The sequence below is a fragment of the Thermobia domestica genome, chromosome 5, assembly GCF_964235325.1.
Source record: "Thermobia domestica chromosome 5, izTheDome1.hap1.1, whole genome shotgun sequence".
NCBI classification, from domain to species: Eukaryota; Metazoa; Arthropoda; class Insecta; order Zygentoma; family Lepismatidae; genus Thermobia; species Thermobia domestica.
In genome coordinates this window covers 233,577,306-233,649,394 of record NC_137458.1, presented here as the reverse complement: position 1 = coordinate 233,649,394, position 72,089 = coordinate 233,577,306, and the positions used below count along the sequence as shown (strand labels likewise).

The 72,089-nt window shown below is 35.2% G+C and overlaps 1 protein-coding gene across 1 annotated transcript; it reads right to left on the bottom strand.

The window, feature by feature from the left end:
* Window positions 1-25,186: 25,186 nt before the first annotated feature.
* Window positions 25,187-56,301, bottom strand: LOC145686448 (cuticle protein 7-like). The gene is made up of 3 exons (XM_081759758.1): window positions 56,219-56,301; window positions 34,178-34,483; window positions 25,187-28,403 (listed from the first exon to the last, which is right to left on the bottom strand). Exons 1-3 carry the CDS (start codon window positions 56,240-56,242, stop codon window positions 28,143-28,145), a joined length of 591 nt encoding a protein of 196 aa, XP_081615884.1. The 5' UTR covers window positions 56,243-56,301; the 3' UTR covers window positions 25,187-28,142.
* Window positions 56,302-72,089: the final 15,788 nt, after the last annotated feature.

The following is a 72,089-nucleotide window of genomic DNA, read 5'->3' as shown; positions in this document are numbered from 1 at the left end:
AGTTACCAAAAACAATCGTGTTATATCAAGGGCTATGCCTATAATCATCGTTAACGTGGCATTCCAAACAAAATCTGGACATTAATTCCAACAACTGAGCTCATATGGCTGTACTTTGACTCATAAACTTTTTAAAATTATTTACTGGCATTGCTACAAGTTTCTTTTAATAAAATTATTGTATTATAGCCATCAGGTAACCCTAAAAACGACCACAAGTAGCTTTTCTGCCATTGGTGTTGAGCGTGTTGCGTAACCTAACACTTAAAAAAACTAAGTCCGTTGGGGCAGGGTAAGGGGTTGTCCAAAAAAAATTAAAAAAATCAGTAAGGTCGGTGCCACTAATGGCACTTTTCCGCACTAGCCGTCATTGGATTTCCAAAAAAATGAAAAATGAAATCTTTAACGTCCCACGGTTATGCCGGTTAGGCTAAAGGAAACGGTGATAATGAGAGGTGAGTGAAATGGTGGAATGAGGAAAGCGGGAGGAAACGGGAGAACCCCGAGCACGGTGTTTGTCCACTACAAAGTCCACACGGCACGAGCTAGGATCGAACGAGGGACCCCAAGCACCGGAGGTCAACGCTCTACCACTGAACCACCGCACCTCTATCGAATTTCCAACAAAAATTGCAAAACGCTCCACCCTAATGTCTATAGTTTGGACGAATTCCCGGGAATATATTTTTCGGGAATATTCCCTGGGAATATTTCCGGGAAGATTGCCAAAAATGGGAATTTTCCGGGAATTCATATACAATCACAAAAATATTACATTCTATTACTGTATTATGATTTCAAATTTAAATTCGTTTTTTTTATCACAGTATATTATTACTGTTGTCTCCAGGGGGTTCTTTAAAATGTATATTTTGAATGGCGGTATGTTATTTTACTAATATTTTATTATATTTAAGAGTACACATAAATGTATATTTACTTACAATATGTTCTATGCATGTAAATATGTGGAATAAATTGTATAGTCAGTCAACATACTTTTACACCGCTAAACAAATTAAACTTACATGTAAGGGGATTTTCTAAACTTCACTCTACTACTGATATTATAAACATATTAAATTTTTAAATGCTATAAACAAATTAGGTTTGGTAACTGCCAGAAGACACATCCCTCACCATTTTATCAACATTTGCGAATACATATTTATGTTCACAATATTTGCAAGATACTGACTTATCTTTATAATTTTGCACATAACATTGCCACACACGACCTTTCTTCTTACCTATTTCTCGAAATTTCATGCGCTAATTCACATGTAAGAGAAGTCCGAGCACCTCTTCAGAAATTCGAGTCGGAGACAGGAGACAGACCGACTTCTATTACTAACCGTGGTTCGGAGTGTATTAATCTCTATTTCTACATAATTTCTACATTACGTTACAAACTGGGTCCTTTACATCGTTTGTAAATTAGTAATTTACTACTTTTTAATGCAAATGAAAATGGAGCTTAGAAATCATATTATTAGTTATATAAATTACAATACCGAATTTTATTTTTTTAAGCTCCAAATTATTTAAAACCTAGAAGTAAATCATAATAAATAAAAATAAAGTAATTAGTCATATGGTTCTTATAATTTGACCATCATTTCTTGTTATTTTAACATCTCTTGTTATTTTGCCACAATTTCGTCTTGTCTTAATATTATATGTTTTTTTTTTTATTTTTAAAAAATGTAAAATTTGGAAGATAAAGTAAAGAAATGGAAATAAATTCCTTCCCGGGAATTTATATGTCAGAGAAAACCCGGGAATATTCCCATTTTTTATTTTCCTTTCTACCGGGAATATTCCCACTGCCCATATCCTGAGGCTGTTGCGTTAGTCACATGACCCATGTAGTGTTTCTATGATGAATTTCCCATATACGTGTACAGGGACACTTCATTCGCACCAATCTTATATAATGATGACTTTCTTAACTCCTTTAAAAGTCTTTGTATTTGAAATAATAATGCAGATAATGTTTCTTGTAACCACTAGCATATTACTCTATTAGAAATTTATCTTACTATCAATCTGTAATAATGAGTTTATCTTTGGAGTAATTTATTTTGGGGAAAAATAATATATAATGTTCAATTCCTTTCAACTATCTTTTAACGCCGATTAATATACACTTTCAAATTATATGATACAACATCAAGCTGCAATTATTATTCATAGAAAACCATAATTTAATAGCCGTATACCGACTATACTTCTCAGTAGAAGCAGTTGTGTCTAAACGACAAGAATACATTGTATGTGTTTGTTAGCTCTGGTCATAAAGAAGGAAAGACATGTTACAACATGAACATGTAGGCGTTTAGGCCTAAGGCTTCGTGTCTCTGACAGTTCACGTTTTCACGGGAAATGCCATAAGGAATAATTGCTCTTTTTCATAACATATCTGTGACGTAATCAACCGTCTAGACGTTTACTATAATACTTCACACGGTATACACATCATTAAGAAAATGCCTACTGAGAAACGAATAGCATGCAACATAGTTTAGAAGTTCAGTGTATTAGGATAGACAGTCGTAATGGTAATTAATGAAGGAAAGAGATCGACCTGAGGCATTTAAAATGTATTATATGTGTAACCTAAAATTAATGGAAGTACAACTTCTTTCTAAGTTTAACTATGTACAGTAACTGACAGTTTAGTTTGTATTAAATCCACTGTAATCTTCACTTACTTGTTGACAACCATGTAAATAATTTTATTTACACTATAAATACTAAACACTGCTTGTTGCTTTTCAATAACTCTATTCAATATACTGGGCGTTCAGTACATATAAAATCACAAACAGCTGGAAATAACGGGATGAAATAAAAAGTAAAATAGGAAAATGCTAGCGCATCGTAAAAGCAAAGAACTTTAGTAGGGAATACTTTCTCGTGTGAGACTCCGTTTACTAAAAGCCTCACTATGTACGTTGCCTCACATGAAATACTTTTCCCTATAAAAGTTGTTTGTTTTCTATGATCTCAATAATTTATCAGATGATATATCTTGCCATTTAAAACTTTCGGATAACTCGCCAGGAGTTTCTTATAAAAGGCCGTCTAAAGCAAGGAAAAACTCCATTCAATAGTGCACCTAGTGACGTTTTCGTATCCCACTTTTTGCTTCATCCGCCATTTGTAATTTATTAGCACTTGTTTTATCTGAGACATCCAATATAATTAGAAACAAATAATACAGAAACATTTACTAACTAAGAAAGTTGATATTCTGACAAGAGCAGGAAGGGTAAGTGTATTCATTTTGAAGATGATGTGACTCTTATTGGGGAATCTGAATTTATATATTACGCCTTAGACACCTGCATAAGTTTGAAAATCGACGGGAAAAGTAAAAAGTGATGATGGGAACAAAGATTTGATGAGGGGCCGCAACGTTTGGAGTGTATGTCATTCATTGCCGCCATCTTAAAATCCGCCATTTTGGATTCAAGTCATTTTTTTAAATTGGGAAGGGAGTTATGACACATCAAACTAACTCAAACTAACACTAGCTTAACCTCAAGAATTTAGTGGTGTAATTTGTTTTTTTTTTTTTTTCTATGTTGTACAGTTTAGAAGTTATTAATGTTCAAAGGTGGGAAATCACCTTGATACTGACCCAGTTCTCTCTTTGTTCCAGGTGATCTAAAATGGGTCTGACACGTGAACGGAAGATCGAAATCATCCTTATATCAGGGGAACGCAGCTACCGAACAATAGCAGCTGACTACAACAGACGGCACCCAGACAGAGAACCGGTATCGCACAACACGGTGGCTCACGTGATCACCAAATTCCGGGAGACGGGCTCTATTCAAGATAGGGCACGTAGTGGGTGACCAAAGACTGCCACCAATGAGAAAACTACAACGGCGGTTGTTGCGTCGTTTGTGAAAATTCCCAAACGAAGTACCCGTCGTGTGTCCCTAGCATGTGCAATAAGCCAATCCTCCGCTGTCCGGATATTGTACGCCAATCAGTGGCATCCTTACAAGCTGCACATGCAACATAAACTGAACGAGGATGACCCTGATCGCCGGTTGGAGTTCTGTATGTGGGCTACTGAGCAACACGAACTGGATGCTGCATTTGCCAAGGGCATACTGTTCAGCGACGAGGCGTATTTCACTTTGAACGGGGAGGTTAATCGACATAATTGTCGATACTGGTGTGACGCAAATCCGAACTGGGTTGACCCGAGTCGAGAACATAGTCCAGCGAAGGTGATGGTGTGGTGCGGCATATGGGACACCCGCATCATTGGGCCATTTTTCATTTACAACAACTGCACCACAGCATCTGATGCTGCAGGACCTTGTGCTTCCTGACACACTCAACGCTGACGGTATTTTCCCATCTTATTTTCAGCACGATGGAGCCCCTCCACACTATGGAGTTATCCGAAAGTCCGTGAATGGTTGGATGAACAACTACCAGTGAAGGGATTGGTCGCCGTGGTCCCGTGGAGTGGCCGCCCAGGTCCCCTGACTTAACGCTACTTGACTTTTATCTATGGAGACATCTTAAACAGATAGTGTATGCTGAGACAATCTGTGATTTGAGACACCTGGAGTAACGCATCCAACAAGCCTTTGACCAAATTTCAGGAGACATTCTCTTCCGTGTGCAGTCAGAGTAGTTGCGGCGACTACAGTTGTGCATTGCACAGGATGGACAACACGTAGAACATGTGTTGTAGCATTCAGTTTCAAGGTAATTCCCCACCTTTGAAAAATAATAGCTTCTAAAGTGTACAAGATAGAAAAAACAAATTACACCAGTAAATTCCTGAGCTCAAGCTAGTGTTATTTAATATGTCATACACCCCCCTTCCCATTCTAAAAAAATGACTTGAATCTAAAATGGCGGATTTCAAGATGGCGGCCATGAATGACATACACTCCATAAGTTGCGGCTTCTCATCAAACCTCTGTTCCCATCATCACTTTTTACTTTTCCCGTCGATTTTGAAACTTATGCAGGTGTCCAAGGACTTTTGATTCACCCTGTACTATTGAAACAACACGATTGTTCAAGTCAAATTTACATTCACGTGAAAGAGCACACCTTAAACTATTTTTCGACATAGATTCCTCCAATTTTCAAACACTTGTCAGAGCTTGTGACCAACTTGTCCAAACCTTCCTCAACGAAACATCCCGTTAGTGTCCTGCAAGTACGTACCCGTAGGTGAAACCATCAATTTAGAACAATACTGTGAGATTGAGAAATTTTTGGCGTGCAATCCAAAACAAAAGGAGAGGAATGCTCAGTAAAGGAATTGTGTTGCTCCATGATAATGTTCGTCCCAATACTGTTGGTGCCACCCAAACGTTAATCCGAGAGTTCGGTTGGAAGCAGTTTGACCACCCGCCGTACGGCCCCCACTTGGGGCTTTCTGACTATCATTTGTTCCTGTACTTGAAGCGCAATCTCGGCGGTAAGCACTTTGAAAGTGACGTCACAAAAAACGCTGAGGAAGTATGGTTGTCTTCAGTGGCGGGGTGTTTGGATGAGTTTGTCTCCCGCTATGACAAGTGTTTGAACATTGGTGGAAACTATGTCGAAAAATAGCTTAAGGTGTGCTCTTTCATGTAACGATAAATTTGGCTTGAATAAACCTGTACTAGTGTCTTCTCTTTTTTCTTACCGGTACTTACTTCCCGGACACGCCTCGTATATCACATATTCTTTCAATTCCATTGTAGGAAACACTTATCATATTGGAGAATTAAAGAAGATGTGTCTTCTTTCCTATTTAGTGTAAAACGTAGTATTATTTCCTACTTGATTTTCATCTTACGGGACATGCAATTGGATTTTCGAAGTAAGTTCGAGGCACAATTTTATCATCTGTCAATTCGTGTCATAACAAAATATCCGTATGATCTGTCCGCTGGCTTGCAGTATAAATATTGAAGTTTTGTGTTATTTCTGAATAAGATTCATATATTGGATACAGGCCAGTGTTTCGATAATTATCGAAATTCTTAAAATTACTTAATTCCTCCAAATTATTCCTCCTAATTATTCCAAATTCTTAAAATTACTTAATTATAATTAAGTAATTTTAAGAATTTGGAATGTATCCTTTCAATCATGTCAATGTGTTTCTGTGAATTTTCGGTATTCAAGGAAGAGTCACATATTCAAATTGTGATTTTACAAAACAGAAGTAAAGTTTTATTAGTGTCACATCATTTTCAAATTGCCTAATCTCGCAATAAAATCATGGTCACACCAGTTCTTAAATATTGCACAAATCTGTTTCAAATTTTACATGGTCCCGAGTCGTAGTAATTTATGAGGATATATCCGAGATGTTATATCTGCTGACTGACTACGGCACTAAATTATGGCACCATTGGTAATAAACCATTGAACGCACGTAGTGCCATCTATGGGAGAAATAATGTATCAGTTTCAGTTGTTTCGTTGCGTCAGTTCATTGGAGGCAGTCATTTGAATCAGTCCTGTGCGTTCAGTTGATACAGCGTAGTGAACGGCAATGCTAATCTACAAGGGTGCTGTTCCGAAGGTTGTAGTGAAAGCAGGCCCGAACTGGCCGCGGGCTGGTGTTTTTTTCTTTAAATATAGCTGGTCCTATGTCCCCAGCCAGCTTTCCAGATGCTGTGGCGTTTTTACAGGAAAATATGATCTTGGTAATTGGATCAAATTGCCCGATATTAAAAAATCGCAAACACGCATGCGTTTCTCTTAAAAAATAATTAAAAGAACGAATTTGGTAACTGTATTAGTAGAAGTAAAGAAAACATGTAGGCAAGAGTCTCACTCATGTGGAGAATCGTGCAGTACATCTTGCTCGTAGTATTTTGCAATACAAAATGATCGAGAGTCTTGACAGAGACCTGCACTGTCCTTGCTGTGCTACTTGGTTTAGTTTTTTGTACCTCCTCCACTCACACGCTACGTAAGTAGGAGCATATTACCAGACTTGGAGAAAAATAAGTTATTGAGTTACCACTAAGTCTATTTGCGTACCGATTTTTGCGATTGCCACTCGGTACCCAAGATATAGACGGTATTTTTCGTTTAAATATGCAGTGTTAAAGGTATGAATATATCTTTCATTTCTTTATAGGGTAGTTGTACAAGATCGAAAACAGTTTATCTCATGTTGTTATTTAATTTACCCTCTGATAACAAAACGTTTATAGGGACTACTTGGAAAATGAACGAGGCTATTGGCATAAATGTATTAAATGACATGTACTATTCGATTAGAATCCCACTGTACTATATGATGCAATTTTAAGAGAGCTTTTGGCGTGGGAGGTTCGGGTTCGATTCCCGGCGGGAGCTCATGTGCTTCGGTTTCCACGTTAATCAGTAGGTCCACGTCTCATATAGCCTCGCTGCTAAAAAGGGACGTTAAACTCAAAATCAAATCAACTCAACGCAATTTTAAAAGATTCACAGTATTCCATCTAATCTTTAAATATACTGTGAAGTACCACTGATTGTGATTCGCTCACTCACTCGTTCATCACGAGATCTTCCAAACATTGATGCCCAAATATGCAATGCAACTTCCGTGTGCATGTTCTTTATTACTTCGATTTCAGCTTTATATGACCTGATATTTATTGCTAGTAGATAATAACACTCGTTATGAATAGTAAAATATTATTGAAAAATAATAGTGAACAATAAAGAAATAATATATTCTCTGTTGTATGGCGAGTTTTCAGGTTGGGATTAATTAAACTCTATTTGAAGAGTGCGATTTTAAAAGCTTAAATCAGCGCCTTTTCCCCAGGGTCAGCTCGCCCTGAGTGAAAGACTGTGGTTTAGAGAAGATTTATCACTCTCAATATAGGCAAGATTTGCAATTGCAGCAGTGTGCACTGGGGCATTGTCATGCAGAATGCAAGCTCAACCGCAGCAATTGATTTGGTGACTACCTCTAACGAAGCTAGATAGTTGACACTGATATATTATTTTTTCCATAAATATAGTAACCGCGAGGAGTCGTGAAACCCAGACTCTACACCAATCATAGAATAAAAAAAAGAAAAATACTTGAAGAATTGTAACACAAAAATTAGTAGTTTTTCGAATTCAACAGTAATAATAATAATAGGGAAAAATAAAACAACGACAATAACAACAGAACGAAACTTAGAGGCAATCCGACAACACTACTTTCAACAGATGTTCTCTGTAAAGCGCGAAAAATGAGACTGGCCAAAATTTCATAGATGGTGACATTGGTAGATCTTAGTCACCATTCACTACTCCGGACGATCCCTATAGCACTATATGCTATGAACCGTTAATTACCAGTGGCGAAATATTTCAATGTTAGGCCAGGAACATTAGGAAATATCATCGTATTTATTACCAGACTATTATTATTATTTAAGCAAAACTTGTGAAGAAAATGGAATGAAAATAATACTGAATGAAAGAATGAATGATAATGGAAAGGAATGAATTCGAAGGGATCAATAACAAATATAGAGGTTGGGAGAAGAAATATAATAGGTGACACCAGTTTTCAGTATCTTACAAGTTATTAATGAGGACCCTGAAGTATGAATGTAAATAAAAGCAAGGACAGGAATGCTGAAGGAAACCTTTAAAAGTAAGAATAGCACATTCAACAGTTGCTGAATGAGGAATTACGACTAAAAGTGCTAATCAATTGTACCATGTGGAAATTGGCCTGAAATGAAAACTGTAGTTTTACGTACCGTGCTTATGTTCTGTAGATTAAAGGAGTATTACTGAATTGGTAGAGCAGGAATGTGGGGAGAAACGAGAGAACTTCAGGAAAATCCACGCACACGAAACTGTCTACCACAAATTCACATGGTCCAGAATCGAATCAGGAGCAGTATTTTACTCTACAGAGTAAGAACTCCAGGAATACAAAGTTTACCGCTGCGGAACGAAGTTCAGTCAATGGATGAGATTCATTGTTATTAACCTTGGAAGGATGTAGTTTACGTTATGCTCCTACAACGTTCTACTTGACCTACCAGAATATACGATATCTTTCTCAGAGGCTTTCGAAGTGTGTGTGTGTGTGTATATTTCTCTTACAAGAGACGTATCATGTTCATCTGAGATTCCTTGATTTACAACTAATATGGTACTGTACGTATGTATTTTTTTTTTTTTTTGAAAATAATTTTTAGTATACTGTAATGAACAGTTCATGTATAACAAATGTTTTGTGATTTACATATGTACTATTACACCTAATAACAGTTGATCCGTATTATCCGAGTTTTTACGTATCCGAGGTACGCTCGGTTCAAGTTGCTTGGGTAATAGGGAGCCTACGGTATTTTCATATCAGTTATGCTAACAATTTCGATTAGTCAAAATTATAATAAAGCAATATTGAAAAACACAAGTACATTATTATTTCTACATACTTAAAATTTTCTTACGTTTGAAAAATTGTGTACGATGAAGAAAACAAGAACTCAGCTTGATATCCAGATGCATTCTTCAAGTTCCAAAAATTGTAAGAAAAGTAAAAACACAATGAATAATTCGTTTTTTGGTTTTAGATACGTTTTCTAGAAATTATATGAATGAAATAGAAGTATACGATTGAAAAGGAATTTATCATTCTGGGGGCAAACAAGAAGTTGACAATAAATATACCTAATGATCAGATTCACGTTGTAAAGTGTTAAAAACAAAGAAAAAATAAGATAATAAGAATATTTAAGTTTTAATGTTCCACTGTATTGTTGTCAATTTGTGGAAAGCAAGGGCGCCGATTTCTCTGTAAATTTGCGGGGGGGGGGCTTTCAGATGCAGAAGGTATATATATATATATGATGATTTTAAGAGAAATTACATTCAAATAATGCCAAATATTGTATATTCATAAACACAATAGGGAGCGCACATAAGCTTTTGGGGGCGGCCCCCCAGGATCGGCGCCCTTGGTGGGAAGAGTCCCTAAATCTAAAGGATTTGACTTCCAAGATAGCAACAAAAAATATTTTTCCAATTTGCGATTTTTTTGGTGATTTTTAAATGCCGATTTGGCGACTTACTAACAAACCTAGCGACTCTTGTGCTGAGAAATTTGTCCTATAATCAAGCACTATTATTATTTCGAAGTGCTTCATGCCTCTTTTCTTTGTTTACATTTTCTTTTTAATCTACACAAAAATGAACAAGTTGGGTTGACTACGATCTTGCTTTCTTTTCTGTTACCTACTTTCCTCTTATGAGTTACAGCTTCCCCTGAGAGACACAAGTAATTCAGTCTTAATTGGAAGCAAATAAGCTGTAGAAGCTACTTAAAGTGAAATGGGTGTTAGATAGTGATAATTTCAGGGGGTGTCTTGGGCTGAACACCCCACATCCCTGGAATTACAAAATACAGTAGAGCGCGATTATCCGAAGTAATTGGGGGACATGGGTGTTCGGAAAACTGGTTTGTTCGGATAATCGAACTGTACATGTTTATTTGCCATGCGCGGAGCGGCATGCCTCAACTCTAAGCTGGCGCAGCTGTTGCTGTGAACAGCTTTGATACTGCCGCTACTTCTACAGCCAGTGCCAAACCGACAGAAATGTGCTGATTGTTGAAACACAGCGACTGACGGCTTGGCTGGTCAGTAGCGCCTTATGAAGGCCCGATTAGAAGCAATGTTCCGCCAGCGGTGTCTCAGTGCGGCGACTACTGTGGGAAACTTGGTTTGGGAGTGCGGGGGATGATGGACAGTAGGGTGGGAGAGTAACAGGTGCGAGCGAGTACACAGTTCGGTTAAGCGGTCGTTCGGTTGACCGACGTTCGGATAATCGACGCTCTACTGTACTTTCAAAATCTTTCCTCCGATTATGATAACCTAGTTAACGAATATTTTCGCCCCCCCCCTCCTCTTTATTCAAAATCTTCTCTGAGTCTTCTGAAATCTTTTGAAAACATCATCTAGATTTTCCTTTTGTCAACTTGTAATTTTTGTGCACTTTTAAAAATCGTATAATGTAAATACCGTATAGTCTTAATTGTGTCGAATGTGTGTGTTTTTTTAAGCGACTTTTCAATCCAAGTTGGAGTCATTTCATCTCTCACTTAGCTACTTTTTGTGTCAATGATTTGGCAGCACTATTTTGCTGCTTACTGGTCAACACGTATTAACCCTTTCGGGATCTTATGGTACATTTTGTACCATACGCGTTTTTCATGGTACATTGCGTTATTTCTCTTCTATTTGAGGTTTTTCGTCCGAGGTTTTTTGTTTTTCAAGTCCACAGACATTGTAGAAGACATTACGTATGGTTTCAGACCGTCCTGCGTCCAGACATGGGAGGTGATGACGTCATAATCTTAAAATGTATTTTTCCCTTTTTAAGAATATGTTCATTATTTTTTGGCGAGCTTATTTTTGAATGTAGAAGATTGGAATTTTGCACAAACATTCAGTCTACCGAGTAGTATTTACCAGATTTTTTGTTCCGATGTCAGTGCTAAAACAGGGGGGAACCAGAGGGGCAAAGGGGTAAAAAAAGGGATATTTTTACCCCAAAAATCCCGTTTGTCGTCATTTTTCCGCCTCACATACATGATAGGACCACGTGAGTCATACCGTCTGAAAGGCCGTTCCATTCTGAAGAGAATGACGGTCGAATTATTATTCTAGGGTAATTAGGGATGTCTCAGGGATTTTTTGAAAAATATACTTCTATATAGGGAAAAATGGGGCATTGTCGGTATATATATTTTTGGCGGGCTTATTTTTGAACGTAGAAGATTGAAATTTTGCACAAACATTCAGTCCACCGAGTAGTATTTACCAGATTTTTTTGTTCCGATGTCAGTGCTAAAACAGGGGGGAACCAGAGGGGCAAAGGGGTAAAAAAAAGGGATATTTTTACCCCAAAAATCCCGTTTTTCGTCATTTTCTCGCCTCACATACATGATAGGACCACGTGAGTCATACCGTCTGAAAGGCCGTTCCATTCTGAAGAGAACGACTGTCAAATTATTATTCTAAGGTAATTAGGGCCGTCTCAGTGAATTTTTATCCAAATATACTTCTGTATAGGGTAAAAGTGGGGCGTGGTAGGGAAATTTTTTCTGGCGGGCCTATTTTTTCACGTAGAAGATTGAAATTTTGCACAAACATTCAGTCTACCGAGTAGTATTTACCAGAAGTTTTTTTCCGATTTCTGCGTAAAAACAGGGGGGTCGAGAGGGGCAAAAGTTGAAAAAAGGGAAATTTTGCCTAAAAATCCCTTTTTTCAGGAATTTCCCGCCTTAGATACATGATGGAGACATGTGAATGGTACCGCCTGGAAGACAGTTCTATTCTGAAGAGAATGATTGGCGGATTATAGTCCTAGGGTAATTAGGGATTTCTCAGGAAATTTTTTCCCTGAGATCATAGTGTTTTATGGTGATTTGGGGCATTGTGAGAATTTTTGATAAAAATTCTCCCGCCCTTACTATTCAAGATAGAAACTTGAAATTTGGCACACACATTCAGTATACCAAGTACTATTTATCAGATTTTTTTTTAGATGGCTACGATCACACAGGGGGGTCCAGGGGGGGCCAAAGTTCGAGAAAAAAATTTTCCCTCCGAAATTTTCACTTTAACATTTTTTCCCGCTTCTGGTATATGGTATGAGCATGCAAGTGAGACCATCTGAAAGCCAGCTCTATTCTGAAGAGAATGAGGTATGAACCATGATCCTAGGATAAATAGTGACGATGCAGTAGTTGCTTGACTGAAAGTCTCAAAAATAGCCCAAAAAGCCAAGAGCTCCTAAGGGTTAATAGCTGTTGACAATAGACACTTTTTTTAAGTGAATATCATCAATCTCTGACTACTTAATACAAGACTGAATTTTCCAGGCAAAATTACTGAAATATTATTAGAAATATTACTGATTACTGAATACTGAAATATTAATATACAAAATTATTATTAGTCTCTGTAAAAGATGAATCTCCTGGATTTACTGTGGAGTTGATTTTGAGTTTAACGTCCCGTTCAGCAGCGAGGCTATATGAGACGTGGACCTACTGATTAAGGTGGAATCCGAACCACATGAGCTCCCGCCGGGAATCGAACCTGGACCTCCCGCGCTAGAGGCGCGTACGCTAGCCGCTTAGCCACAGAGGAGCTCCAGGATTTACTGTCCTGAAAATAGAATCCAACATGCCACTGAGCCATGGGAACATATATCTTAGTGAAAATTGAAATTTTCATTATTCGTTTAGCACAAGATTAGATGAATTTAGTTTAAATACCGGTTTATTACAAGCAATTACGATTTCAGAGAGTGGTACGGAAGTGACTTTCCCTCTTGGACCTATAACCCCCCCCCCCCCCCGAAGGCATATCTCCAACACTGAGTTTGATGTGGGTTACCAGATTTTCACAGTACTAGTTTCACCCCCCCCCCCGTATATTGAAATCCCCCTCCTCAGGAAAAATCGTCTGAAATCATAACGGATTAGAAATTTCGATTAAATGCCTTAAATAAAACGATGGAGGGTTTCTGAGTCGTTCACACTTTCGAGCGATAAGAAAAGTGATAGTGAAATCAAAAGTTCGAAATTTCAACTGATTTAGACGTTTGATGGCCCATACATACTAAGAAAAGAAATGTTTGTATATCCATCCATCTTATCGTCCCGAAGTATGTCCACTTGCCTTGAGGGCATACAGGTACCATTCAACATTTATCCAGACCAGATTTTAAACTTTTAAGTTTTTATACCATTCTTCAGGGGTGGGATTCATTCCACCATCAAAATAAGGGCTGTTTTCTAGACGGTGAAAGTCAAAATTTGCAATTTTCCCAAAAATAGCGATCTTGTTTGTATACCCCATTACCATATTACGATACGTAATTGTTCTAGAAAAAGAATTGAGATCAGCATTTTTATTTTCAGTGGTAGGTTTTTTCGGACATTTTTTTTTCAAGAACATCTCCGGCAATTTTTTTCACACTTCATTAAGAACTCTACAATACAGTATAATTTGTATCTCGCCATAAATTCTACAAGAGCCGGTTTAATCGTATTTTCAAAAAAGCTCAGACAATTTTCTTTATATACCCGTCTGTATTTCATGAAATTACGTTGGAGAAACTTACAAGGAGTATTTTGTTTTTAAGGTGAGATTTTCTCTGTGAATTTCCTGTAAAAGTGATCAGGCAATTAAGTTCATATGACGTAAGTCAACTTTCAAGAAAAGAAAATCCAAAAGAGATTGTTTATTTTTCGAAGTTTAACGAGAATTCCTATTATATATTTGATCACGTTTCATAAATGAATGTTTCAGTAATAAGTGCAGCATGACTTCATTTAACTTAAGAAATGTGAGTGGCAGACTTTAGCTTTAGTTAGTATTCCGTATATCTCTTATTTTATTTTATTTTTCTAATCCAGGGCATTGGATCAGACAAGATCAAAACTCGGAGCACGTGCATGGATGAACTCGATTCCTAATTTTTGATCCTTTATATCCTAAGTCAAAATTGGTGACGATTCATCTCAGTAGTTCCTGAGATTTCTTGTCTCCCAGACGGATGTGCTCACGGACAGACCGGCTAATATACATAAAGGAATTTTGCTAAAGCAAACTGCTTAAATAAACCTGCGATGATTTAGTTGATAAGGCGACTATCTATCAACAGGATAGTCCGGTTTTGATCCTTGATTTTTGAGTGTGTTCTCATTTTACCATAGTTCAAATGGTGGTCTCGAGTTCAGCCAAACCACTCTCAAATGGGTAGTTGGGGAAAATTGAGGACAAGGGCGGAGTGTAATCCTGGCCAGTGGCCACATCATTTCCTCGCAATACCTAGATCATGCAAGTGTAAAGTCATATCTTCACATTGCCTATATAATAGTCATTTGACCTGCCCCGAATGGACAGTGTACCTATTCCTTCTGTTTTAATACATGTAACGTTCTTTATCGTGTATCTATTCTGAACTGCAACTACTGAATTAAGGATAGATATTAAATATACAGTATAACAATTGCAGAGCAAACATTATGAATTCCTTTTCTGATTTCGTTAATATAGAAAAGTACGTGACAATAACTTAATTAACTTTTTTATTAAAAAAAAATATTTAATTTTTAGATCCTTTCAAACACTTTTATTGACTAGTTTCTTTTTTGAAATATATTAAAATATGATTTCTTACAAGTTTTTAATATAAAGTGCTGGCATCTTAATAGTTCTAACAAATTCTCTGGTTTAATCTGATGCTTTTGCTCTTTCCATGATTTTGGCCTATCTTATTCCGACATTCGTGCTCCTGCTCTACAGTAAATCTGAAGATTTTAACCCAGTTTCATACGGAAGTCGATGTATTTACCTATACGAAAAGTTGCAGTTAAAGATATCATGTTTGAAATTCAGACCTTATTGGTTTGCTTCACAAAATTAAGTTTCGGAATATATTGGTAACATTATTTAAGAGTACATCAAAAATGCTAGAAAGCTAATAAAACATATTGAATCCCAACTCAAAATTGTGTGGCCTTTAGCATACTTACAAAATACCAAGAGATCAAAGCAGACGTTTCTTTTCCTCCTTCCTTCTTTCTCCCTGTACACAACTATGATCGTAGCCATCCAAGAACAATCGTTCCACTATCATACATATATATTTGTCACCAATTCATGAAGAGATCGAGGCTTTTGAAACTCGTCTTAGTCTCGTCCTGAATCACAAGAGTCTATCTCGATCTTGTCTCCAGCAAATCTCGATACGTTGAGTCTCGGTCTCGTCAAGATTTATAAATATCCGTCTTGATCTCGGTACAATCACTAACGGTAAGTAATTGTTAACTACTGCCACCTATATTCTCAGAAAAAAACTATAGAACTAGATTCTTTTTATAAGAAAGAAAGAGCACAGATGAGGCGATCATCAATAATTTCTCTGCTAAATCGAGTCTAGTTTTATTAAGAAAGTGTACAAATGTAGGCTATGTCGAGTTAAGAAGTTTCAGAAGGGGGTCCGGACAGGCCCGTAGCCAGCCCAAAAATGTAGGGGGGGCGACTGAAGTTAGGGGGCCCGATCCAACAATAGTATAGTTCATTACCGTGAAAATTTTAGGGGGACCAGCAAAAATTTAGGTGGGCCAGCCCCCCTAGACCCTTCTGGATACGGGCCTGGGTCCGGATCCAGTGGATCCCAGTGTGGATATATCTCTGATGTAGAGTTATGAACGTACTAACATTACAAGCTTATAAGGCTCATTAGTGATCCTAATAAATTAGAAAGAAATACAGACGAAATAGAGTGAATTCCTTCCTACGGGCAGCTGAATATAAATTGCCACTGTTCATAAAGTCGAGGACCGGTTTATTTACGAAGGGGAACTAGAGTTTTTTTTTTTTTTTTTCAGTTTTGGAAGTAGGACTTGAGGGAAGCATAAAAATAACGCTAAATGGCACAGTAAGTTTTTAAAAATATCTGAAATGAACAATGCCAGAATTGAATTATGACCATGCAATAAGTCAAGGTAACTTTCTCTGTTATGTGTATTCCTTTTCGTTTTACTTGTTGCTTTTGTTCAGCTCCAAATCTTAATTCATCAGCTTTCCTCTAGATAGCGTTTACTTTCAGTATTCTTGTATTGTGGTGCCATCTGTTGGAACATTGTCAAATTAGTTTTTCATCAGTTTCCTTTATTGCTGTACAGTAGAGGCTTTCTCAACCCCTTTTATCACCCTATTGCCAGCGACCCCAATAAGTAACTTCCGTATTGTAATATTTTTATTACTATTATTATTATTGTTCATCGCCTGTGAAGCCTAGTGAAATCATGACAGGCTCACGTTTTACATTAAACTTGATTTGCATTTGGACTTCAATCATGGAGGGGAACGGTAGGTCGGAGGGTCCCCAAAATCTCCTTGAGCGCCCTAGAATCTGAATACATTTGATTAGTTTATTACATGGATAAGAAACACAAATAAATAAACGCCCGTTCTCGCCACAAATTATACATAAATGAACATTGCTTATTTTTATATGCAGTTATACTTTTCTTTCTTTGTTCTTTTTGTTCTTATATTTCAATATGCAGATTTCAATATCAGTTTTATCTCTGCTTAATTCCAATTTCTGTTAAACAACTATTCATTTAGCGGTACCTGAAATTTTGTTTAATTCTTTGCTGTATTTGACACTAAGAAACGGAATAAAATATGCCTATCTAAATAATCTAGAGCTTATTGCCCATATTTGTTGGCTGGTAAATACCTTCATATCAGCCTCGTTGCCCACTTTTGTGAGTAGCCTATTGTTGTGTCACGAATAAAGTAATTACAATAAAAACATGATTTTGTAATGTATTTGTACTAAATGAAACACACATTAGCATATTACAGCAATATGTTTTTAAAAGTATTTCAGAGCGCTAATGGGTTAACCGTACGCTACTAGATTCTAATTGCATTTATTTTTATCACCTCCTTTGGCAATCCCCATGTATTCCTTTCGCGAGCCCCTAGAAACACCAACCCCGTGCTGAGAAAACCCTCGGTATTCTATTGACGATCTAAAATTAAAGTAAATCAAGGCTGTGTTATATAAATATGCTTAAGGTTAAACCTACACTTTCAAGGAATATCGAAGTTCTTACGCGTGCACTTGAGGTAAAGTCACCTTCTGGTTCATTTTAAGCTCTTTTAATTTAAGGTCTTGCATTTTTTTAAAAAATCCAATCTACTATTTCATTGTATTTTTTATTAGATTTTCACACTCGTGTATTTCCAGGATCAAACCTCAATGGGAGAGAAAAAAAATAAGAGAAGCCTGTGGAGAATATGTACTCAGAAGAATGGTGTTCCTTACAGGTAATGAAAATGAAATAAAATTTTTAAGTTTTACGTCCCACGCTTATGCCGGTTAGGTTAAAGGAGACGATGATGATGAGTGAAATGAAGGAAGTGGGAGAACCCCGAGGAAACACACAAACACGGTGTTGCTCCACCACAAAATCCACACAGCGCGAGCTGGGATCGAACCAGGGACACCAAGCACCAAAGGTGAACACTCTACCACTGAGCCAACGCGCCCCTCCTTACAAGTAAGTTTTGAACATCCACATTAGATAGTCTGGAAGAGAGGACACTCAAGAAGAAAAAAGAAATAAAAAAAGAGAGACTTTGTTTTGCTAAAGATGTGATATTGTCCTCCTTAAGGCAAAGTCAGAATTGACCACGGTTTCCAGGGAGAGTATCTACAAAGACACCATACATGACTCCCGTCATCTTTACACACACATGCCATTTAACTTCTATCTCATTATAATCTGAACAGTTAACTTGCAATGCGTAGGGGTTGACATCCAAGATTTTAAACGTTCCCAAGTCGATAAGAAGAAAGATTATTGCATATATATATATTTTTTTAACAATTCATAATTCATAGTTTTATGAATGCCCTTCAAGTTTTCAAAACCTCACCATAAAAATATAAAGGAAATATCATAAAAATATATCGGTGACCTATGCTCAATAGAAAATTGAAAGCTTACAACAAATTTCTATTTTATCAACACTTTTTACATTAAAACGGCATTCCTCAAAATTTAGTGCTTATGGCATTAAATTCTTATCTTAGTTTAGAGCATAGTAATATATCCACGTACACTTTAATTCTTCAACATAAACTACAGTAGGTAGATAATTTACATTGTAATATATAATAATTTACATGTTGAGTATGTTTATGCTTATAAGCATTATTACACAGCAAAAAATGAGGTGTTGAAATAACACAAAATGACTACCACTTTAGCGTGTTACTTGTGTGTCAATTCAACACCAGCCATTTTTTTAAAAGTTAACCCGATCAAAGGGTTACGCCCTTTCTTCGGTAGGAGGAATTCTAGGTATAGGGTTTTACTTTATTCATAGTTCGGAATTGAGAGTTTGAGGAGCATTAATTTATTTTATTCCTTTGTGGTCACCATCTATTTATTTTTTCTTCAATATGGCTTTGGAGGCATCAGTTGGCATAAAGAAGACATCAGTTTACGTAGATTCCATTTATTATTCACTATTAGCTCAAGGAGGCCGGGCTATTTTTGTGGAATGAGGGATGAGGTGAAGTGCTTATAGACGCAACAACAAACACAGGGATATGATTAATATATACGAATGAATGGTTATCTTCTGCCCTGGGGCGTCGCAGGGCTAATGATGACAGATAAAGCCCGCTACTAACAACATTGATGAAACACTAGTGCAGAGATGGTAAAATGCGTGGACTAAGATGAGGTGGGCGGTATATAGCAAAATCGGCCTTGTGGGGTCATTATCGTCTAAAGTGTTATGTTAAAGAGTAAGAAGGTGTTGAAGAGGTGTGGCTTGATAATGAGGAGGGGTATCATGAATTATATCCTGGTGAAAGGTGTCGAGGAAGAGCGAATTACCTTCGAAAAAGACTTTTGTAATGTATTTTATGCGGAATGTTCCCAAGTGTTGTAAGATAGTGGAAAAGTTGATATGGCGATAGAGATCGGCAGTTAGTGCTGGTAGTCTTATACGATAAGCAAGGCGGAGAGCAAGACGTTCGGATATTGCAAATCTGTGATACAGTGCGTCAGGGGTAGAGATCTAGCATATATGGCCATGTGTGAGAACAGGTCGAAGGAAAACCTTATAAGTCTTAATAACAGTGTCAGTATGTAGCCCCAAGTAATGCCCACTAGCCACCGGAGAAGGTTTAATCGATTTGTAGCCTGAGATCGGATTTTCTACAAGTGGGGTTTCCAGCTGAGTTTTGAGTCAAAGATGATTCCGAGGTATGTTACTTGTGATGATGGGCGTATGAAAGTGCCATTGACGTGAATATGAAGAAGAGCAGTCTTGCGATAAATTCGTGATCGGCAGCGAGGTGGAAGAAAAATGATAGCCTGTGTTTTGAGGGGATTTATGATTAGGCGCCACTTGTCACACCAGGAGGTGAAGACATCTATTGCTTGTTGGAGTGTTCGATTTATGTGTTGAACAGTGTTGGATTTGGTGAAAAAACTGTATCGTCGGCATATTGATATAATGAGACATTTTGTGGTTGAGGGGTCATGTCTGCTAAGTGTAATATATAAAGAAGGGGTGAAAGAACAGAGCCTTGAGGAACACCACAGTGAAGAAAGATCGGATGTGAAAGTGATTGGTTGATGGTAATGTAAGTCATACGATTTGAAAGGAAAGAATAGATACATCTGATGTAGGAGAAAGGAAGATGAAAAGAGTGAAGTTTTGCGATGAGGTCGGCATGCCAAACTTTGTCAAAAGCCTTTTCAAGATCAAACAGTAACAGGCAGGAAGGTTTGGAGGTATTGTAATGATTTGTGATAGCGGTAGTGAGGCGTAAGAGTTGATCGGAAATACTGATGTTTGGGCGAAAACCAGCTTGATAAAGAGGAATGAGGTTTCGTTCAGAAAGATGGGTATGAAGGCGACTGACAAGAATGCGTTCAAAGATTTTGCTGAGTACTGATGTCAATTGTAGAGGACGGTAAGATGAGAGTTCTGTAGGAGAGTTACTGTGGTGGATAAAAGGCGGTGCGGAGAATGAAGTTATGTATGGCTGCAAGAAGTGTATATAAGACGGAAGGAGAGGCTTTTATAAGTTTATAAGTGATATGGTTAAAGCCAGACGCCGTGGTACGTTTCGATTTGATGGAGGAAGAGATATCTCCAAGAGTAATGGGATCATTAAGAGGTGAATCGGTGAGTTGATGGTGAGTGTTGGGTTGTAGGAGGAGGGAGTGTGGATTTGCAAAGCGTTGGACACGTCGGGTGATAGTTTGGTGTGGTAGTTATACGGTAAGATAAATATTTCTTGGAAGAAGAAGGCAAAAGCATTTGCTTTATCAGAATCAGTTTGGAGAGGATGATTATGTGAAATGATAGGGTATGATGTATGTCGATGTTGACCAGTTAACTGATGGAATTTTTGCCAGAATTTGGTAGGTAATTACGAAGCATGCGAGTCCAACGACGATGCTGTTCTAAGGATATAGGATTATGAGTACGTTGAAAGTCGTGAAAGGAGCGGCGAGAAGCAGCAAGGATGGAGTGATATTGCGGAGGGATCGGAGGTTTTTGTGGATGGCGTATACGTAGGTGTATGTTATTGTGGGTGGCTGTGTCAAGAGATGCTGTGAGATGGTCAACAAGATCATAGAGTTCGTGCTCTGAGGTAGGCTCTTGAAGATGTATTGAATTGGTGAGATCCGCTTGGAAATTAGCCCAATTTGCATGATTGTAATCAAAGTAGTGAATTGGCGGTGGTTGTGATTTAGCTGAGTGGGTGAGAATAATATCGAGTAGTATCGGAGCATGATCGCTGCTGAGAGGTGGGAGAGCCCTAAGATTTTGAATATTCAGAGACGCAGAAGTGATAACTATATCTGGGGAGGTGTTGCTGACGGGGCGAGATGGTGATGGGAGATGATGAAAATCGGCGGCAAGGATATTAGAAATGTAGTTGTGAAACTGTTGTTTCTCAGCCTGCGGGCGCCCATGAATATTTATGTCTGTCATGATTAGGTAATGCCTAAAAGTATTGTCAATGTATTGAAAAATTCATATAGTATGGTGTGGCCTGGTCAAATGTAGATAGTGCATAGAGTGATGATTTTGGTACGAAAATATAGCGTGACTATGGAATACTCGGGAAGGTTATGTGACTATGAAAAAGAATGAGTGCGTACAGGGATATTGTGATATGTTCCAATTGCAGTGCCTCCATTGGCTCGTTGGTATGGTCTAGAGCAATCATGACGGTGTAGTTGAAACTGTGGAAAGCGCACATGATGTGTAGGTTTGAGATAGGTTTCGTTCAGAGCAAAAGCCTGTATTTGTTCCTCCCTTAGGAGTTGTTCAAAAACTGCTTTGTGAGTGAGAAGAGATCGGATATTAAGAAAGAGGAAAGTGACTGCCATGAAGATTGATGGTGTTCTAGAAGGTGTTTGGCGATGGGTGTGAATTATAGAGATGGCCATACTGGATCTGTTTTAGTAGATGTGATGGAAAAGTGAACATGTGGACCGGTGTAAGTGGCAGAAAGTTGTAGGCCAAATAGTTGTTGGGCAATATGATCGACCTGCATAAGAATGTGTGGGCGTAAGAAAGGGTGGATATTTTGAAGACTAAGAGTGGTGAATATATATAGTGGCGGATCCAGGATATGATCAAAGGAGGGGCATAATTCATAGTTTGCTGCCTTATCCAGTGTAAAGCAGGATTTAAGCTAATTTTATCCAGTGTATACCTGAGCGTCAAGAGAGGGCTATAGTCCCTGTAGCACCCCTTGGATCGGCCACTGCATATATATATATAAAACGTCATTGACCTGCTTCGGTGAATTATAACGAAGTAGAGTTCGTAGTGCTTGGTACCTGATTTTATTCCCAATTTGACAACTAACATTTTCCGGTCTTCACCTCTCATCATGAAAGGCCAATGTGGCTCAGTGATAGAGCTTTGGTGAGTGGGGTATCTGGTTTGATCCTACTTCCATCATTTGGGTTTTGTGGTAGACAAGCACCATTACGTGGGTTTCCTCGTGTTTTCCTGTTTCCTTTCAACATCATCATAACCTCAATTCCTTCATAATCACAATCTCTTTTGAGATGTTAAGTCAAAGAGCTTGGAATATTATTGAATTCCCTTGAGGGATTTAGAACGATTTTGCATTCAGGTGAATCACATCGTTGCAATCTAAAACTTTAATGACTGGAGAGAACAATATATTCTGCCACAATATTTTATTTTATCTTTGTCGTAGAGAACGAGAAATCAAAGTTAGTTCCCTCTCATACATTTAATAACGATGTTATTGGACTCTCTCGCCTGCCTCTTAAAGTCGATGAGGTAATACTTTTTAGTAGGTTGATCAAGCTGCTTGCACAGACCATTCCAACAACCAAAAGCGATTGTTATGTATTCCTTAACAAATAAGAGCTGTTTTCAAAAGGCTTATTTTGGACTTTTTCAAAATTGTGTTGGTTTGCAGACAAATCCACTTAGAGAACAGATAAAAATTTACAACTATTTACATTTCGTACTATCAATAAGAAATGAAATTTTAATACATTAGAAACTATGTACTTTTAAAATGTTTGAAATGATTGATAGCATTAATTTCCAAAAATAATTGTAAGCTTTCGTGGTTTTATTTTGTATGTGACACAGAATTGCATTTTAATTTTGATTCTTTTACGGTAATATATATATATATATATATATATATATATATATATATATATATATATATATATATATATATATATATATATATATATTGTGAAATAAAACGGAGATCCAGAAGGAGCCTTCTTTGAGAATTTCTCAATATTGTTCTATAGAGATGAAGAATATGTTTAATGTTTGTATTTAAAATCCAAAATATAGATTGGCGACTACATATGCTTGAAATTATAGAAATTTCTTAATGAATGAAAATTCTGAATTTAGTTTTAACTATAAATTGTATGGTTCTCTTACTATATATATATATATATATATAGATAGATAGATAGATAGATAGATAGACAGATAGATATAGATAGATAGATAGATATAGGTGTGTGTGTGTGTGTGTTTTTTGTATGTAAAATATCACATAACAAGATAGAGATACACAAAAAATATCTTGGCGATATAAGTAGTTGATGGAAAAATGATCCCAATAAACTCATTCAAGTTGGAATCATTCATATGCCAATGGAATTTAAAAAACAGTGGTAGTATTCAGTCTCTGAAAAAGACGAAATTCGTTGAGCTAAGCTCTGATCCCTTAAGCCTATATTCTACAACGGCTTGAAGTTCGAAAATGTTATTTTTTTGTTCACCTTCGTTTTCAATATTCGCGAGCAAACTAAAGCTTGCGTGTGTCTCTTTACTCCTCTCATTTTCATACCTTTACTCTCACCTTCGTGATTAATCCGATTGGGTAGAAAATCATAATTAACTAAACGAACTCATCACCATCCAAATGCCGAACACACATTTCAGACTTTGATGATTTCTGATTTTGAAAATACTCCTGCGTAAACAGTAAGTCATTACTCTGCACCTTGTATATTACATCGTCATTAACAAATTATATACAGGGTGGCTCAAAAGTAGGTATACACCCCTGCGTTGATCAAGTATAACATTCTAGCTTATAAGTTTATTTGCTTCGGCTGTTCAGAGCTTAAGATATAAGTAAAAATACATTTAGAACAAATGATAAAGAAACTAAATCTACTTGATGGATAACAATAAGAAATGATATAAAAAGCAATGAGTTGATCAGTACGGAACTGTATACCTACTTTTGGGCCACCTTGTATATTCATTTTCCTTATGAGAAAAACTTGTTGCGGCTCTTAACGGAATGCTCGAGTTGCGAGCGAGAAAATTTTTAACAAATTTATTTCTTTGCAAACCGATAACAATATTGATTTAATAGGGCGACAATACTTTTTCGGAGCGACGCGTCGTTTAGTCATTTCCAACGCTTTTCCTTTCTTTTATTTTCAACAAAATATTTCAAATTGACGAATTGAATTGGTAAACATCCCAATTTCGCAGTCATAGACTATAATTTATACATACTGTTCGCGTTGACATGTGTTTTTCACGCAGCTGGCACTATATAAGGTGGGACGAGGAACATAGTCAATAAGACAAATCATAAAGAAAAACAACCTTCAATTAAAACCATTCCACATTATAATGTTTTGTCAACCTCTGTTATGATTGGCTGAATTTGTTTTGATAAGCAAATCAGCATTCAGAACCATTTTCTGTGTTTCTGTTATATTTAGATGCAACTCCCTCTTGTTTATACAGTGTCTGATGAAGCCAATATGTTCAGTTAGTTGGCGAAACTGTCAAACGTTTATTATTTTATAACAAACGTTGCTATGCTCAGAAATTCGTGTTTTAGTATAACATATTATAATGTTTTTTTGTTCCTCCTGAATAAAAGATACCTTGGTGGACTTGGAACGTTTCTCAATTTAGGTCTTGGATTAAACTCACAATAAATTCCATCCAATCAAATGTAGAATAGTTTAAGCTACAGTACCATAAGGTATATTTGTAAAGGTAATTGAAATCATACTAGGGTACTATTTATACAAATAAAAAATTATATTTTATTAATATCCATTCAATATTACATTTTTGGTAATGATGCAAAAAAAAAACTCTATCCTCTCATGTTTTACACCAATATGTATTCTTCGTTAGATATGTAGTGCATATTTACACAAAAAGGCAGCTTTCTAAAAGCAATAGTTGGTTCAGTCAAATTTTACTAAATTTTTCAATTCATAGCTTTATGTATATTGTTAATATTTTATAAATACCAAAGAATGTAGGAACATAATACATTCTTGGAAACACATCTTTGGAACATTACTCGTTCAGTCATGATAGGGCTATTCAATTGTATATTATTTGAATTTGTAAAACTGCGTACTGATTTATATCAGATCTACTTATCACATTAAGATTTCTTCTAAGCAAACTGACATAATCTTAGTAGTACACTATCCATGATATAAAAAAGAAACTGAACGAGCAAGTACTACACACCCTTTGGTATCATATTAATCTAGATCTTTGTAGATCCTTGATATAAATTCAATACTCTTCACTAAACACATTAAAGCGTCACAAAACTACATTATTTATTTAATACTTATATATATTAAAATGCATTGAACAGAACCCGGATAATTAGTTATACATATATGTTTAAAAATGAAAAACATGTGCCAACACTGTTGGAAGAACTGAGAAATAATATCATGTTATCTGTAAGTGTGGTTGTATTGCTACAGTTAGGCCAAAGGGGAAAAAAAATATAACAACTATTTGATTGAGTATATGTTATGGCCGATATAAGACTAAGAAACATTTTTCTTTGAAATTGACTTTTCTTTTTTAGCACCAAGATTTTATTAAATTCGAATATACAACTACTATAAATTCTTTACCTCCACTAGCACACAGAAAGTTAGTGCAAGGCGTTTAACTACATTTGAGCTCAAGAACAAAAATGATTTTAATTTGTCAAACATATTCTGTATTGGGACATTATTAAACAAATTTTAATTAAACAACCTTTTATTTTGAATATGATCTAACTAGAATAAAAATGTGAGACAAAATTCTAGAATAGGTAGAATGTAGAAAATAACTGAAGGCAAGTGAATTTTTTAAAATAGTAATATAGTAATGTCCTTATTCTTTTCTAAGTAAATTTATTAATAATGAAAAATCAATTTAGTCCAATTGAAGGCATGTATATTTTAAAAAAATGAAAAATATTCGAACGTTAGAAGAATTGTGTAGATTGTGGGAAATGAAAGTATTAGTATATATCTTCAAATGAAGACCACAATTGCAATATTTGGTGTATATTTTTTGGATTATGCGAACCCTAATTTAGATGTCATTGTTAGAGATTCAGTTATATCAAAGTTAGTGTTGTTCGAATCATATTATTGTTTCACAAGCGATAGTAACTATACAAATAAATTGTTTGAAATTATGGGTATAATAAGTTATTCAAAAATAAAGCTAAAAAAGAAATAAATGAAATCTTTGAGTTTTACGTCCCACGGTTATGCCGGTTAGGCTAAAGGAGACGGTGATAATGAGAGATGAGTGAAATGGTGGAATGAAGAAAGTGGGAGGAAACGGGAGTACCCCGAGAAAACCCACGAGCACGGTGTTTGTCCACCACAAAGTTCACTTGGCGGGGGCTGGGATCGAACCCGGGACCCCAAGCACCAGAGGTGAACGCTCTACCAATGAGCCACCGTGCCCCCCAAAGCTAAAAAAGAGTCGATAGTATGTTGCCAGAGCAGAAAATATAGTCATTGTATACTACATGGGAAAATCATAACATTTGATCGCCATTGCATTGAACCTGAGTTATTATTTATGGTTTTTCACAGTATATTTAGTCGTTATGATTATTACAATTTTCTTCAAAAAAATATACCATGAACCGAGTACAAAAACATTAGAAACATGTGGCAGTACGCACTCGTGGTTAATATATATAAATATTAACTTTATAATTAATATTTTAAGTACTATTAGGGTTTAATAGCTAATGTTTCTTAGAAATTAGTTGAAGATCTAAAATGCTGTATCAAATTATCCGAGCCCTATAAAATTTTAATGTTTTATAAGGAATATAAAACTAGAGCACCTAGTCAGTTTACTGGAGTATCACAAATATATATAAATATAAAAATATCAAATACCCTTATTTTATAATGAACGTTCTAGATTGTACATTTTTGTTCTGTATCTCATATTTCCCTTTAGAACCATTTAATGAAAATAGTAAGCAACCATATGAACTAATGGATATATACAAGATGAAAGTATGAATATGCAAGAGTTAACGTCAGTCGGAGTTTGAAATACAATGTAAGGAAAAATACAAGTACGTTAAGCGATAAACAAGTTTTAACATGTTTTTAATTTCACTTAATTTATTCGATTGTTTTGAAGCAGAAAATAATGAACATTATTACTGTTCAGTAAATGCATTTTCACTTCTTTCACAAAGAAGACTACGTATTTTGGAGTTACGCATGAATGGATATAACCGGTTTATATACTGAACAATTTATAGGATTTCGTTTATCATGCTCATGTAATTGCTTTTTTCTTAGAATAATCGTAAAAGAAAGCCGAAGTTTACAAAGTCTGAAGAGTTAATGATTAAACAACTTTTCAGTAAATGATTGATGATGTTCATGATTTCTAGATATTTATCTTACATCAAATGTCATCAATGTCACAAACATGGTTTATCTTAACATTGTTGTTAGTGGATGACATGAATATGACATACATGATCAGGCCTTAATACGCCAATCACAAGGTGGGTTTCTATTGTGACGTTGATAGCAAATGTAACCGATCACATTTTCGTCTACTTACTATCCTTTAGGTCCTGACATTGCATAATTGTCTTCCAACGTAACAACTTGATATATGAATAATATAGACAACCTGTATGTCACTTAACGATATATCAGTTCTCTTTGATGAAGATTTTCATGTAGTTCAAATTATGAAAGACTATGTATTTTTTTATCCATGATAACCATGTCCGATTGCAACTGGAGCTGCCACGACTGCTTGAGGATGGACCGCATGCCCTGACTTGTGTACAACCGCATTGAATCCATTGTGGGGATCTGCTGTGTATTGCACTGTTCGGGTGGTGCCATCGGGTTCCAGTAGACTGTATTGTCCCTTCACTACATCACCATCTCGTGCTTCCGTTTGGCTCTTCACATCTCCCGTGTGATGGTCAGCAACACCATATTTGAACTCATACTTTGGATAAGCCTGTAAGAAATAAACATAAAAACTATGTCACTTCTTTTTAAATGCTAATAAAATAATACAATCCATCAAGTTATTCTTAATTTTCAACTGTTATGATTTTTTTAATTCTGTATTGTGCTTTTGTCTTTGCTGAAATATTAAATTCGTCTAGTCAATTTGATGAATTATTCCTAATACTTAGTTCCCAAAAGCTATTCTGAAAACATAACATACTGTAGGGTACTACCACCTCTTAGTGATTTAGGATTTTAGGAAATCCAAACTTGCTTCCTGTTGGCGTCTCATGTAGTTCAGACCACATTTTAAGATGTAGTCCGAATCAATTACCTAAGGTCATGCTGTGGTTTATGTTTCTTAATTTCTTATACTTTATTTTTACAGCGTGGTTACTTTGACATGAGAAATATGAATGAACGGATGAGTAATTCAGGTATTTTATGGAAGTATCAGCTCCAAGGCTATGTGCACCCGTCACAAGAGGTCCAATTGCAGATATAAGCATCTATAAAAGAAGTCTTAAACTTTAAAAAAAAATCAAAATTAAACGTTTCAGAAAAGTGGAAATAGGATATAACATTAGTAATATAAGAAAAAAGTTCAATCATGTGTCGTAAAAAGGTAAAAGAATAAATAATATACAAACTCTATGGCAAAAGTAGTGATTAATAAGTAAAACAAAACACGCAAAATCTAAAAACAAAAAGGTCTGAGTGTGTTAGCTATTTTAGCCGCAAGAATATGGTCAGTGAAAGAAGGGTGTCCTGCAAAATCTGACTAATATCACTAGAACGTCTTAAATGTGTCCTGAGGTCTGAACATTCCGAGCATTCTGCAAGAGTATGCCGAATACTCGGTGAGACGAACGTGAGTAATATGAAATTAATTTTCTCAGCATGATTTAACATGATAAACATGTATTAACAGTAGGGAAAAAGTTAATGTACTTATTTAATCCAATAGTGTAGATACTTAACATTGGATTACTACTTCCGAAATCATGACTTTTCCATTTGTCTCTAGGTCTACTTAATCTTACAGAAAGTTACTTAAGTAAGAATTGTTACGTATCATTCTTCATATGTACACATTAACTCGCGTCACAGGGAATTTTTTAAGTTCTTAAATTTATTTTTTAAGTTCTCGTCTAAATAAAATTAGCATAATCCATCATTGGTATATACAGATTATATTAAAAGTTATAATCCTACTAAAAACAATACATAACTACTTGTCATATTTTGCTGTTATGTTCAGCCAACAGCCTTAGAATTATGGATTCATTTCAGAAGAGTATTATTTTGATTAATAGAAAATGTTAAATTTGCTGTAAGGAAGTTCAGAATCATGCAGGTAGCATTAAATACTCTCAATTAGGAGCAAAATCTAATGAAAACTATCAAAAGAAAATATTAGTAAATAATCTTGAATATCTAATCAAGACCAAAAGTATTTTATTTCTTAGTCGAAAATAAACGTCCTTAGAAAACTTTTTCTCATTACTGATTATTTACTTCATAAGATGATAATGATAATGACGCTGTTATGTGAGGTCAAATTTGTTACTTCTAGTCAGTCGCAATTGAAGTATTGTATTAGAGCTAACTAAAATATAGACGACAAAATGCCTGTAAACATATCGTTACTTCTTAAGACTTACTATATCTATTGATTGCAATAGCTTCATCTATGTTACTGTGTATGGATTTTGATCCATATTCAGCTGCAAAACTATTCTGTAAAATTGATGTTCCTTAAAGAAAATTAGTATCAATGGGTCAAAACCTACAACACAGTACTGGTTCCAATTAATCAGGATTTCGAACTCCAGACCGTACACAATTTTTATTACATACAGTTCTAACTCTTATAAAATCTTCATTTATGTACTGTCAAACGCTTTATCTCGTTCTAGAAAATATATGGATACTTGGCATATTTCCAATGATTGCGTTAAGAAGAAAAACATGTATACATTTTATATAGGCATTGAGTACAAGTGTAGTTTATGCGTGTTTACAAAATTAGAAGTTTTGTGTGAGAGCGCAACAAAACTTTTTGTTGAAACTAAATATTTTACAGGTAGTAAGTAGGGTTACCTACAAGACGAAGGTTGAGACTGTCTTGGTCCAAAAAGGTGTTGTGAATGTTATCTGACCTCGAAAGAGTATTTCTATTAGGAAAGCTCTGTCTTGTGTCGTATTTTGTCACGACAATTATGTCTCGTATCGCATTGTGGGCAAGCCCAGTGGTAAAATGTGATGTAATTCGAATATTTTACCATGTGAAAGAACTCGAGATTCAAACGAAGCATGAGATACCAAATGGAACTCGTTAATTTTGGATCAATAATATACAAGAATAACACTGATAGGATTTTCGCTCATTTTAGTCATATAGAATATTTCACTTCTATTTTAAAAACATAATTCTACTCCTTTTAGATCTCAGTGACTAGTTACTCGAATGTAATTAAAATATATTGTACTTGTATAATGATAACTCTTAGACCATCGTATTCACAATGTTCCTGTACATACATTTCTGATATTCTAATACTTTTGTTGATAATAGCTTAAATCGTTAAAGAGAGTAAAAGTAGTAGAGTGATTTTCGGACAGGATAAATTTTCCTGTTTGTAAATTCAGGTTTACTCTAATACATTCTTTTGAAAGTGTAAAAGTCGTTTATCACTCGAAAGATCAAAGTCGTCTAAACCTGGAACTATTTAATATAGCTTGGGAAAGTAACTTAGCGTTATTTAATTTATGTATTATGTAAGAAATAATTGTATAATTGCACATGATTTCAACAAAATTTTCAACTCTGGATATTATATGAGATTCAAGGAGTGTAAAATGTTTAGTGGACGGGCAATCAAAGCCTAGTGTCCGACATATTATACCATCTCATTAATCACTAAAATATATATAAAACGATAATCATGCCTTTTGTTCTGTATGGTTGCAAAACATGGTCTCTTACTCTGAGGGAAGAACATAGACTGAAAGTATTTGAGAACAAGATCCTGAGACGAATATTCGGACCCAAGAGGAACGGGAATGGGGAATGGCGGAAACTTCACAACGAGGAACTACATAATTTATACAGTTTACCAAACATTGCTAGGGTCATCAAGTCTAGGAGGCTTAGGTGGGCAGATCATGTAGCTAGAATGGAAGAAAGTAGAAACACTTTCAGTCTTAACTGGAAGACCAATCGGAAAACGACCATTAGGAAGACCTAGGCGCAGATGGGAGGACAATATTAAGATGGGTCTCGCAGAGATAGGGTTACAAAGTAGAAACTGGATCCAATTGGCTAAGGATAGAAGTCAGTGGAGAGTATTTTGTGAAGGCGGCATTGAAGCTCCGGGTTCCATAGGCCATAGAGTTAGTTAGTTAGTTCATTAATCACTACGCTATTGAATCTGCTATGTGATCAGTCAAATATTCTAACTTTTGAAGTCGGTGTTCGGTTTATTCAGAACACATGATCTTACTCCAATCCATGTTGTGTTACTTCCCTAGTAAACAAAGAAGTAACTCTGTATTTTGTCATTTCACTCTTAGAATTTTACTACTCGAAGTACCCGTTCCTTGGACGGGGATATTAGATTTATGGAAAGTGTTTGATCTCGTGTCCTCTTAGAATACGCATGGGGGAGTGAATTTGGACTCGAATGGCATTAGGAATGTCATTATTCATTTTAGCGATCCAGAAACTAGGGATTGGACATTAATATCAATTGTTTTCAATTATATTTAAGTCAATCCTTCCACCTGCCTCATCCCCCATATCGATTGGGATGAATTCGGACTTACATGGCATCGAGAGTGTCACTATTTATCTCAGCAATCCCAACAACTATGGATTGGACACTTCCATTGGTCATTTTGATTACTTTTACATGTCATCTCCTTGTTCTTATGGCTAAAAATTTGTTAAACACCATTAGGTCAGCATCTCCTCATGTTCCAAAAATAATCCAAAGTTCTACAGCAGTTTAGGAGGAGTTAGTAGTTAAATATCGTTACAATTCATTTTCATTTATATATCAGGTGCTTCAAAATATATACACACACTTTGAATCATCATAGTAAATTTATTTTCCAACCTACAAGGTTAAGTTTCTGGGTAAAAAATAATGTTGTGCTTCCTCAACACGTGGCAGTAGAATCGTCGGTTTAACTGCGCAAACCAGTTACTGATAAGAGAGTAACTAACGTCAACATCGTGGACGGATGTTTGAGCATTGAAGAGCATAAGAAGATTATTAAGTGGCACTGGAAGTTTGAGAGCATACCTGCAGTTCAGAGACGGTGCAGATGTGAGTATGGGAGTAACTTACCTTTAAGCATAATAAATACACGTTTCCGAAACCAATTCATGCAACAGTGTGTGATGTTCAGAAAGGCCAATCAGCATGATTTGCAAGGCTACAAGTCCTCAATCCTTTGTTGCGGTGCTGGAACTGTTTCAACGTTCACCTAAAAAATCTTCAAGGCAAGGATCAAGTGAGAGGGGTGTAAGTGCTAGTAGTGTGCTGCGCATGCTGAAGAAAGCTAACTTCCGTGTGTACATTCCAAGGTTGGTGCAACAGCTAACTGATGACGACCCAGATCGTAGGATACAATTTTGTGAATGGTTCAGGATATGCTTACACGTGAACTGGCATTTATGGATAGTATACTTGGTTGGATGAAGCACAATTCAACTTAATGGAACTGTCAATATATATAATTGTGTGTTCTGGGCCAAAGATAATCCCCATATTCCCATATTACAGTTTAAAAGGCTGCGCATTGGCCTGGTGTAAAAGTATGATGTGTTTTATCTTCTAGGGGGCTCATTGAGTGTTTACGTTTTGACGGTATGCACTACGGCTGGAGAAGAGTATCTAAGAATACTCACTAATTCCATTTTCTTTTACATTCGTTCAATGTACGGTAATGACAGGTTTTATTACCAACAAAATGACTCCCCACCGTGCTATCATAGGGAGGTGTGAGCATACTAGATCAATATGTACCAGGGCAGTGAATAAGATTCAGGGGACCAATCGAGTTTCTGCATGTTCTCCAGACCTTACACCGCTCAATTTTTCTCTTATGGGGCATTGTGAAAGGTGAGATGTATCGTCGTAAACCACGTAGCCTGGACATACTTTGGGATGAGATTCAAACGATGTGAACAGAAATCCAATTGGACACTTTGGGACGAAGTATAAAAGAGTCGTGACTCATATTCAGAAATGTTTCATATTGAAGGCCACCATTTTGAATATTTACTTTAGTCACTATTTGGAACATTCAATTTGATCAGGAAGTGCACTATTTCTTAAATTGGACTGTAGCCTTACTTTTTCAGAAATTTAACCTTGTAGGTTAGAAAATACATTTTCTATGACAGATCAAAGCTTGAATGCATTTTTGACCCACCTAGGCAGCAGTGGCGTAGGGAAGGGGGGGCCCGGAGGGGCCGGCCCCCCCCAAAGAGGTCCGACAATGTACTTTGGTACTTTGATGTTTGTAATTTTTTATATATTTTTATGTTTATATATTTTTTGTTTGAAATTTTTCTATATGTACCTATAACAGCACTTGCCCCCCCCCAAACACACATCCTGGCTACGCTACTGCTAGGCAGATTACAATCGCATCCATAGAGGACGTGCAATGAGAAAGAATACATTACTTCTTCCATTTAGCATATGAAATAGATGTAGTTATATTGATTGCATGTGGAACAGCATAAGTATTATATATTATACTCACGTAATAATCAATTTGCTTTGTAACTGCAACTGGTGCGGCGTGAACAGCTGCAATTGGAGCTGCGTGCACTGCTGCTGCAACGGGTGCAGTGGCGGCCGCAACTGGTGCAGCAACTGCAGCGTAAGGTGTTGCGGCCGCAGCAACGGGTGCAGCTACGACGGCAGGAACAGGAGAAGCTGAAGCAGCGCGAAGACTTGTTGCAATACGTCTTGGTGCAATTTGCCGAATCGGAGTTTTATATCCTGGAGAGATTGGGCCACCTGGAAATGCTTCAGCAGCCATTAACAAGGAAATAGCTACAAGAGCCTGTAAACAAAGAAAAATGTTTTCATAAACGATTATATTTCATACTCATAGATAATTCTATAATTATAATATAGTTCAGAGCTACCAAAAAATAATTCCTAATAAATAGGTCATCTTATGTAAATTACTTTGGAACGAATCTATTAATTTGAATACAATTCGGTATAATTCAGAAAAAGAGCTTAAAGGAAATTATAAATGTATTTAGTACTTTGAATGGCATTAACAATAGAAGCACAGGAGTAATTAATATTCGTTTCACTGACTACTTACAATATACTAAATTATTAAATAAAAATTTGTATTGTACTTTTTGATGTGGTGTCATAATAAAATTTTGATGTGATATCATAATAAAATTTAAGCAGAAAGTTTCATTTTTAGAGAGTAATAGTTTCTCAATATTCTGAAACAGAGTGGCTGGTAAAATTGCACTTACATAAAAATGAAATGGCTGAGTATTATATCTTAAATCTGCACCATAACTTCTATATAAATGTTATCAGAATACACACATATTTACAGATAATAGTATAAATACCATTATATTTCTTCTTCAGCAATTATTAACCTTAGGAATACCAAAGGGGCTGGGAGGCCCCCTTTTTTCATTTTTTTAACATTTGTAATTGAATAAAAATCTAAAAATATATATTGTTATGCTTGACCCCATTCGTACGTACTTGCTTTGCTTTTAGTGTTTTATTTTGTCCATTTATAAATAAACAAAGTATTGTGAACCCCAGAGGTCCCACTCTTTGGTAAAGGGGCTATTCACCGGATAAAACATTCCAGTGTTTTGGCTCTTTATTTTATTTTCCTTTGAAACAATTTTGTTATTACATCTTGCAGAGGCATTATCTGGTGTTAGTTTGCAATCACCAGTAATGCCACTAGAATTTCGTCAATCTAAGGATATCCCAGATGGAAAGTATAAAAGGTTAATTTTGAATTCATTAGAATGCTGAAATATTCCCAGCTCCAGCCCATTCTACCTACCAGCACTGAAATGCAATTAGAAGACATCTTTACAAACATACTACATTGTACGAAGTTGCTATAGATCTGTATGATAGTTTTCCTATATATATATATATAACAAAATAAATAGTTCATAGCTACTGACATAAATAAAAATGATAACTTAAACAATTACACAAATATAGATGGCAACACCGCAGTACAAAAGAATATTAGTAATAATATAGAATAAAAATATATGATGTCACACACCCCAAGTTCATTTCGGGCACTATAAATTAGTTTCCGTGAAAAATAATAATATTTTAGTTGTGGGACTCAGAGGCTTCCCATTGGTATTTAATGTAACCCAAAAATACCTTGGTGTTCCTAGGGTTAACACTGTAGGTACTAATAGAAGCATAATATCCGATTTCTATTAAAATACATTCTATTTTATTAATCAATAAGCCCAATCGACGAGCACTCAGTGAGCACCTTGCGCCTACCTACGCTCGTCTAGTGGCTAGCCTACGCAAGTTTATTGTACGTGGTCTTGAGTTCGAATCCTAGTGGGAGAGTCTTTGGAATTTTCACTATCCTCGTTTCTGTGTTCGTATCCATGTCCTTAAATGTTAACGAAAAAAGTGAAATTAAGTAGACAGTGTTAATTAGGAATGTAAAATTACTGAGAAGTGTTCGGTTCATCAGTTAACTTTTATTTAAAAATAAAAGTGGCTAGTTCCTGTGCCTTTGGTGCACATGATCTCTAAGCTCCATTTGCGGTGGGAGAGCACAGAGAATTTAATTTCAATATCATTCACTTTCATTAATCACCTGTCTCCTTTACCCGAAAAAGCATAAATGTGGGACGTTAAACTATTTTTTCTCAACCCTTTCTCATTTCTCAAAAAAAAAAAAAAAAAAAAAATTCAAATGAATACTTCGGTAGGCCTTACAAATCTACATTAGCGTTTCAAACTTTACAAGCTCCATATATTGCTGGTCCATGATCATTAATTGATTATAGTTATTATTGAATTATCATTGTCCAGTATAACGTTTTGTTCTTTGTAATAAGGTATATATAGTCCACAGCCATTTATATTAATCTAATCGCAGACATACAATAAGTCAAGATTATCTTATCGTTTTATATTCACTGGTTACTTTTAAAATTCACATGATTGCATAAACTTATTGATTGAATTAATTACTTGACTTTATGTAATATGAAATTGAATTAATAAAATAATGCTGAATAATTTATTATAATATTAATGCATTGCTTGTCATTTGTTGATATGGTAAGATTGTTTTCTCTCTTTATGTTTTTTTGCGTTTTACAGATCGTTTCCTTTAATCTTGATTGTTATGATCCTTGATTTATATTTAACTAGCAGCGTTCACCCCGCTTCGCTGCGGTCACCCCGGAACGCAATAAACTTTGTTACTTAGATAATTTTTACTTTTTCGCTTTCAAATTGCAGTAAATGTTAACATTATAGCGCCTGTCATTTATGTTAACCCGCCGAGTGACACGGTCATGCGGATTGCAGTAAATGTTAACATTATATCGCCTGTCATTTATGTTAACCCGCCCCGCTTCGCTGCGGTCACCCCGGAACGCAATAAACTTTGTTACTTAGATAATTTTTACTTTTTCGCTTTCAAATTGCAGTAAATGTTAACATTATAGCGCCTGTCATTTATGTTAACCCGCCGAGTCACATGGTCATGCGGGTTGCATATAAATACGTTTATTTTTACCTATGATGAACTAATAACAAAGGATTTGTACGTATGGACACTTGAATGGTCAATTATCTCAAGACACTGGTAATTAAAAATTAAAGTGATATGATAAAAACCATCTAGGGTCCAAATCCTAACAACCCCCCAAAAATGAAAGAAATTGGTTCAGCCGTATTAGCGTGATGAGTTCACAAAGGATTTGTGCGTTCTCTTTTATATATATAGATTAAGTCTTGAACCAGCTAATTTAGAAAAGACCTATAAAAACCATGTACAGTACTATAAATTTACCTCACACTGCGAACACTCACTTCTACACATACTCCATTTTCATACAGGAGCGGATCCAGGACGGACTTCTGGGAAGGGGTGCGGCGGGTTGTAATACTGCTACTTACAACTACTTTTAAGAGTTCCAAACTCTGGGATGTGTTTTATTTATATATAAAATAAGAACGTTTCCTCGTCTGGAGGTGCAATCGCCCCGATCCCCCCCCTTTTTTTCATATGTATTTATATTTATTTTCACAACAATCTCCCAACATTAATAAAACAAAGGAATATTAAATGAACATTGAAGTTCAGTGGGTCTGCACTCACTGCCTTGCCTAAAAACATGTAAACTCCCAATAGTAGATATAGCGCACCCGAACCACAATATGTCGACAGTCCCGCTTTTAAACATTAAGCTCAGAATCGCGGAAATTCAAGTGACTGTTCTTATTAAGTAAATGTTCCTAAATACAAAAGACTTCGTAGATTTTGTATAATCTAATATTCTTTTATTAATAGTCATGCTGAATGTTTTGAACAGGTAGCAGCGTTCACATTGGATGTAACATAAGGAATGGTTTACCGGTAAATGCGCCATTAACAATATTTAAATTTAAATTTTGTTCATGAGACAAAAACTAATGTTTTCATAGCCTAAAGTTACTCCTCGTAACAATTACAACAGCTGCTAGTGTTTCTAATAAATTATTTAGCTTCTAAAGTGGTATATTACGTAAAGCTTCCTCCTAGTTATGTGATTAATGTATGTGTCTTTGGCACGGGAGACCCGTGTTCGATTTCCGGCGGAAACATGTGGTTCGAATCCTACATTAAGCTGTAGGCCTACATTGTATGTAGCCTCGCTGCTGAATGGGATGCTAAATCGATGATAGATCCCAACTCAAAATATATAATCTAACTTTTTACTTTCATAATCATTTAATTCAATTTTACTACTGTGTTTGCTTGTTTGTCTACTTGAATCACATTTCTTATCAATCTTTTCAATGATTTCCATTAATCCGAAGTTTCACAGATTTGTTATCTCTAATGACAGTGTAATATATCATGACTTCTAATCATGTCTCCATACATGAATTATTTCAATGTTGGGGGCCGCGGTGTCTCACTGGCGTGCCCTCTCCGCTAGTCTAGTGGCTAGTACCTGCGCCTTTGGTGTACAAGGTCCTGGATCCGATTCCCGGTGGGAGAGCCTTTGTGATTTTAACTGTCTTCGATTTTTCCGTATTCGTGTCCCTGTCGTTCTAGGTGATTGGCAAAGCAAATTAAAACGAGTAAAGCAAGTAAAATTAACAATAAGTAGTTCAAGTAAGTTTCTGAGACACGATCGGTGAGTCAGTTAACTTTTAAAAAGTGGTAGAGCGTTCACCTCTTGTCTTGGGGTCTCTGGTTCGATCCCAGCTCGCGCCAAGTGAACCTGTGGTGGACAAACACCGCGTGCGTGGGTTTTCTCGGGGTTCTCCCGTTTCCTCCAACTTTCTTCATTCCACCATTTCATTCATTACTTCATCATCACAGTCTCCTTTAGCCTAGCCGGCATAGCGTGGGACGTAAAACTCAAAGATTTCATTTCATTTTTATATTTCATCGTTAAAATTTTATGAACTGAATGTAATCGGGAAGGCACACTGGGTGCGTAAGTGCTCTTGTACTTGCTACACAAGATATCATTAAGATATCATTACTAATAACAATTCAATTGCTTCACCGTGAGACGTAAGATTTCATTTCATTTCAATTGCTTTAGTGATTGACAAACAAACTTTCTGTTAAGGGTTCGTTTACTTATAATTAAAGCTTCCAAATCGAAAATCATAACTGAAGTTTGGAAGCTCTCTTCTGTAATTATGAAGGATAATTTATGAAGTGTTATTTTTTGATGGCTTTTGAATTAATTAAATAGCTGATAGCATTTGAAATGTGGTGTTGACGCAGAATGTTGTGCATATCATGGACCGAAAGGGAAAGGAATCAAGACGTACTAATGGAAGCTAATGAAGCACGAAAGGTCATGAAGATAATTGGATAAAGAAGAAACATCGTGCTTGGTCATCTTATTCAGCACTTCGATTTAATCATTGTGTTGATAGAGGGACGGGCAGAAGGAAAACTAGGAAGGGCAAGACCAAGGATGGAATACCTAGAGGCAGTTACAAAGAAGAGACCTTATCAAAGTATAAAACAGCTCTCACAAGGGAGAGAAAAGTTTTAAAATTTGCATGTTGCCCACCAACATATGGTTGAGATGAGAAAGAATAAATAACTGCAAAATGTCGGCAAATATCACCTATCTAGAATCATATACGGTATCACATACAAGTACCTTAAGTAAGGAAACCACGTGAAATTATTAAAGATATAAAATAAATGTGTGAAGAAAATAACTCAATTTTAATGACCTATAGACAGAAAGTTTAGTTCGTACTCCAGATGGCAAACTTAACAGTAAGAACTCCGTCCATATGGTCATCATTTACTTCCTAACAAATTAAAGACTCTACATTAAAAAAGCAGGCCATTCAACCATCATTTTCGTGCAATATAACAGATTGCAAATAATGAATGAAGAAAAAAGAAAACTTCATTACAGGAAATGCGAGGTAAGCATTTTGCAAACAGACAACTCAGTGAAAGCGACATTTTGAGAAATCGAGAACGAAAGTGTAGATGAAGAGGGGAGAGAAAATATTCATAATGGAGAAATCGTGAAATGAACCGTAGCAAACAGCAAGTTGAATGAAATGGAAATTTATTTGCAAAAGGAAAAAGAAAAAGAAAGAAAAGAAATGATATTCAAGACTGTGCTTTAAGTAAGAAGAAAGAAAAGCGATTAATAATTCTTTCCAAATGCTACTTGACCTTGAAATACCATTTTCAGCTTCTTCTTCTTATGCTTCCTGTTGACCAGAACTTTACTTTCAAGCTCAGCTGATTTATTATTTCTCGGTAAGTGGCTTAGTAATGCAACGAGGGAAATCTAAACCAAGAGTTGAATGAGAGAAGTGATGAGCTAGACAATTCTTTTTTTTTTTTAATTTGATGAAGAGATGGATTATAAAGAAATAAAATGTCATCAAGACAGTCAAAGTCTGAAAACGGTATGACTGACTGAGTTCTATATACTGCACTTTCTTTTAACGAAATCCGAAGACGTAAATGCAAATGTAACTACCTATTATAGAATCCTTTCTCTTCTGCATTCGAGGGGGCGTGGTGATGCAATTGCTGTGGTGTAGCCTAGCAGTTTCATGCGTTATTCTGACGATTGCAAGACGAAACTAATCGAGGTTTTAAAAATCTTTCAGTTTAACGTTCCATGATTGTGCTCTTTAGACTAAGGGAGACAGATGATGATTAGGACAAGTGAATCATAATGAAGGAATTGGTGGAATGATAATGTGGAAGGAAACAGGAGTACCCCGAGAAAACCCATGGACACGATATTGCCCATCACAAATTTACTTGGCCGGGATCCAATCAGGAACCTCAAGCACCAGAGGTAAGCCCTTTACCACTGAGTGATTCTTTCCCATATTGAGGTTTTAAGTCTGACTATGAACAACATGTGTGCTCTTAATTGTCCTCGATGGCTGTGTATTCATGTCTCTGTCAAATCTTGTAGTCAAGAAAAGTATTAATAAGAGAGGCTACCGTAAGAAAAGGATTAATTAAAAAAAAAAAAAAAAACAAGTGGTAGAGCGCTGACCTTTAGTGTAAGGGTTCTCTCGTTTGATTTTAGCGCATGTGACTTTGTGAAGGACAAGTCCGTATCAGTGGATTTTTCGTTTTTATCTGTCTCCCCCCACGTTTTCATACCATTTATTATTTCGTAATTATTCACGAAATTTTGAATACGAAATTTTGTAACATTAATGATTCTTATTAATATGTATATAAAGAAATATTTCAGGAAAAAGCTGAAAAACTATCATAGTTGTGTCCAGTGTCCTAGAACTAAAACAAACAGTGTTGTATTCTATTATTGCAAAATCATTTAGTTCTCTGTAAAGCATAAAATGTGATGTTACAGGCAGTCCAACTTTGCCTAGCCGGACAGTAGCAATGCAGTTTAACATGGATGCAATGGGACCTTGGTAGATGGGTTTAGGAATGGTGTATCACATTTACACATGCAACTAACTTAATTCCTGTAAATTCCTCGGAGGGAGTTGATAAACTCTGATTTGACATTCAATAATATTTCGAATGCATTAACTTGGGTTAATACAGGATGAGTTTGAGACCCATTGAAGCAACTTAATTTACAATTCTGCTCCTGTAAGCACTGAATCAACACGTTAGAATTGTGACAAGAAGTTTGATCCTGCTGAAAGACGCCATTCCCAGTTAAGATGGTGTACATGATCAGCAATGACTTACCAATAGCTAGGAGCCATTATGGTGCTTTCCACGGGTATTAATAAGCCCATGGTTGACCTTGTGAAGGTTTCCGAAATTTATAATGGACCCACCAGCGATCTGTCCTCTGCCTATTGTACACGTATCGAACCGCTGTTCCTCTCAAAGACGACGGATTCTGACCTGACCATCTGTATGATGAAGGCATTATCGTGATTTATCGGACCTTATGACGTTGTGCCATTACTCTACAGTCCAATTACAGTGGACACGTGCCCATTCCATTCGTTATTGATGAGATGATCATGTGTAGTTAACACTGGTACATGTGTGGGATAACGGCTGCAATATGACTTATATCTAACACTGTACAGTGAACTATGTGTTCAAATACACTCGTGCTTTGTCCATTGTAAATATCTAAAGTCTGCTGTTTTTTTTTCTGCCACAATTTGCGTCCTATACAGTTGACCACTCTCAACAATCTAGTACGATGTCCGACATCTTTAATGGGATTTGTCAGTCCTATGGCTGCTTGTGATTTAGTACTGATTTTACCATCTTTATCTCACCTTTGGAAAACACTAACCACGGTAACTCGCGAAAACACTAGAAGTCTCACTGTTTCCCAGATGCCCTTTACCAGAGATGTTGCCTTGAGAATCCGGTCTCTACCAATCTCTGATATATCGCCGACCTTCACCCATCTACTTACAAGCATCAGACTGCCTAATCAAGTGAGATCCCTGTCACTGTGTGCAAACGATTCTGCTGTACCCAGTGTCTCTTACATAGGTCAATGACTTCATTCAAAGGGTAATTGGTAGCATAATGTTTTGACTGGTCAGTGTATATTGCAATGTGGTATTGGGTATACTTGGCAAGCCGAGAGTAGATTGGACCCCTTAGGCGAAGTCTAATTGGAAGCAATTGAAGACCAACCCAGACAACTGGTCTGTGTATATTGCAATGTGTTGTGTGTACTTGACAAAGCCGACAGCAGATTACGTTTTGCTGTGGGTCCCCTTATCTAAAGTGACCAATTGGGAGCAATTGGTACAACTGATTTAAGACCAAACAACATGCATTAATCATAATTTCTTTGTCACTTAGTTCTTATGCACTAACATAACCCTATATACAATATTGACTATATTTTTTATTAGTGGTAACGACGAGCATCTTTTGTTTTTATTAATTTATTTATTATTTTTGGGATTTAGCATTTTTGACCGATGACGTCCTAAACCATTCAATAATAATAATAAAAAAATGGCTAATATTCACTCCAAAACTTCAATTATTACTGCTCCGAATTAAAATCTCTCTGACACCGTTTAGTCAAGAAGTTATATCTTCAACATTGCTTTTCGTTTAATAATTAAAAACCTCTTTCAATAGTAGGCTATATTCATCATACTTTCATTACTTCTCTTCCTCCACTTAATTAGAATGGGAGAAAAAGAGCTTGTTTCTCATATACCTCTTTAGACCAACAAATTCCTTTTTTTTTCTTTCGCTTTTGCCCTTGTTTTTGTTTTTGATCTCTAAGAAAATATATGAAGTTAACGAAGTTGCCTGGAAGCTTTAAAGAAAAATGAACAAAGAACAGCTTAGTACTTTTTCTTTTAACTAAGGGAAAGTGTTAAGTTAACAACAGTGCACGTCAATTCATTACTTCACCCCAAGCAATGCAGCAGTGATAAATTCATATATAATGCAAGGAAGTGAAAGTATTATATCTTTTTCTTCTTGTCTTAATCACCATGAGCAATGAAACTGCTAATTTAGAAATAAAATGTATCATTTTAATTCATAATCACTTAAATTACCAAAAAATGAAACGAATATGTAAAAATAATGCTAACCGGTAATTTGTCTTGAATTCCAAATCGTTTTTATGTTATTCTTAGTAAGAATAAAAATTCGGTTATTGTAATTGATTTTAGATGTATTGGAAAATGACATACTTTCATTAAATTTCTGATATTGTGACATTATGTAGGTCGACATAGAAGGTTAACAAACTCACGGACAAGAATAATAAAATAATTCGTCCAAACTACAGCTGAAATTATTATTATTATTATTATTATTATTATTATTATTATTATTATTATTATTATTATTATTATAAACTGTTGTAGACAATAGAGGACACGGTGGCTCACTTGTAGAGTGCTTATCTCTGGTGTATGGGGTTGCTGGTTCGATCCCTTGCTAAGTAAGTTTATAGTAAACAACATCGTGTCCGTGGGTTTTCTCGGGTTATTCCTGTCTCTACAGGACATAATCGTTGGAAGATTTCATTTTCTGGTAGACAGTAAAGAGAATCATATACTAGAAGTTCCAATTTCGTCCGGTAGATGTCATCTACTGGAGGATGGTTTGCTGCCATCTAGCGGCGAGACATGTATCTTCTGCTACGTTTATTTCAGTAGTAGAAAATAGGATATTGATGAATAATGTTAAATTCACTGTTATTCATTAAGATGTTAATGAATTGACTCAATTAACGAATTTTCTCTGAGATAGTCATCTTGGAATATAAAAGGGCACAATGTGCTTGTTAAATGCACACTGACTGCTGCTAAGGAAAGTAGGTGATATGTTCAAATATCATGGAAGATAAGATTAGTTGTTGATAGATAGATAGATTGGATTTGTATTCCTAGATTTTGATATGAGTTGTAGATGCAGAGAACGAGATTTATGGTGATTAACATAAGCAATGATAAACAGATGTTGTACTTGAAGAAGTGAATTCAATTGTGTCAGTGCAGATTAGGAATAAAGTGGCTAAATGCGGTACATAGTTTTTTGGTGTTAAGAAGTACTAGGTTAACTTTGATTTATGAACCCTTTAAAAAAAAGTCAACAAGTCACTCTAGCTATCCGTTGCGGAAAGAAGTAATCCAAAAAAATTAACTTTCGTTGGAAAAGTTATTTTGTGGACTAACAGGCGGATTAAGTCGTCGCCGTTACTCATTGAAGATAGTAACGGATTGACTCCGTTAACGAACTTGTCGAGATGATTTGCTCTGGTTGTCTATAGAATCCAAAAATTCTCTTTCGTTCCAAAATGTTCGTATGGAGTAACGGACGAACGGGCACACTTACGTTATAATATTATACAATTCTTAACAAGAACAATTTATTCCAGCAGAATGAAACGTTTTAATTAAGATTGGCAATATACGACATACTTTCTTAACACCATAAAAATAGCTATTCTCAGAATTTCTGGAAATGAGATTTTATCTTCAAGCAAGATCGTATTTATGTATGGGCCAAAGTGGGCCATCCTTTCGAAAGGCATTTTTTTAAAAATCAGCTTATTTTTCATATTCCAGTTTTGCGAGTTCCAGAAATTATATTATGCACTCACACACCAATATGACTTAGGCTTTTACATTTGTATGAGCGTTAATTTTGTAATATTATAACGACTCAGTAATATCTCCATTCTTATCTACCTCAGGAACGTGTTAACGACTTTTGTTTCAGTATCGAAAGAAATATTTTGAAAAATATATTATGATGATATGATGACACGTTTTACTAAGAGAAAGCACAAAAAAAAGCCCGTCTACAGTAAGAAAATTCATATTGATGATTAAATCAGATAAGGTTTTATTTTATTAAATGAAACTAAAAGTTAATATTATCTTATTTATTTTTTATATTTTTTAACTTATTTTTCTTCATTTTATTGTCTCTAATTTTCTTTACTGGTGTTTGTTGATATCGAGGACACGGTGGCTTAGTGCTAACGCGCTTACCTTTCATGCATGGGGTCCCTGGTTCGATGCCTAGAAAAGTAAATTTGTGGTGGACAACATCGTGTCCCTGGGTTTTCTGGGAATAATCCTGTTTCTTCAAACTTTATCATTCAATCAATTTTTCCATCATGATTCACTTACCTTAATCATACGTTTTCCTTAGCCTAAAGGACATAATCGTGGGACGTTGAACTGAAAGATTTCATTTTGTTTATTTATTTATTTTTTTTATTGATATTGAGGTGGCGACATTTCTCTGTAATGTTCCGTGGCAGTATTTGAGTGTTTTAATGTTAAATATGACTTTACCTTCAAGCAGGTTCTTCTGATCAGTTTGATATCATCTTTGGGCAACGTTTTAGTTAAACAGAAACTAAAATTTAAGAGTTCCAGATTATTTTGGGCTCTATCTGAGTAACTATGATATATACTGTCATCTTGCTAGTATCAAAATGAAGAACTAAATAAAACTATATATTTAATTATTAGTTTCACCTAAATAAATGACATGGTTCGTGTACAATATTAAATTTTAGGCTTTCAAAGCGATCGTTTTCTCGAAAACTAAACAAGCTTTTAAACTCACATATATCATTTTGTTCCGCCTATTAAGATCTAATGATTGCTATATGACTTAAAATCTTTGGACAGTTTTCGACTTTAAATGCAAATGATGTTCTAGAAGTTTACAAACAATACTTTTCATACCTGATCAATTCTACGGAATTTATTGCACATTAGAAAACTGTATGCTAATTATGGGTTAGTACTACTTTAGTAACTGAATAATGTTCTTTTTAATGGCCTCTTCCTGATAGTCTCGTACCTAGCGCGTGTTCGTTTGGTGCACCTGGTTCCAGACTCGATTCCCGGTGGGAGACCGCAAAAAAAGTTAATTTCATAATCATTAACTTTCATTAATCATCCGTCCCCTTTAGCGCATATAACTTTTACCGCATAATTAGTGTGTTGCTCGCGGGACGAGATATTTACAATTCCAGAGTCGAGACAAAATGCACATTTTTTTCTGTTTTTTGTTTTTTAAATTCGAGACATGACAAGATATGTCTCTAGTCTGCTCTTGAGCGACGGCAATACTAATTCACCTACATTTTAGATCTCAGACACTGTTTTAGTATTACATGATTCACAGTATAAAAACTATAAATTGACAAATTCATTGTACGAAGATAACGAAGATCATTTATCAACGACTAAAGATACACAAGTCATTACAGAATGGTTAATGTAATGACTTATGTGTCTTTAGTCGTTGATAAATGGTAAATATGGTTTCAATGTTGATATATCCCATTCATGGATCTCTCGTGACGCAAGTTTCGGATAACATCTAGATCAGGAAGCAAAGTTTCCAGTCGCCAGGGCGACTAGGAATTTCGAGCTGACGACCAGTGTTCAGTAGGAGTGGTTTCTGACCAAAGAGATCCTGGCGACCATGACTTTCGAATTGACGAGATCGTCTGACTTCGAAATTTTTCACCCTGATCTAGATAAAGCTAAGAAAGAATTAGGACGTAGATTCTGTACAGAAAATTACAAAATGAGACGAGATGACAATATTTTTCGAGAACCAAGTCGAGACGAGATGAGAATATAAATCTTAGAAAATCGACACGAAGCAAGAGTTCTACAATAAAAGAAAAAAAGAGAAGAATCAAAAAAGAATTTATGTTACATCTCACCTCGTCTCATCAGCAACAGCAGACATAATCGTTTGACATTAAACTTAAAAAATTAATACTTTCTTAACGGAGTCAAATATCTCCGCCATTTATTGTTTTATTGCTTGTTAATTTACATGGAGAATTAGTTTTCTCTTCTTTTAAATGAAATGGAATATTCATGGATTAATTTTACTGATTTCTACTTCAAACCTATTTAAATATTCCTTTCTTTGTGAAAAATAAATTTTGTCATGCATAATTTTCATAGTTACTAATAAAATTCCATTCAAGTAATATTTAAGTGATACCGGTATATAATGCAAAATAATGTTGAGAAAACAAAGATAATTTCATCTTGAGAATTGAAAAAGAAATCAGTAGAATGATATCACAATGGTATATACAATTACAGTGTTTATTTCAAAGAAAATAGAAAATATTTTCCATATAAATCAATGGACCGAAAGAAATAAAGTGACCTAGCGACGTAAATACGAATAATTTTACCGAATTTTTTAATTAATTGATCGCTTAATTTGTTCTACGCCCTTCGTCAGCATTAAGGCTATATAAAAGGAAATTATGTACAGTATCTAAATTACATTACATATGTAAATATATATGTATACATATTACATTACATATGTAAATTATGTACAGTATAATTCTAATATTTCGATTCCCGGCGGGAGCTCATGTGGTTCGGATTTCACGTTAATCAGTAGGTCCACGTCTCATATAGCCTCGCTGCTGAACGGGACGTTAAACTCAAAATCAACTCAACTATAATTCTAATACGTTTCATGCTTTTCCAATCTAATCCGAGATCTCGTGCTCCTCAGGCTAGAAACTAGATTAGCGAGAAATACAAAACCGAATTTTAGTTGCTTTCAATGTCAGGATTTAGCTAAACCCCTTCTGATGTAGTTATAAAACCCCTTTCTGTCTTTCTGGTACCCGAAAAATTAAATTAATAACATTTTATGAAAATTAGTAGGCATCGCCTGATTGAGATTCCCTCAAATTCATCTGTAAATATATTTCCTTGCAGTCATTCCTTAGTAAGTTTTCTGCTATCCGTAACGTAGATAAATCACCTTTTTAACTAGAGAATCACATTACTCTTATTCCCGTTTACAAGGTAAAATTTATAACCAAACTACTAGTAGCTGCTCACTTTGATGTATTTCTTTTTAAGTGAAAGCGCTGGTGGGTAATAGATTTCGGTAATTTCCATTCATAAAATATAAAATATTTTAGACTGTAGCTGATACCTGAAAAAAAGTCTTTTTATCAGTGTTTTTAAATATCCTTAAACTACAAAGATCTATCCTGAAACGTCTATCGTAATAGAATTAATAGTCACTTCGTTTAAACTCAGTGTAAAATGACCTCTAAGGAACAGCGCTACTACGGGAGATAGGGATGACTCCAATCTCAATAACGCAACATGCAACATATTACTACAAACTGTCCGTGTGCATAATTGGTTTTCGTTAACCACAATACACGAGTGATAGGACGATGAGTACAAATCATGCAGCAACTTCTCGTAAACTAAAGACGTTATTCTTAGTAGCATTATTTAAATCAGACAGTTATGGAAGATGTTTATTCCATCATTCGCATCTTGACCTTCATTATGTGAATATGTATTTCGGATAATTTTGCAACACCAACGTTATGAAGGCCGAAACTTAGTACCACGACCAGGGCTTGAATCCGGCACAGTTAGCCAGTACATAAATTATTATTCAAGACCTACTCTCACTGTATAGGCCGTTCCTCACCACGCTATGTTTCCTCAAAGACAACTGGCTTAGACCGGTCATGTATAGAATAGAGCAAAGGCAGCTAACCCGAGGCAGAAGAGAATGTTAGATCCCAGCTCGAGCAAAGTGAACTTTGTGGTGGACAAACACCGTCTGCGTGGGTTTCCTCGGGGGTTCCCCCGTTTCCTCCCACTTTCTTCATTTCACCATTTCATTCATTTCTCATCATCACCGTCTCCTTAACCTAACCGCCATAACCGTGGGACGTAAAGATTTCATTTCATTTTCTTTTCGATCATAACGTTGGAGAGACCTTTGTTTAGCAGGTCCTCGAATGAATATGCAGTTTGAGGCTTTGTGGCATTGCTCATAATACTGCATCTTGAAAGACTGTCTTGTCCTCTGATCAATGTGCGGGTAGCCTTAGAAAATTACGCTACCATCTCCCTACCCCTGGCCTTCTTGTAGGTCAAGGTCTTCATTCATCAAGAAGGCAGAAACAGCAAGTTTAGTGGACACAACACGTGTTTCATAATCGCCGAAGAAAATTAAAGTAATTCTTTGATTAAATGTTTATGTTTCTTTGTTTTCATGTGCGACAGTTCATTCTTATTAGTTTGATTTCATGTTAAACCGTAGGTCAACATCATGTATAACCTTGGTTAAATTCGAAACAAAGTATTTGCGTGTTCCAGTTGTTTAATGTTGACTAAAGTTCTAATAAATCGATTTGTTGAAGTAATAACAAATGAATTTATAAGGTTACAGCAATCTCAAATGGAAAGGTGTGAAATAAACGTGTGAAATAGGAGAGACAATCGAAGACACGGTGGCGCAGTAGAAGAGCTTTTATCTCTGGTGCGAAAAACCTTTGGTTCGACTCCAGATAATGTGAAGTTGTAATGGACAACATTGCGTCTATGCTTTTTTCGGAGTTCTCCCGTTTCCTTCCACATTATCATTCGGTCAATTATTTCATAGCAAGTAACTTTCATTAATCACCTGTTTCTTTTAATTTGCGGATCATAGTCGAAGGACGTACATTATAAATTTAATTTAATTTCATTCCAAATCACGTACCTACAGAAAGAGAAGATTATTGATGTCAAAGAACGGTTGTGCACGAAAAGATCTCATTAAGAGTTTTGAATGGAATATTGGTTTGTATGGTTAAGAAAAAGAAAAGAAAAGAAAAAAGAAAGAAAAAACAAACGAAAACATGTGACATTGAACACTTGATTGGATCAACAGGTCAAAAGATAACATTAAATGAATATTTAGTTTAATCGTGCTATATTACACCAGGGGTGGATTTAAGACGGACTTCTGGGGGAAGGCGGTGGGTTGTAATACTGCTACTTAGAGCTACTTTTAAGACCTCCAAACTCTGGGATGGGTTTTATTTATATATAAAATAAAAAAAGTTTCCTCTTCTAGGAGGGGCCATTGCCCTCCCTGGATCCGCCACTGTATTACACACCAATTTTTGACTAGTAAAGAAGGAGCGCATAATAGTCTCTGAGGGATTCGTGCCTCAACTTCATAGACTGTGTATTCCAGGTCAGACTAATGATAATAAAACCAGTGATATCGTAATTTGAAAATATTTTGTCATATTTACTATTTGTATAAAAATGTAGTCAATTCAGAAGCGACTTTTATGTATGGGGCGTTAAGCACACAAATAATTTTGGTCCAATTTAGTACATTTCGAACAAATTTCATATTTAAGATCTTTACTTAAGGTACATTCAGTGCTTCAATGATTCATGTTCATTTGTTATAAATAACTCTTATAGTGTTAAAAAAAAAAAAGTGTTCACTTTTCCATATATTTAAATGGAGTATACAAACTTTACGTCTCTTCCTCTCACAATTTTGGTAATTGAACTTGAGTACCCTTCGCTCTGAACACGTTATATAAACTCCAAGAGTAAACATAAGAATCGAGCATAGAGTAATGCAGACGTATCTTATAAGAACGAGAAAGATGGAATCCACAACTATTAGCATTGCACATCTAGCCAACCCTTTGCAAACTTCCTAAATTCCTAGATTCCCAACACAAAACACATTGCTCTTCCCATTGGTATAATGGCTAGCATCCGAGCCTCGGTGTACCGGATCTCGGGTCCATTTCAAAGTGGAAAAACCTCGAAATTTGAACTTATTACACTAGTTCGGATTTCACTTTAAATACTAAAGCACGTTTAATATAGCCTCGGTGCTGATAAAGGCCCTAAACTAATCTAACGGACCAACATAAAACATACGTTTAACAAACACCAACCCATTTCAGAGCACTTTATCACTTATCGTGAAACAGAACTATTAAAATACTGGATAATGTGGCCAACACTGCCTAGATGACCTTTCTCCCTAAACTGACATATCATGTTCTTTTATGCTACGTACAACTCACAATAAATTAACCAGAAATTTCTAATACGGTCGGTTAATTAGCCGACTGCTGAGAAACTGAAAATAAGATAATATTTTTCATATGTGTGTATATGGAATGATTTAAAACCATTTATTTCCGTAAAGTACCTAAATTATTTGATAAACTTTAATCACTGCGGTGTCGAAAATATCGATGTATTCTCAAGAACAACATTGAGTAAATAACGCCGCGTGAAAATTAGTATCGTGGACGATCAAAATCATATATTGCTGAACTTTAAAAAATAAATAAATAAATGCCAGAAAAATGTTTTGTCTAAATCAAAGAGATCGATCAGAGGATTTAAAAAATATATGAGGAATTTATTAAATTTATGTATAACAAAAAAAAATGAGTAAATTATTTATGCAGGTAAAATATTAAACTAATCATAACCTGGGTTTCGTTTTTTAAATTAAGAGTAGTGAGTTAGGTTGTTTTACAGCATAATTTTACGTTTTAAAATGTTCATAAAGTAATTATAAATTTAAAATAAAAAAGTAACTTTAGAAATTAACAAAATTCTATAATCAAAAATATTGAGTTTTCAGCAAGTTACACTTTGTTGACCATTGCATCACTAAAGAACATGACATTGCAACTTATATAAGGTAAACTGTTCGACAACGTGAAGCTTAGTGTAAGCATTGACCTATGTCGTTCTTTATTTGATTTTCCTCATGAAAATCAAGGTCAAATATATTATTCGAACTCAACTCAAGTTATTCGATCAGGTTCAAGCTTGGCACGATGATAGATCTTGACCTATTATATAAAAATGTAAAACGTTATATTGTGTAGGTTTTCGATTCTCGACAGGTATGACTGGCTAAATTTTTAAGCATATCTTCGAAAATAAAATTGCACCGAACTCATCTGACTTGGCATAAAAACTTGGCATGGTGTGAACTTCACTTGCTGTGCGTGGCGTACAGTTTGTGAATTATTGTTGTGTAAGCTTTCGGTTCCCGAGTAACGAGTGGTGAAATTTTGAGTCATATTTTCGGAAACAAAAGTCAATACACAAAACTCACCTGATTGGAATGAGTTCATATATAGTAAACTTTGCCACACATGTGAAATATGATGTGCAGAGTTCTGTTGTCCAAGTTATGTAAAATCAAAGTTCTAAGTAAATATATTGGGCAAAAGGTAATCAGTACTGTTTAAATAGCAATTGAAGGTCACTGTTGGTAAGAAAAAAAATATATAAAATATATTGCAAATAGTAATTAAATTTTAGTCTTCGACAAAAGAAAATGAAATAAAGGATATTTTTCTACGACTCAGCGTATTTCACTTCTAGAATTTTAATATTATAATGAAGTTACTCGCTAAAATGACTTTTCTCTTTGGCAGTAAAACAGTCCAAATACCATCAGCGGACGCGTGCAGACTATCAAAGAGCGTGAATTACAAAAGTCTAGTCGATTTCATTGCCACCATTAGGATAAAAAAAAAATTGTCTGCTCTTCCCGTTGAATAATATCACTTTAGATCTTGACCTTCGAGGGAAGAAGGTTAGTTTTAAAGTGTATTTTCTTTTCGAGTTTTGCATGGTTGTACCTTTCACGTAAAAATAATAAGAAAATGAATGATACAAGGAATGGAACAAGGACAACGTATTTAAACTCACGGCAGATAGGCCTACTGTCCCTATTCTGATGACTTAAACCAGTGGTTCCCAACCGATGTATGACCACACACTAGTGTGTCGCGCAGTTCCATAGGATGTGTCACGAAATTTCAGAATTTGAAAATTAGGAAATTTTCAATAATTAATTAAAATCAATTTTGAAATAGGCTATATCGATCGATGTCTTCAGCAGCAAGAATAATGGTCAGTACTTTATATAAACTTATGAGGTTATGCTTTTATAATTTATAATATTGTAAATAAAAAAAAATCAAGCCAGTTTGTCGTAATGTTGTGTGTATTCTGAAAAGGGTGTCGTCACTCAAAAAGGGTTGAGAATCACCAACTTAGACTACGAAATCACTATGCTAATGGAGCAGAAGTTAATTTTATTTGTGTGGAGGATAATATTACGTTGACAGCTTGTTCGAACATAACACAATGCCTTAAATGATTTGAAAAATTGTACTCTAATTTGAATTCAGCTAAAATCCTTCAATCTTTTAACCAATTGTCTTTTAACTAATTTTTCAACGATATGTGTGCTTCTCATGTGAAGTTAAACATCTCTTTTCAGCTCCGAGGCTACGATGATCGTGGACCTACAATTTAAAGGGGAATTTGAACCATCCTAGTGTGTTCAAGGTTCTCTTATATGGAATCGTTTTAGGTACCCCGTGCACCAAAAACTGACTTTCTAGCCATTAGATAAGCAGAAAAGATTGCTCAATCTTTGTACAGTTGTACTCGTTAACATTATTCTGAACGTATCCCTTCACTCTGCTCCTTAATTTCTAGATTTAGATAAAGGACTACTTTCTCAACCACAAGGAAAAGAAAGTCCTCCCCACTGGTATAATGCCTAACTAGTATGCCTTTTGTGTATGTGATTCCGGGTTCGATTCACAGTAGGAGGACACAAAAATTTTAATTTTACAATCATTCACTTTTATTTATCATTTTTCTCTTTTATTTTAAAGGACATAAGTGTGAAGGTTAAATTAAAATGTTTCCTTTCACTTCACAATGGAAAGAAACTGACCGCCATATTTCTGCTCTATCAGCTTAATAGTTCAGTCTAGATAAACAGACTAAAACTTACTCTTTTAACCCTTAACGCACCAAGCCTAAATCGTCAACGTTGTTTACCAAGCTGGGGTCTTCTGGGGACCCCAAAGTATTATTTTAATTTCTCAACTTATTTTTTCCTGTTTTCTCCCACATTCTCATTCCACTCAGATTCTTCCATAATCATTCACTTACTTTATTCATCATCTCCCTTAGCCATGCAGGCAGAATCGTGGACGTTAAGCTCAACTATTTCATTTTTTATACAGTTAGCAATATTAACTATCTTCTTTCATGACTAAGTTATTCTTGTTTTACATTTTGGTGTACAACTTATCAAAAATATGTACCATCTTCGTTCATGTTCCGTTTCAAACACTTTGGAACAGGTAACTCAGAACACTGTTTCCAGTAATATTTCGAGTAGACGTGGTATGGAATGTCGATAGGGATAGATTAATCGCTGCCTCACGCTGATCGATCTCGTGTAAAGTTTCGTGAAAATGAAAAATGTAAGTTATTAGCATTCGTAAGTTGTTAACTTGCAGCTATTTTTGATAAACTCAGACTCCAAGATTAATTTCTTCATTTAAAAAAATGTCACTGCTCAAAAATAGCTTTAGGATATATCTCTCTGTTGATATGGGTATCGAGTTTGAAATAAAATGAAGTTTTAGTTTAACGTCCCATGACTATGTCCTCTAGGCTAAAGAAGACGGATGATTTATGAAAATGAATGATTTTGAAAGAATTGGTGAAGGCAAGAATCTGATGTGGGAAGTGGTGTTCGGATAAATCCATGAACACGGTGCTGTTTGCCATAAACTCCCATGAACTGGCTCTAACTAAGGAGAACTTGCACTAGAGATAAGCACTCTACCACTGAACCACTATGGCTCAAAAGAATCTAATCCATACACAACTTTGACCATAGCGGAAACATTTAAATAAACTTTATTTAGCTAGACGACTTTTGACTTGATATATGTTCACATTTAAATAGTTCCAGTCACTGATAATGAAAATATATTGTTGTTATGGATGTTATTGAGACATAGTACAAAAATGAAATGAAATCTTTCAGTTTAACGTCCCACAATTATGACCTTTAGGCTAAAGGAGACAATGATTAAGGCAAATTAATAATGATGGAAGAATTGCTTGAAAGAGAAAGTGGGAGGAAACGGGAGTACCCCAAGGAAATCAATAGACACGATGTTGTACATCACAAACTTACTTGGCCGGGGATCGAATGAGCGACCCCATGCGCCAGAGGTAAGGGCTCTACCACTGATTCTCCCTGCTCCCCTTTTGAGATATAGTTTAGTGGTAATTTTGAGCACCTAGAATGTACGAGACAAGACCTGCAGTTTAACACGTATCCTAGGCTATACAGAAGCACACGTATCATGATGCACAAGTAATGCATCCTAGGTAGTGAAAGTTGCATATTTCCAGAAATAAGCTAGATAATGTTAGCAAAGTACTAACATACTAATAAACCTAGAAAAAAAAACTAAATTCCACAGTTATGGTTAATTAGTGGGAATCTGGGTTCTATTCCTGTAAGATTTGCGTGGCTTGGGTTCACTTTTATCTCTATAGTCTAAGTGCTGAAACCAGACACTAAACTCCAAAACAACCAAATAAAGTACAAACTCTACATTTTTCGATAGTTTTCAGTAATGATCCAGTGTTGCTCCGAGTGACTTTCTTAAGTATCTTATAAACCACCACAGAATCAAAACTCAACCCTAATCACTTGATAATGTAATCACACCGGTAAAGCGAAGATCCTCATTAACACAGACGAGTAACAAATTTTCACACTGTTAACGTTCGAGCCATAACACCAACGTTTCTCTTAATAGATAACTATTAAATGTAAAATATATCCTTAATAACGATAATTACGTATTAGAAAACCACAAGGTCAATTAATTATAATGTGTATAATTAAATATATGAAAGGGCGACTCACCTGGATGAGTGCCATGGTTGTCATCCGAAGATTTGTCTTGTAACAGAAATCTGCGTGAGCAGAGGTCTCGGGGAGTTTATATAGTTGTGAAAGTTTCACAACGCTCTCCAATCACTTTCAAAGGATCCCATCTGCAGACGCCGGGCGGCGAAATGTGGGTCAACCTTTGCTCACTTCATCCACATGGATAGCATAAAAGTATGTTTATTTGTATATTTTATATGCATATTTTGATATGCATTGTGGTTATTGTAGTAAATTTGAGGGGTAGACAAAGATTTTTTTGTCGTCTGAATCAAGTGAAGCTGAGTTCGTTTCTCACTGAAACACAGTTTTTAGTACTGGTTTTTCAATAATAAAAATAATCCATATTATTACTAAAACAGTATTACTAAAATGGTTTAATTATAAACATAATTAGTACTTTATTTGATTGGACCTTAGTGTCAGGTTTAAGCTCTTTTGTTGTATCAAACAGATCACGCACTTTACGAGGAACAGAATGTGTTTTTACACGGGTTCGATCTGGGACTACATATTATACAAGCGTAAAGTATAGTGTGTATTGTATTTATATGGAGTCGAATCTGGAACTACAGCTGAGGACGCGGTGGCTCAGTGTGTTAGAGCGCTTAAATCTGGTGCGTGGGGTCACTGGTTCAATCTCCGGTGAAGTAATTTTGAGATGGACAACACCGTGTCTGTGGGTTTTCTCCGGGCACTCTCGTTTCCTCATACTTTGCCATTGCACCAGTTTTTCCATCATCATCTTCCATCTTAATCATCGTCTCCCTTCGCCTAAAAAGAGATAATCATAGGACATTAAACTAAAATATTTCATTTCATTTCATTTTGGAACTATAGGTAATATTTTTTAATGTGAAACAGAATGTAGCTTTACAAGGGATGGAATCTGAGACTGCGAGTCATCATTTAACGAGAAACGAATGTGTCTTTACATGAAGAGATTAAATTTGGAACTACATTTAGTAATAGCTACATTTAGTGGTGAAAAGAAACTGTCTTTACTAGGGATTACATCTAGTTCTACATGTTATACATTTAACGAGAAACGGAATATGTATTATATAACATAGTTTGTTGTAAATGACGCAGGAAGGATGATAATTTTGTGTGTTATCGTTGTGATAGTGTCTTTGTATGTAAGCAATATGGTAACCAGAAAATCATCAAAATGCTTTACCACTTTAAAACGATAAAGATGGAGGTGCTGATCAAAATCATTAAAGGGCCTGGCAACATCACTTAACTTTAGAAACATTTTTACGTTTAGATGACAGTTGCCACTACGAGACGCATTAACTAAGACTGACTCGATAAACAGTTTAGACCGTTTTTTCAGTAAAATTTAACGTTCTTATTGTTGTGTGTTGTAAGCGGAATTGTTTACCAAGTAATACACTTCGGAACAAAATGTGTTATTGGTGGAAACGTATTGGAAAACTGATTCCATCACTGTCAAACAGTTGGCGTATCAGGGGAGTATGGTGTACGTCAGGAGGGCATCCACAAATTTTTGTTGGGGAGGGGGTCCAATATTACAAACCACTACGTCTACATAGTATTAAACCGGTATATTTCTGCAACCGAGAAAACAATAAGTAATTATAAAATATTTTCTCCTATATTTAAAAAAAATGATAGAACTACAGTAGATTATTGTTATAAAACCAGATGAAGTGTAAGATCAAATTTTCGAGCTACATCAATCATTCCCCTGTTATACAAGTATAGTTTTATTAACAAAGTGTACAAATGTATGTTGAGTTGGGAAGTTACTTTTTTGGGGGGCGGAGGGGTCCGAACCTTTTGGTGCGTCCCTGGTGTACGTGCATCTAAACGGGACACAATATTGGCTCTGGAAATGAAGCTAGAAACGATTAAGTCATTTCTTAGTGAAAGATATAAATATTGACCGTAACGTGAAAGTGTTGTTGCTAATGTGACGGCTCGTATTATGTCATCAAAAAGTCCTCTCCGGCGTCTGTTCTAGAAGTTGAGATAGTAGCTACTCTACGTGCCAGAAAGCTTCCAAGGCAATACGATTACGACCTTACAAAGTAATTATTGTTCAGGAGTTGTGTTACCCAGACCGAGATAAACGAGTTATCTACTGTCAATTTTTTTTAAAGTTCATTATATGTATTACAGACATTTTGCAAATAACATAGTTTACAGACGAAGCATGGTTCCATGTGGACATCAAAAAATGTTTTTTTTCCAAGGCTGCAGTATTAAAACTGGGCTGTAGAGTGTATGCTGAATCTCGTCGAAGCCACAGCTCTTCATTGCAGCCTTGACGACAACAGCACTTGTATGGACTACAGCTTCGTCATGCAGTATGCTGGCCCAACGCACAGTGACTAATTTAAATGACTACCTCCATCTAACTGACGCAGGTACACAGTCGAAGATGATCCATGATTTTTTCCATAGACTGCACTATATGTAACGGACAGCTTTTTGTCAGTGATGTGATATATCATTATTAGGTCGGGAACTTTTGAAAACACAATAGTATAACGTTATCTGTAATGTTACTTTCAGTTTCTTTGTCTATAATGCTGTTTCCATATAACTTTCTATGATCCACTTGAAATTTAAGAAAGGGAGATGAATGAGAATGATTAAACAACCAAAGAAAAGAGGACAATATTAATTTTAGAAACTAAGGGCCTTATGCAGAGTCGTTTTGACACATGATTAGTGCCGTACTAAAGAGTTTTACTAACATATGTTTCCTGCAGTAGTCAGGCTTTTAGTATGACGCTAATCATACATCAAAACGACTCTGCATAAGGCCCTAAATGTTTATCTTTTTACACGTATATAATAACGGATGGATAGATGTGTGTATTCTCCACCATTACTCTAAAACGGCTGGAGCAATTTTAACCAAACTTTGTACACATATTACTTTCAGTCCGAAAACGAAGACTGTGAGGATGAGACTCATAGCATACCTAGGGTAGTGGGAAGGGTGACGCACAAAAATGATTGAAAACGACCAATACTAGTGTTTAATCCATAGTTTTCGGGGTCCCTAAGTTGATTGGTGACAATTTAGATACCATTTAAGTTCACTTTCGGACTCAACTGAGAGTAAGATACCCTAGGACACGTGGAAAAGGGGAAGGGGAAGTCACATAAAAATAACGATAAACAAGATATATTACTGTCGAATCCATAGTGCTCGAGTTCGTAAGTTGATTGGTGAAGATTTTGATGCCCTTTAAGTCCAACTTGAGCCGTTATTGAGGCGTGAAACGTCCTAGCACAAACAGGGGGAGTGGGAAGTGACACATAAAAATTATAGAGGGCAATTAAACCTTCCTTAGTTCCACAAACTAAAATTTTATTCTAAACTACTCAAGCAACGACCGATATTAGAATCGAATTCATAACTTTCGGAGTTGCTTAGGTGAAAAGTGATAACCCCGATGCCTTTAAGTCCAGGTTCAATTCCCATTCACACTCTCGAAAGTACAGAATAGGGACGTGTAAAGAAAATCTCAAATTACCACTATTACTGTCGGATCCATAGTTTTCAGGGTACCTAAGTGGATCGGTGACAGTTAAGTTAATTGGTATGTCTAAGTTCAGTCCCCAGCGGAAGTAAGATCCATAGTACTACTGAAAGGGCGTGGAAAGTAGGAAATGTGCAAAAAATAATTTTAAAAATGACCTAGATTAGTATCTCTAGCTTTTGGAGTCACTGAGATGAATAATGTCACTTGCGATACCGTTAAAGTTCACGTGTAGCCCTATTATCACTCCTAAAGGTAGAAAAGAGCAAAATGTAAAACTAATCGAAAACAACCCATGTTAATGCCGAATGTATATTCTAGACTAACTCTGGAACACCTGGAGTGATTTTAACCAAACTAAGTGGACATATTACTTATAATTAGAAAAAAAATCAGTGAGAATAAGATACTCCAAAGGGTGGGGTTTAGAAGGGATGATATATAAGTTGTTCTCTGGAATCTGTCAGGTGAATTCCACGTCTTCCAACATTTCGAGAATTGGCAACCTTGTTCTCGTTTCCTTTACCCTGAAGACGAGAACAATGTCGAAAGTTCTCCAAAATTTGGACGACGTAAAATTCACCTTGCTGATTGTCTGAGAACAACCCTCTGTATTGCCTATAGTAAAGTCCAGTCGTCTAAGATGGTAGGAAGATAAAATTTGAATGGAAATTGAAAATGAGGAGGGAGCATATTTTTCTTTCTTTCTTTAATTATTTTTAAATTTGAAAGCCAATAGTGTTGAAGTAGACGAGAAGATGATGAGAACCTAATGCACAGTAGTTCATTCTTCTGGTATTCGGAAATTGTACCTTAGGGATAATTTTACCCATATGGGACGAAAGCATGTCTAAGAGGGAATATCTAACAAATTAGTTCTCTTCGTGCGTCGCATGCCTACGTAAAATCCAGTAATGTGGTAACATGACATTTTCAGTTTAACTGAAAGCTGTAAGCTACAGATATTATATCCCTCTCTATTAAAAGAAAGTGCAAATTTTAACAGTGCAGCGTAATTTCGAATTAACAGATGGATAAATCACAGACAAGTGAGGATCATTGTTTGAGATTGTGAATCGCATATGAGAAACGTTAATTGATATTTCTCAAAAATCGACAAGTCGCCAACTTGAGATTATGGATGCCTCACTAAAAAAATGTTTGGCATACTCTACGCAAAACTCAATCTGTTACAGATGCTTCAGGCTCTCATTTCTGAAGATCACGATCTTCTATATTTCTATATAAATTCTGTTTGGAATTTCAACAACGTCAAGTGGAAGATGCAGTAAGTTTATGTGCACTGATCAGACAGGGTTCCGCTTTCCCGGCGAGGTCATCCATTACAAAGCTCGTGTTTGGGTAACAGAAGATTCTCGTGGAACACTGCATCATGACTGTAGTTCGTACAACTAATGCTGATATGTTGCAATCTGAGTGACATGAGAAAAATCATAGATTTGACATTTCTATAGTCACCAATGAAGAACATACTGAGCACTTGTAAGTTAGGGTAAAAGCTTGGTATTAACTCTTTTCAATTGTTTACTTATATCTTCTCTTGGACAAATTCAGGAGAGGCGAGGGCTTTGATATCCAGGAATTATGAAACATCTGGTATATATACTGATTCGGAAACAATCAGCAGCTTCTGTTTTGAAGCAGTCTTTAGTATAAAATAATTTCCTACTACTAGAATCGAATTAGGAATATCCGACCAATCAGATTTCAGAAATAAAAAATCACAATTTCTGATATAATAACTTAAAATTAGTTTTCATAATATGAACGTAAATACTACAATTTTCTTTCTTCTTTAGACTTCATAATCATGATATATATTTACCATTTGCTACCTCTATGATTCCGCCTTCATAGTCCTGCCAGGCGTAAATATACAAATTACACTAAAACGATGAAACAATGACTAGGAGCTTTCGAAATATGGATGTAAAGAATGAAATAAACAAGTCATTGGTTCGAAAGAAAGTCCAATTAGCAAGTGTCAGAAATACTTAAGAAAAGACAATGCCCTATGTGGTATTAACGAGGAATAGATGAATAGAATAGAATAGAATAGAATAGAATAGAATAGAATAGATGAATTTATTTCATTGTAAAGGACGTAATAAAATATCTAAAAGAAGATGGAAAATAGGACGAAACCCCCACATAAATGCTATATCAAGATGGATAAATTAGCTGAGGGTACACGGAAACTTCTTAACTTGCCGCTGATCAATGATGGCAAATTATAGATAAGAAGGTTGGTATGGTCTGATGAAGATCCATGTTTAACAATAATTTGTATTACACTTACAGTAGCCCCAACAAAAGAAGTAGAACTCCGATTGAATAATCCAAATCATCGAAGTTATTGGATAAATGACACCAAATTGTTGGTTGGCTATTACAAACCACGTTAAGCCAGCGTACAAAGTGTTACAAAATCATTAGATTTAAAATCATAGAATATAGACACTTCAGATTAATTTTACACTACAAATCTAATCATTGTACTACAAAGTTTTTAATTTTATTTTACATTGGGATACATCGCATATGTCCATAGGCTAGTCAAATTCATTCAAATTTTTCCAATCATTTCCAGATCCACTGCTTCCACGGCTGTTGTTATGCGTTTCCGCAGCTCGACTACTGTAGTTGGAAGGAGATGCATATAAACGGGATCTTCTATAAATCTCCGAGTCTCTTATAGTCGACAAAATGCAAGCTGGAAAGTTGTTACGGGCTCATATTTTGAGAAGCGTAGAATGCAAAAATAATTTCTTCAATGCGACCACCATTCTGACAAACACTGAAATAATGGGCGAAGCAAGCGCGGTACTGCAGCATAACGACAACAGCGTGAAATTTGAGACTTCCTTCTTTCGGATGGTTCATTGTTGGTGCAAATCGGAAAATAAAAGCTGCATAGTTACGATTGTTTGAAATGTAATTATTCTTTCTGAACCACCCATATTTTTCAATTTCACTTTGATAATTACCAATTCTAGACCATTCCGACCAGGACTAGTAAAGCCTACTGAGTATGTTGTATGAGTACCGTAAACGTAAACTGGGTATACTTTGGCCCTTTAAAATCAACTTTGACCCAAAGGGGAAAAAAGAAATATTTGATTTTTTCCTACATGGTTATTATTTTTTCTACCAGTAAGAAATGTTGTGGATCGAAGTATTACAACATTAAGAACACATGAATATTGGCGCTAGTGATTTATTTCCGGAACGTGGGAAGCAAAGTACTAGCAACTGTTAGCAAGTAAACATTCATTATGTTTCAAGTTCCACTACTTTTATTCATTGCAATAAAGTGATACATCTTCAATGCACAAGTAAGTAGAATATAAAAACATGTACATTAACGAATATTAGTAAGCTAACGCCTTAAATGTGCGTAAAATTACGCACAAATTAGTAAGCATTTAATTGCATGGGGTAACATTGGCCCATACCTTCTAGGTGTTGGAAATGACCCAATACTAACGACTAAATGGTGTACAAGTGATACGATGTAATAAGGAAGATTAACTTCTACTAGCTTCTAAACGAGGACATTACAGTGCCTGAATTGCAAGAATTTTCTTCCTAAAACTGAGCAGTACGGTACCGGTAAAGTACTCTACCGCAATGAAGAATATGGTGCTCTTATAACTGGATGTTAAGTATTCATCCACTTAGAGATATTTTCATTGAACTGGATGTTAAGTATTCATCCACTTAGAGATATTTTCATTGAACTGGATGTTAAGTATTCATCCACTTAGAGATATTTTCATTGAACTGGATGTTAAGTATTCATCCACTTAGAGATATTTTCATTGAACTGGATGTTAAGTATTCATCCACTTAGAGATATTTTCATTGAACTGGATGTTAAGTATTCATCCACTTAGAGATATTTTCATTGAACTGGATGTTAAGTATTCATCCACTTAGAGATATTTTCATTGAACTGGATGTTAAGTATTCATCCACTTAGAGATATTTTCATTGAACTGGATGTTAAGTATTCATCCACTTAGAGATATTTTCATTGAACTGGATGTTAAGTATTCATCCACTTAGAGATATTTTCATTGAACTGGATGTTAAGTATTCATCCACTTAGAGATATTTTCATTGAACTGGATGTTAAGTATTCATCCACTTAGAGATATTTTCATTGAACTGGATGTTAAGTATTCATCCACTTAGAGATATTTTCATTGAACTGGATGTTAAGTATTCATCCACTTAGAGATATTTTCATTGAACTGGATGTTAAGTATTCATCCACTTAGAGATATTTTCATTGAACTGGATGTTAAGTATTCATCCACTTAGAGATATTTTCATTGAACTGGATGTTAAGTATTCATCCACTTAGAGATATTTTCATTGAACTGGATGTTAAGTATTCATCCACTTAGAGATATTTTCATTGAACTGGATGTTAAGTATTCATCCACTTAGAGATATTTTCATTGAACTGGATGTTAAGTATTCATCCACTTAGAGATATTTTCATTGAACTGGATGTTAAGTATTCATCCACTTAGAGATATTTTCATTGAACTGGATGTTAAGTATTCATCCACTTAGAGATATTTTCATTGAACTGGATGTTAAGTATTCATCCACTTAGAGATATTTTCATTGAACTGGATGTTAAGTATTCAACCACTTAGAGATATTTTCATTGAACTGGATGTTAAGTATTCATCCACTTAGAGATATTTTCATTGAACTGGATGTTAAGTATTCATCCACTTAGAGATATTTTCATTGGACTGGATGTTAAGTATTCATCCACTTAGAGATATTTTCATTGGACTGGATGTTAAGTATTCATCCACTTAGAGATATTTTCATTGAACTGGATGTTAAGTATTCATCCACTTAGAGATATTTTCATTGAACTGGATGTTAAGTATTCATCCACTTAGAGATATTTTCATTGAACTGGATGTTAAGTATTCATCCACTTAGAGATATTTTCATTGAACTGGATGTTAAGTATTCATCCACTTAGAGATATTTTCATTGAACTGGATGTTAAGTATTCATCCACTTAGAGATATTTTCATTGAACTGGATGTTAAGTATTCAACCACTTAGAGATATTTTCATTGAACTGGATGTTAAGTATTCAACCACTTAGAGATATTTTCATTGAACTGGATGTTAAGTATTCATCCACTTAGAGATATTTTCATTGAACTGGATGTTAAGTATTCATCCACTTAGAGATATTTTCATTGAACTGGATGTTAAGTATTCATCCACTTAGAGATATTTTCATTGAACTGGATGTTAAGTATTCATCCACTTAGAGATATTTTCATTGAATGATAATTTTGTTTGAGTAAAGTGATTTCACACCTGTTTGTAATACAGGCATTTTAAGTTACATATTCACAAATTTCTAGCGTTCTTTCATATGAGATGTTTCGTATTCACCCAAGTAAAATACAAATATCTTCATTGAACGATATTTCTCGTTCGATTGAAGTTGAGTAAAAACATTGATAATTTCACCAATGTGTGTATATAATATTCTGTTCTTCTCTTCTGTTTCTTAAATACAGTGTTACAACAATACTTTCGTGTATTAATTAGTCATTTTGACAAATGATGACATTTAGTCAAAGTTACTCCAACCATGAAAAATCTAGCATGGCATCAAAAAATTGGAACTATAATCATCATTCTTGGTCACACTGATTATTTACTGCTTTCAAAAGAAAGCCAAATGATTGCATTTTAACAAGGAGAAATGACATTAAATTACCCCCCCCCCAAAATCGTAGGAGATATTAGAATGGGAATTTTGAAAATTAAAAAAAAAAAACTGGGCCAAAGTATACCCAGTTTACGGTACAAGATAATTTTCATAAAATCAAAATATGGACTGAAGTCGGGTAAACTTACACACACTAATGCACAAAATCGGCATTTTGTATCTCTTGTCCAGGATCGAAAAGGGGAGTAACAAGACATGGTTGGATTCCGAACATTTTGAAAAGCCCGTATATTGTAAATATCTGAATAGAAGCCTTGTTTCTTACTCAAATCGTCTCTTTCGCATCTGTCTGGCCCTGCTCTCTTGTCTTATGTGTGTAACAAACTTTAAAAAAAAATCTATCAATCGACGTTACTAACGAGCAGATAAGTTGAGAAACGAATAATTATAATCCATGAATAAATTATAAACAACTTTACTTTTGGATGAAATATACAAAAAAAAATAAATAAATAAATAAAATAAAGAACATAAGAATAAGCTACTGAAATATCAAACGAAATTACTAATGGACACACTAACTGAGGAATATATTAACAGACAAACTAATGGACCATTAATAAAACTTTATTATTAACAGATTTAGATAGAAAGTGACCATGCTTTGTTATTTTTTGAAGAGAAATAAATCCTTGTGAGAGAGACAATATTTATCCTTTGCCTGTAAAATGTTTATTCTCGCTCCCCTTTTTTATTTTTAATGTAGATTTCCTTAGTACAAAATCTTTATTTGATGAATTAGTACACACTCACTTACATTTCGTAACGGACTAAGTAACCAAAGACAGAAACAAGTTTCCTTTACTCTACTAGATGAATCAAACTGAACGTTATTATAATGATATTTTTTATAATGATAACAACGTGGTATTTCAACCTAACGAACTGGCAATTCTGTTAATCAGATTTATATAAGCCAAGCCTTTGTATATCGAATTGATCTTGCAACTATCAGATGCCAATTCTATCTCCGAAAAGAAGGCAATGTTTTATTTTAGCATGTAAATGCTATATAGATACTTAATATGATTGGAGACAATCCGTGCCCGGTACTCCTGAACATTACCATGTACAATGCAGTACCAGTTTTTTTTTTCCTTAAGAGTATAACAAAATAAATAAATAAATGGAAGTCAATTTATGCAACAAGATGATAAAACTGGTTTAAATGGGTTTGACAGTTTCCGCATCACGATCTCTCATTCACATGTTGTAAAAATTGTAGAAATATCATATTTTTGTATCTGCGTCAACATTTTCATACATTCCAATATAGGACAAGTTGAATGACATTAAATAAGGTGAAATTATTTGACATAAAATATTAATTTTTTTTTTTAAAAAAAAGCTACATTTTGTGAGAGGCAACTAAATTAAGCATTCTTATTTCGAATCTATACAATATATGGTATTTAAAATTATTATCAAGTTATATAACCGATATGAATTTGTGAGCACGATTTCCCTATAAGAGTATGAGTGGAAGAAAGTCAACGCAGATTCTCACATTGATATTAAATTACAAAAGACATAACATGTATATAATATCTTAGCTCAAAAGAATTTAATGACAATACAGGCAATATTTTATGTTTTATACTTAATCATCTCCGTAACAGGGAGGGGCCTAATGTCAAGTTCTAAACACAAATTCCAGCAAACTAGAACAAAGACAATTCTTTGTTCTACCTATACATGTTACTATCATTCCGTCAGCGAAAAAAAGTAGCTAATGTCCTGATCGTCATGATTAAACTCTTAATTATTACTCGTTACTTTACTTCTGTAATTCAAAACTAGTGCACCTTCTCCAAATTCCAATTTCTACAGACCTTTCTTCATAAAGAACTAAAAATATTTGTATCTAAATGTGAAACATGAATGCAAATTCAGAATGTCTATAATTGTCTTGTACTTGGCTTAACTATACAGGATTTTTCAAAAAGAATTTTACGAATTCATAGATTCATATAAATTTGTTCACACTACTTATAGACCTGGTTTTAGAGTCATTTTTAGCAAAATAGATCAATTTTTAACTCACTCAGTGCACAGCACTGAATAGCACCACTGTAAGCACTAGTGAATGTTAGAACAAAGTTGACGTCCCCGAGTCTCTGACGTATCATAGACCAAGCAAGGCAGTCCTACAAAATCAACCCGGCTTGCTTCTAATGAGCTAGGCATTCAACGTGGGACTGTTGAGTATATGTTGAGAAAGCCGTTTGTGTTTTTAGTGTTGCATCTCAAACCATATACAATAAGAATCTACGTCGCAGTGGAAGAAGTTATGCCTGATATTCTGCAACGTTGGCAGGAATTCGATTTCAGATGGGATATCTGGAATTTATCCGTGCTAGTCACATTAAATTTAACCATTAGATAAAGAAAATATATTTCGCTACTAAATGACACCAAAATCAGTTCTGAAACCATATCAAAGATATCTGAAAAAGCTTAAGTGAATTTACAAATTTAAAATCTTTTCTGAAGCAATCTGTATTTTGTTAACATGCCTGAACCTTGGTGAGAGAGGATGTTAGTCAAAAGTTAAACACAATTTAAGGGAAACTAAAGAAGAAAAAGTCTGTATGATTCATTATATCATCTTCTATTATTATTATTATTATTATTATTATTATTATTATTATTATTATTATTATTATTATTATTATTATTATTATTATTATTATTATTATTATTATTATTAAGACTATTATTACTACTTTATGGGATTTCATGTAAAAAGAGAACATTAGAACGCCATATATTCTTTCCACCCAGCAATTTGAAAGTATTACATTATTAGGATTGGGATTATGAATTAGAGTTCTGGGCTCTCGGCATCTATGGCATGTTAGTACGTCCCGTTTGACAGATGACGTCCCTCGACGATCACACTATCTGAAGAAAGAGAAGAAAGAAAGGATTTGGAAGCGGCCTGGGACCTGTATGTTAGATATTAATTTGCCTGGTGTGAATGAGGAAAACGAAAGGAAACCTCACTCAGAATGCCTGGCCTGAAAAATATTTTACACATTTCTATCCGAGTATTACACCGGGAATCAAACCTGAGACCGCTCGCAGCAAAGACAAGAGGGTTAGCGACTACATTACCAGGGGCCACAACTCATTTAGGAATAACATAAAATTGAGATTCAAGAAGATACGTATATATATATATATATATATATGTATGTATACACACTTGTCAAGTACGTATGTTATCAAAATAATAGAACCACATATTTATTGTAATACGTGAATTAGTAACATTATTAACATTAGTAACATTAACATTCGTTCATTGTGATTGATTTTATGTTAGTGTTTTGTTGGATGATAAGAGTGAGTAGTTGGTGATGTAAAATGTGATACCACTTAGATTTTTTTTAAAAGTAAATTTTATTTATTTAACAATCACCAAATACAGCTCGGAGGTCATTTTATACTGGATATCTAACAACAACAATAACAATAGAAAAGATTTGGGAAGGTATCAGCCAGGGTGTGTTTAGTAGGTGCTATTCCGGTATTTGCCCGGCAGGACTGAGGAAAACTCTAGAAAATCCCAGTCAGGAGGTCGACAGAGGGAATCGAACCCTCGAGATCCCGAATGCGAAGCCAACGCTCTACCACGTTAGCTACTTCGCTCGGTAAATTACACAGTTTTTGGTGCACAGTTAATTGAAGCATGCGTATTCAAGACTCCTAATAAATTAGATGTATTTAGAGCAACAACTTCTATGGTAATGACGTCATATAGATGTCATATAGGAGCACATTATTAAAGAAGAGAACCAAACCAATCCTCGATTAAAGAGATTAAACAACTTAAAGAGGATTACCACAAACAATCGTTGAGGTAGGTCGAGGCAACTAATTGCAGTACTTAATCAGTATCTGGAACGACTTGTTTCTACAATCTCAGTCGGACGAGAGCAACATAAGCTTCAGTATATATTCCTGATCGAGTTCATTTGTTTTCAACAACAGCCTTGAGTTGAAGGCTAGTTGCATATTGACCACAGGCACTTTACGGGTAGGAAAATGTGAACCATGGAACAAATTATCGTATCATATACTTACCCGACCACCTCCTAGATAAAGGCCTCTGTGGTTAAGACACTCTCAGTGCACTCGGCCTCATTCTCCGCATCCACTCGTGCCCTCCTCTGTATCGGTTAGGCTATCCTGTCCTCTGGGTCAACGTGTGATGTCCAAAGAGACATATGGTCTATGTTAACAACTTCCTTCCATAAATATGATTGGGTCTTTTACGTGTATTAATGAGGTTTAGAATATCAAAAATGGAAGGTTTGCAGGCTTAAAGAACTTTATTTAAAACTAATATTCAACTTAGAAAATGTTGAATACAAGTCCTATTACACGATTATATACAGTTGAAATCGGTTATAATGTCAGAAAAGGTACCTAAAAGATAGCGTCATTATAAACGAGTATCGTTGTATCCCAGATGTGCAATATTAAGGTATTAGACATCGAAGATCAAGCCTATATACATATATCACTCTTTTTCTTTACTATATATGAGTTTGGTGTGTTTGTGAATGTCGAGCAACGCAAACTTAGGTAGTATAAAATCACTTGCTTTAAAAGGAATTAGTTGGTTTCACTGAGTATTTGACGCAATAGACGAGCTGTTGCAAATACCGAGCAGCCATAACCAAACCCCACTGTGTGTATATATAGGGTCTACAGCGTATAGGTACACTCATGTCCAAAATGATTGTCGCATATCTATAACTGTCTTCAAAGAATATAATTTGATAATGATTTTGCAGGGTACTTTTAATACTCATACTATGTGTATAATCAGGAAATGTATATTTGTGGTAAATTTCATAGGAAAAGGATTATAAATACGAAAATTAGAATGAATAAATCAAAATGTTGCTAAATGGACAAGAAAGATTTATTTTCGTTTTATTGTTCTTATTTACTGCTCTTTTGACATGAAATGTGCCACATAAATGTATTTGCCGATTATAAACATACTAACATTATAAATACCGGGCGAATTCGTTATCAAATTATATTCCAACAATAACATATTTATAGACATGCGACAATAATTTTGGAAATGAGTGTATGTTAATGTTGAATTGTAGGAATGTTCTCAATAAAGAGTACACAACATATAAACAGATGAATAAGTGCATAAAATTTCAATGTTTGTAATGATCAGTTAATGGTGAGATGTGATTTGGAATTTCATGAGAAACTTTCCAATAAACAACACAAAAAGAGAGTTCTATTAGTATATCCGTCTTGGAGAAGATCAGAGTTCAAGGTCGCCAAAATGAATCTACGTAACCCTACAGTTCTGTTTGGATCTATTTGATCCGAAATGGATCTTGATTGCTCATAAAACTTATGATTATTTTTAATTGAATAGATTGAATTGAAAAAAAAAGCTTTATTCAAGCGAGCGAGATTCAGCATATTGCTGCTCTACCACCTAACCCTTGTCAAGGAGGTACATTGAGTTATACAAAAAAGATACAATCAATTGAGTACAACAGATACGGTGATATACAACAAAAAATACAGGTATACATTAAGATGATAAAAAAGAGAAAAAAAGTGGTACATTTAAGAAAAAAACACGCGCACAAGTGCTACAAGTGAAGAAAGAAAAAAGAGCATATAAATACAAACATGAAAACAAACACAAAACAATTAATAACATAGAGACAAAAGAAGTTACACAATGTAGGGGGGGGGTGATGAAATATCTTTGCAATGGATGATTATTTAATAAAGAAGATGTACCAAATCAAGTCTGATTTCATTTACGTGGTTCAAGTGATAGAATACAAATCATGAGTACCTGAACTTAAATTTTGTTTACTGAGTAAATAAATTTTTAACATTTTTTTGAAGGAATTAAATGTTTTAGCTTCGTTTACTACATTTGGTAGAGCATTCCATGATCTTGGTGCTAATACTGAAAATGCCGCAGTGGTTTGCTTGAGTCTATGGTGTAGAATATCAAACGTGGTGTGTATCAGGTTTGTGACTTTGTTTTATTCAATCCAAATGGTATTTTCTGAAAATCACATACAAGTACATTTAATATTAACGGTTTTCATAATTTTCCTATATATTACTAATATACTATTCGGGTCAATATGACCCGAGCTATATTATCATAATGAAAACGTCACTGTTGGTGAGCAATGGGTAGGATTTAGAGGGTGTTGTCTTTTCAAGCAAGATATGCCTAATAAACCGGCAAAATATATTATAAAAATCTGTACTGTATCTGATAGCAAAACATTTTACGTACTCAAGCAACAGTTATATACTGGTAAAGAATCCGGTATACAGCCTGAGAGAAACCAAGGTATGCGCTTTTAAGTGATCTTGTTTCCGAACTAAGGGGCCGTAATATTACTTGTGATATTTTTTTTCACCTCGTCCGCTTTAGGACAGGATCTTCTCAAAAATAAAATAACTATGCTTGGGACTATGAGAAAAAAAACACGACTAT

Coding starts and splice junctions, on each gene's coding strand:
- LOC145686448 (XM_081759758.1), bottom strand. CDS start 56,242: ATGACAACCATGGCACTCATCCAG. Junction 34,484..56,218: donor CAACCATGGCACTCATCCAG/GTGAGTCGCCCT, acceptor CTTTGTTTACAG/GCTCTTGTAGCTATTTCCTT. Junction 28,404..34,177: donor CAAAGCAAATTGATTATTAC/GTGAGTATAATA, acceptor TATTTCTTACAG/GCTTATCCAAAGTATGAGTT.